This window comes from Schistocerca piceifrons, chromosome 1, assembly GCF_021461385.2.
Source record: "Schistocerca piceifrons isolate TAMUIC-IGC-003096 chromosome 1, iqSchPice1.1, whole genome shotgun sequence".
In the NCBI taxonomy this organism is placed as follows: Eukaryota; Metazoa; Arthropoda; class Insecta; order Orthoptera; family Acrididae; genus Schistocerca; species Schistocerca piceifrons.
The window spans coordinates 99,947,809-100,019,897 of NC_060138.1; positions in this window are offsets into that span (position 1 = coordinate 99,947,809).

Sequence of the window (72,089 nt, forward strand, 5' to 3'; positions counted from 1 at the left end):
AGTGATTTCCAACTACAGTGCTCCCATTCCTCTCGATCTGTGTCATTGGGTCCCACAATGCTGAGGACACCACTTCACTGTCTGCGAAACGGCTTGGCGAGGAATGGTTGCCTCAGCGACCCATGCACACACTGCTGTGTGTCAGACTTATATGGCAATGGAGTTGTGGCGTCGTCAGGATGCTGGCAGTTGACTCAGTGATCTGCAACCCTGCCGACTCAGCGCCGCTCGGGGTGAGCTGCAGGTGGCCAGCTGCGTGCTTCTTTCTGGCGTGGTTAAGATTGCGGCGACAACAAGTGCCTGCGATCTGGAGACCGAATCTGTGGCCCTCGCCTCAGGATGCCTCTGACGTGTGTTGGAGGCCAGGGCGACTGCCTATGGCAGCGAGCTGTGGAGTGGCCCACCGCTGGCTGGGTACAGACCCCGTGTCGGCCTCAGAGGGTCGAACCAGTGACCCTCCATGGACTGGAACGCTGGCGCCCCATCTGATGTTGTGTGTAGCTGGTGGTGCGACATGCCCCACCGTCCAGGAGAGCTGCCACACTTGAATGAATCTCCTTAGAAACCTGCACCTATTTATACGCGGCTGTTCACCTCTGTTTTGCCATAAGCGCCACTTCATGTCACGTACTCATAACATGCTAGGTTGGCCAGTGGGCTCCTTCTGCCTGTGATTCGCGACATGCAATTTTACTGTTGGTATGTGTAACTCACTGCAATCCGGCCCACACCTGCCTATAACTTGTGGTCAGAATATTGCACAAAGCTAAATTTCCGCATCCTAAACGTCGGTGCCACTACATTACATTTGGGGTTAGCTGTCATTTGTCACACAAACTAGAAATTTTGTTTCAGTCAGCTTGAATCACCCTACAGCCACTCATCTTTGACACCTTCCCGTACACCATAGCATCATCAGCAAACAACCGCAGATTGCTGCCCACACTTTCCGCCAAATCATATATATATATATATATATATATATATATATATATATATATATATATATATATCATAATTCTCTGTAGTACTCCTGATGATACCCTTGTCTCTGCTTAACACTCAGCATCAAGGATAACATACTAAGTTTTGTTACTTAGGAAGTCGTTAACAGCCTGAAGTGGGGCATCGTGTGAAATGTTTTCTGGAAATCTAGACATATGGAATCTTGCAGTATATCACGTGAGAAAAGGGCTAGCTGAGTTTCGCACGAGTGATGCTTTCTATAACTGTGTTGATTCGTGAACATAAGGTAGTTGGATGTAGAAGATACGCAGGAATCAACAGACCTGAACGAGGCAAAGAGAGGTGGAAGACTTCACTACACCCATCGGAAGGTTGATGAACTTAAAGGAAAGTCTCTTGAAGCCTCGTTGACTGGTTGCTATGGGAGCTGTCGTTGTTTTAGGTCTTAAATACTTTAGCGGGCTAACGTCACTGTTTTAATTAAATGAAGTGACCCAGAGATCGACACAATTAACTTGTGTTCAGTGAGAGTCGCCTTTAAATTCAAAATATGATATGTTCTTTCCGCTGTAGCTCTAAATTACTTCAGGCGAATGTGAGAATAGATTATTCCATATCCTGTCACCGTCTGTCATAATGCTCCAGTGTGTTGTCAGGTCCTATTCGATTTTCCGGCGATTTCTCGTGTATTTTTGAAGCAATATTTCGACAACGTAACTTGTTGTCAACGTAAGGTGCTGCCTGAGGCACTGAATCGCTCAGATAGCTGCTCCCCCCGTCCACAATGACAAAAATGAAAAGCATTACACCATGAAGTGCCAGTCCAGTATTTGTCCAGCTTTCTGGAGGTATTGATCGCACAGTGGGTGTTAAATGATTAGACCTTCATCCCATTCGGAACTGATGTCTATCATCAACATAACTTTGAGGCGTGGCCCCGTGGCCAAAAACATACGTTTGTAGTCGTTGTGGCATGGAAGCAGACAGATTCGGAATACGTTGTGGAATTTATTGCCAGGCCTGATATTCACGGTGCACCAGTTCATGAAGTTGTCCCCAAGGCAGCTCACCACCCTTTGCTGAGTTCGCACTTGGCTACCACGGGGTCACAGCATTAGCAGAAAATCTTCTCTTCCCGCACTGCATGTCTATCCTCCTGTTATTCTCTTCCCCTTCCTTGGGGAACATGTCTTGGGCATTTTCGGGAGTGCTTTCTGGAGTCTTGGTAGCCCTGCATCGGAACAGTCCTTCGTCTGCTTATCCTTCTTTCTTCGTTCTCCATCTCTTGCCCCTCCTCCGCTTCGGCTTTTGAGGTGTACCTTTGTTTCTTCTTACTCCCTGTGCACTCCTGAAGGCCATCCGGCGCGTTTGTTTGAAGCGTCACAGATGACTAACGCGTTATTCCCAGCCTTAGGTCGACAGGTAGGGTTCACACGTAACACTGGTAAAAACCAGGCCCAGGGACTTAGCTGTCACTTTCCAAACTGCCAATTGGTCCCTCTGTCTGCAATTAAGGTGTGACCTGAGGAGTGAACAGTCACCTAAGGCAGGTGGTCCTCCCTCTGAGGGAGGCATCCTGTCAGGAAGAGTGCACCCTTGGAAACGCAGGCAATCATTGTGGATTTTTTCACAATGAGCCAATCATTACCTCAGTCTACATCCAGCAAACGTAAATGGAACGAAGTTAAAGATTCAACGACTCTCCCAGCTCCACCCCAGTTCCTCATGGTGTCGTGTACCAAAGAATGTCAGTCTTTTGCTACAGTTAATACATTTATTATTCAGAAAGTTGTTGATGCAATTGCAGGCGCTGTGAAGTCCAGTTCTCGCTTATGTAATGGGACTTTGCTTCTGGAGACCAATTGTAATTTCCAGAGCCAACAACTGTTTACAACCTCGCTCCCCACGGATATCCTGTTCGTATTGGGGCCCATTGTACGATGAATTCTTCATGGTTATTGACATGAGGTTGCTTGGTGATCTGACTGAGGGGAAATCCAGCATTATCTTTCTGATCAGGACGTCACTGCAGTCCATCGGGTAATGAGAAAGACTGATGAATACTTATTGCCTAAATGCTCTATTTTTCTCACATTTGGTCGAGTAGCACTTCCGTCGAAGATTTAGCCAGGCTATGAAGTCATCACCGTCCGACTGTACTTTTCAAACCTGATGCATTGCTACCAGTGTCAGTGCTATTACCACACTCAAATGTCCTGTCGAAACAGGACCAGCCTAACTTCCTCAAATGGGGGACTCCCGGCCCACAATGCCGTAAGCTCATTTCATCTCAGGACCAAATGTGTTACTTGTGGTAGTGATGCTCATGAGGGTGACTGCTCACTGTTACTCCTGTATCAATCGCAATGCCGATAATACGCCTCATCCCATGAATGTCCCATGTATCTTGACGACCAGGTATTCAGGAGACCATGGAGAAGGAAAAAAATACCTCACCCTGTTGCTCGCATGTTGTTGGCTAGTCGAAATCTTATCATTTTACCATCTGGCACTTATAGTACCGAATTCCTACGTCTCGCCCCACAAAGGACGTGACGACGTTGACATGCGAATATAAGCAAATGCTCTTCTCCTTCCCCAGCTCGCAGATGCTCTTCACCCGTGTCGCCGCATGAGACCCTCACCTGGCCGACTTCCATTTCGTTCGCGCACACCGTCTACCATTTTTCTGCCCTGGAGTCTACAGGCCGGCCCACGGAGAGCGCTCACTATAGACTTTACTCCTCCCTGACGACCTTCGACGATCACCATTTCACTAGTTGTGACGACCAGGAGAGTACCTTACGAACGTTATCCTTGCCGCCACTGACTGTTACAAACCTCGCACTTCTTTACTGCGCCGTGTCCCAGTCCCCTGGTGGACTGAGGCAAGCCGTGACGCAGTTTGCGCGTGAAGACGTGCTCCCCACGCTTTTAACCACCATCCTAACATGGCGAATTGTATTCGTTATGAAAAGTTGCCTGTACAGTGTTGTCGCATTCTTTGGAGCAGCAAAAAAGCTAGCTTCATTTCCTTTACTAGTTCCACTAATAATTTCATTCCCCATTCAGTGATGTGAGCAACGTCCATCGGTTCTCCGAGGCCAAGGTTCTTTCTACAGCTACATCTACATTTATATTGCGCAAGCCACCCAAACGATGTGTGGCGGAGGGCACTTTACGTGCCACTGTCATTACCTCCCTTTCCTGTTCCAGTCGCGTATGGTTCGCGGGAAGAACGACTGCCGGAAGGCCTCCGTGCGCGCTCGAATCTCTCTAATTTTACACTCGTGATCTCCTCGGGAGGTATAAGTAGGCGGAAGCAATACATTCGATACCTCATCCAGAAACGCACCCTCTCGAAACCTGGACAGCAAGCTACACCGCGATGCAGAGCGCCTTTCTTGCAGAGTCTGCCACTTGAGTTTGCTAAACATCTCCGTAACGCTATCACGTTTACCAAATAACCCTGTGACGAAACGCGCCGCTCTTCTTTGCATCTTCTCTATCTCCTCCGTCAACCCGACCTGGTACGGATCCTATACTGATGAGCAATACTCAAGCATAGGTCGAACGAGTGTTTCTTCAGTTTCAAGCCAGACTGTAGCAGATGATGTCATTGCTGACCCTATTGCTATCTCCAACATCTTGGACCGCTATTATGCGGAGATTTCGAGCTCCTCGCAGTATCACCCCGCCTTCCTCCCTCGGACACGAGTGAAGGAGGCTCGTGTGATATCCTTCTCCTCTCAGAATCGTGAATGCTACAGTGCCGCCGTTACTGTGAGGGCAGCCTGCCCTGCTAGCCGCGCGATCTAACGCTTTGGTTCCCGAGCGGGAAGGCGTGCAGGTCGCCGGCACGAATCCGCAAGGCGGATTAGTGTCGAGGTCCGGTGTGCCGGTCAGCCCATGCATGGTTTTTAAGGCAGTTTTCAATCTACCTCGGCGAATGCGGGCTGGTTCCCCTCATTTCGCCTCAGCTACACTATGTCGGCGGTTGCTGTACAAACATTGCCTCCACTTTTTTTTTTTTTTTTATTCATCAGTCTTCTGACTGGTTTGATGCGGCCTGCCACGAATTCCTATCCTGTGCTAACCTCGTCATCTCTGAGTAGCACTTGCAACCTACGTCCTCAATTATTTGCTGGATGTATTCCATTCTCTATCTTCCTCTACAGTTTTTGCCAACTACAGATCCCACTAGTAACATGGAAGTCATTCTCTCATGTCTTAACAGATGTCCTATCACCTTGTCCCTTCTCCTTTAGTGTTTTCCACTTTCCACTCAGATTCCGCACAGAACCTCCTCATTCCTCACCTTAACAGTCCACCTAATTTTCGACATTCGTCTGTAGCACCACGTCTCAAACGCTACGATTCTCTTCTGTTCCGGTTTTCCCACAGTCCATGTTTCACTACGATACAATGCTGTACTCCAGACGTACAGTCTGAGAAATTTTTTTCCTCAAATTAAGGCCGATGTTTGATATTAGTAGACTTCTCTTGGCCAGAAATGCCCTTTTTGCCATTGCTGGTGTGCTTTTCATGGCTCGTTGCTCCCTCCGTCATTGGTTATTTTACTGCCTAGGTAGCAGAATTCCTCAACTTCATCTGCTTTGTGACCATCGATCTCGATATTAAGTTTCTCACTGTTCTCATTTCTACTATCTCTCATTACCTTCGTCTTTCTTCAGTTTACTCTCAACCCATACTCTGTGCTCCGTAGACTGTTCATTCTGTTCAGCAGATCATGTATTTCTTCTTCACTGTCACTCAAGATAGCAATGTCATCAGTGAAATGTATCATTGATATCCTTTCACCTTGAATTTTAATTCCACGCCTGAACTTTCTTTTATTTCCATCATTGCTTCCTCGATGTACAGATTGAACAGTAGGGGCAAAAGATTGCAGCCTTGTCTTACACCCTTCTTAATACGAGCACTTCGTTCTTGATCGTCCACACTTATTATTCCCTCTTGGTTGTTGTAGATATTGTATATAACCCGTCTCTCCCTATAGCTTACCCCTACTTTTTTCAGAATCTCGAACAGCTTGCACCATTTTATATTGTCGAACGCTTTTTCCAGGTCGACAAATCCTATGAAAGTGTCTTGATTTTTCTTTAGCCTTGCTTCCATTATTAGCCGTAACGTCAGAATTGCCTCTCTCGTCCCTTTACTTTTCCTAAAGCCAAACTGATCGTCATCTAACGTATCCTCAATTTTCTTTTCCATTAGTCTGTATATTATTTTTGTAATCAACTTGAATGCATGAGCTGTTAAGCTGGTTGTGCGGTAATTCTCACACTTGTCTACTCTTGCCGTCTTCGGAATTATGTGGACGATGCTTTTCTGAAAGTCAGATTGTATGTCGCCAGACTCATACATTCTACACACCAACGTGAATAGTCGTTTTGGTGCCACTTACCCCAATTATTTTAGAAAATCTGATGGAATGTTATCCATCCCTTCTGCCTTATTTGATCTTAAGTCCGCCAAAACTCTTTTAAATTCGGATTCTAATACTGGATTCCCTATCTCTTCTAAATCGACTCCTGTTTCTTCTTCTATCACATGAGACAAATCTTCCCTCTCATAGAGGCTTTCAATGTTTTCCTTCCACCTATCCGCTCTCTCCTCTGCATTTAACAGTGGGATTCCCGTAGCACTTTTAATGTTATCACCCTTGCCTTTAGTGTCACCGAAGGTTGTTTTGACTTTCCTGTATGCTTAGTCTGTCCTTCCGACAGTTATTTCTTTTTTGATGTCTTCACTTTTTTCCTGCAGCCATTTCGTCTTAGCTTCCCTGCACTTCCTATTTATTTAATTCCTCAGCGATTTGTATTTCTGTATTCCTGATTTTCCCGGAACATTTTTGTACTTCCTCCTTTCATCGATCAATTGAAGTATTTCTTCTGTTAGCCATGGTTTCTTCGCAGCTACCTTCTTTGTACCTATGTTTTCCTTCCCAACTGCTGAGATTGCCCTTTTTAGAGATGTCCATTCCTCTTCAACTGTACTGCCTACTGCGCTATTCCTTATTGCTGTATCTATAGCGTTAGAGAACTTCAAACGTATCTCGTCATTCCTTAGTACTTCCGTATCCCACTTCTTTGCGTATTGATTCTTCCTGACTAATGCCTTGAACTTCAGCCTACTCTTCATCACTACTAATTGTGATCTGAGTCTATATCTGCTCGTGGGTACGCCTTACAAGTATCTGATTTCGGAATCTCTGTCTGACCATGATGTAATCTAATTGAAATCTTCCCGTATCTCCCGGCCTTTTCCAAGTATACCTCCTCCTCTAATGATACTTGAACAGAGTATTCGCTATTACTATCTGAAACTTGTTACAGAACTCAATTAATCTTTCTTCTCTCTCATTTCTTGTCCCAAGCCCATATTCTCCTGTAACCTTTTCTTCTACTCCTTACCCTACAACTGCAGTCCAGTCCCCCATGACTATTAGATTTTCACCCCCTTTACATACTACTTTACCCTTTCAATATCCTCATACACTTTCTCTATCTCTTCATCTTCAGCTTGCGACGTCGGCATGTACACCTGAACTATCGTTGTCGGTGTTGGTTCGCTGTCGATTCTGATAAGAACCACCCTATCACTGAACTGTTCACAGTAACATACTCTTTGCCCTACCATCCTATTCATAACGAATCCTACTCCAGTTATACCATTTTATGCTGCTGTTGATACTATCCTATACTGATCTGATCAGAAGCCGTTGTCTTCTTTCCACTTCACTCCACTGATCCCTATTATATCTAGATTGAGCCTTTGCATATCCCTTTTCAGATTTTCTAGTTTCTCTACCAAGTTCAAGCTTCTGACATTCCATGTCCCGACTCGTAGAATGTTATTATTTCGTTGATCATTCAATCTTTTTCTCATGGTGACCTCCCCCTTGGCAGTCACTTCCCGGAGATGCGAATGGGGGACTACTCCGGAATATTTTGCTAAAGGAAAGATCATCATGACACTTCTTCAATTACAGGCCATATGTCCTGTGATGGTGAAGTTTGTTGTGTGGAGTGCTCAACTGCGAGTTCATCAGCGCCTGTACAAAGTCCCAGTTTTTACGCAGTCCGGTTTTTCACAGTCCAATCTAGGAACTATCACGAATGATGATGATGATGAAACAAATACCAAGTCCCCGAGCTGAGAAAATCCCTAACCCGGCTGGGAATCGAACCCGGGACCCAATGATCCAGAGGCATCCTATCCTGTAGATGCACGTTACATGTCTTTAGCGCGGTGGTTTCCATTGTCTTTTGCATCCTCATGCCGTTGATCTTGGTTGATTCTTCTGCCTTCAGGGGCAGTTTCCCACCCCTGGGACAAGAGAGTGCCCTGAACCTCTGTCCGCCCCTCCGCCCTCTTTGACCAGTCCGTTGACAGAATGAGGCTGACTTCTTATGCCAGAAGTCTTCGGACGCCAGTGCTGATTAATTATTAAAATTTAAGTAGCTGTGGGTTTCGATCCAGGGACCAAAGACGTTGATGATGAATCAAAGAAGCTACCCCAAGACCACGAGTCCAGTTCATACTACACATGGCAAAATGGCGCTATCCTAAACTGGTGCCAAGGCAACTGAGATGCACAGCGAGCTGCAGATGACAAGGGTCAAGATGGCTGCCAAGATGTGTATGAGCAAACAGACGTGCTACTGTTCAGCACTGACTTCCCATATCAACCAAAAGAGGCTACGGACAGTATTTCCCAAACGACCATTCAGCGAACATTGCTGCGTGTGGGCGTCTGCTGCAGGCTCCTGATTCATGCACTCATACTGACTGACTGCTATTCATCGTCGACAAAGGCTGGAACTGGCACGCCACGGCCGCAAATGGACGTCCACTGAGTGGGGACAGGTGGCCTTCTCAGATGACCCATCTCCGTTTGATAGATGGCACTACAGCAATCGTTGGAAGTTTCATGGCAATAGTAGGACTGTTGTGGTCTGGGACACCTGTCCTTGGCATTTCCTGGGCGATCTCATCATTCTGGAAGTCACAGTGGATCAACACAATTTTGAATAAAGACTTTGAGACCATGTCCACTGCTACATGCAGTTAGTGTTTGCCACGGTATGGTGTGACCTACGAGCAGGACGGTTCAATATATCACATAGTTTGTTCGTCCATGGTTTGAAGGGCACCAATATCAGTTTACTGTGCTCTGCTCACCACCAAACTTGTCAGATTTAAACCCAATCGAGAATCCGCGTATCACCTCCATCAGACTGTGCATGCTTTTGTAGTTGGCAGAAGTGCCAACACCGTTTTACTAGAAGAGGCCGAAATGCACGCGTTTTAGCTCACGCAGGCTGGCGTGAGGAGGGAAGAACTATACTGACGTGTGGTCTGGAACATGACAAGGAAATTAGAATTCAGAAAGCGGACGTAGCTGGTTTGATACTTAATGATGAACGTCGCTCTTGACGGTACGTGATTCACAATATCAATATCAATAGTAACTGAATAGGGAGCCTTGTTAGGTCGTAGCAAATGACGTAGCTGAAGGCTATGCTAAACAGTCGTCTCTGGAAATGAAAGCGTCTGTAGTCAGGGAACCATCGCTAGAAAAGTCGGCTGTACAACTGGGGCGAGTGCTAGGGAGTCTCTAGACTAGACGTGCCGTGTGGCGGCGCTCGGTCTGCAATCACTGATAGTGGCGACACACGGGTCCGACGTATACTAACGGACTGCGACCGATTTAAAGGCTACCACCTAGCAAGTGTGGTGTCTGGCGGTGACACCACACATGCCATAGGTCCTCAGCTGGGAGATCTAGTTTTTTCGGCCATGGCACTGGTCTCGACTTAGCTCCACATCGCTTCCATAAACTCATTGATTCTATTTTTGCACGTCTCGCAGTGCTGCAAAAAGAGTTAATTTAGGCTTTTCACAGTTTGTCACATGAATTTAACTGGTCGGTATATGTCTGATGCCGAGAGCGTTTGTTTAATAACAACAGCTACCACCTCTGCAAACCATAGAAACTGACGTATAGACTAAAAGTTTGCTTCTTTTGAATCTCCCGTTCTCCAAACTTTTGAAAGTAGACGGTTCTACTCCACGCTGTCGTTTTTCGGTCATACTCGGGGAGGATGATGACGGTACCACGTAAAGCCTCGCGAACCACTCGTGCAAAGTGACTGCAGCGAAATGCTGGAGCAGTTAGCGGCAGGCGGACACCGGGAAGAGTGCGTGTGTAGCCCCAGCACAGAGCACGGGGATTGCCCCAGTGGCTGGTGGCGGTCTCATTAGCTACACCTGCTTCGGCGCCCGCCGGACTGGCCGCCCGCTCGGCCACGCCGGAACCTGCGCCTTCATCTCGCCCTCATTAAGATGTTAGCAGCGCGCGAGCCGTCTCGCCGCTCAATTGAAGCGGCCAGTCACGACGCCGCATTGTTATCGCTACCTGTCGGCGGGGATCATCCGGCGCTCTGCCGTGACAAGGGACTGCGGGCCGCGGGCGCATGCGCCAAAAAATGAGAACACGCCAAATGGACAGGTGAACGTCATCTTATTTAACAAGGTCAGCTCGCCTTTTTTTTCTTTTTTCATTCCAGTATTTATTCAAGGGGGAGTAGAGGGAAATTATCTTCCGCAACCTTCCTATATGAATACCCGAATCTGTTATTTAGCAATTACTTACCCGTCAAGAGTGGAGTAATATTTATCATACCGCATAGACACTTGCAAAAAAACGGAAACTGAACATACATTCAGGAACATTCAAAATAGCACATCAAGGGGGCAGCTTCGTATCGAAATGAAATTTATTAGACATAATGATACAGATGAGACAGTCAGAATCAAAACAAGCAAACAGATACAGTGAGTGCAAGTAGACAAATACAGAACAACATGAATACAGTATTGGACCCACCTTTGCTGCAGTATGTGCCTCAACAGAGTCCGGCATGGAGTTGATTAGACGTCTGATGTTGTCCTGAGGTAGACTGGCCCACAAATCTTGAACAGACATGTTCAGATCATTTACAGAGTGACACAGGAGCATCTGGCGTTTCAGACAGTCTCACACATCCTCCATAGGGGACAAGTCCGGGTCAGACCTGCCGTGGAAAAGTAGGGACATGATGTGGGAAGTCTGCAGAAGTTCGAGTTGTATGCGGAAGAGCATTATCACGCTGGAAAAGAGCCTCTGATAGACTATCTAGGAAAGCCTTTATCTATAATAATGATGTTGGCCAAAGAAATTAAGTAAATTTCTACCAGCACTGGGATTCTAAGCCGAGCCTCCCGCATTCAAGGCAGATGCGCTATCCATTACGCCCATACACTACAGCAGCTGCAGCGGCTACCCTAATACATCCCGCTCACCCATACAAATTCCAACTCACACCTTAGCTCATTGGAACTGAGGTGGAATTTGTGTCGATGAGGGAGACGTATTATGGCACTCAGTGTTATTATCGCATCTGTAGTGCCAGTATGGTGTAATGGACAGCCGGGACCGCATCCTCAAGGCTTCTGGATATGATTTGTGGAACAACAGGCATCCGTATCTCTGTATCATGGAGCGAGTCACAATAGGATCCCCAGAAAACCAAGGGATAGGTATATATATTATGCACAAAGTCTCAAGTGTCTAACTTGTCTTTGCTTCCTGACGTAGACTGGCAGTTACGTTAAGATATATGGCTACTGATGAAACATTCCAGTCGCTGGCCACTGCAAAGAGAATTGCAGCAAATACGCTATTTATAATAATATAATAAATATAACCAACAAATGGATGACGCTGCAAGAGTCGAGGCGTCGTATGTCAGGAGCTTGAACATTGTAGGGAAACTTAAAAATCTAAAAAGGGAAATGCAAAGGCTCAACATAGATTTAGTAGGGTCAGTGAAGTGAAATGGAAAGAAGACAACGGCTTCTGATCAGATGAGTATAGGGTAGTATCAACAGTAGCAGAAAATGGTATAACTGGAGTAGGATTCATTATGAGTAGGAAGGAAGGCAAAGGGAATGTTACTGTGAACAAGCCGTGATAGTGTTGTTCTTATCAGAATGGACAGCAAACTAACACCGACAACGATAGTTGAGGTATACATGCAGACGTCGCAAGCTGACGATGATGAGATAGAGAAAGTGTACGAGAATATTGAAAGGATAATACAGTAACTCTCAAGGAAGATAAAAATCTCATAGTCATGGGGAACTAGAATGGAGTTGTAGGGGAATGAGTAGAAGAAAAGATTACAGGAGACCATGGGCTTGGGACAACGAAAGAGAGAGGAGAAAGATTAATTGATTTCCGTAACAAATTTCAGCTAGTAATAGCGAATATTCTGTTCAAGAATCACAAGAGCAGGAGGTACACTTGACGAAGGCTGGGTGATACGGGAAGACTTCAGTTATATTACATCATGGTCGAACGGAGTTTCCGAAATCAGATACTGGATTGTAGGTCGTACTCAGGACGTGATACAGACTCAAACCACAAGTTATTAGTCATCAAGAGTAGGCTAAAGTTTAACAGATCTTGAAAAAAGCCAATAAGGATTACCTTAGTAGGTAGTGCAGTTGAACAGCACTGAACATCAGTAAAAAGGCCACTCACAGAAGTTGGAAAGAAAAACATAGGTACAAAGAAGGTGACTGCAAAGAAACCATGGGTAACAGAAGAAATACTTCGAGAAAGAAGGAAGTGCAAAAATTTTCAGGGAAATAGAGGAATACAGAAATACAAGTTACTTAGGAATGAAACAAATAGGAAGTGCAGGGGAGCTAAGAGGAAATGGCTGGATGAAAAATGTGAAGAAATCGAAAAAGAAATGACTATCGGAAGGACAGACTCAGCATAGAGGAAACTCAGGACAATCTTCTATGAAATTAATAGCAAGGGTCGTAACATTAAGAGCGCAACCGGAATTCCACTGTTAAATGCAGAGGGGAGGGCGGATAGATGGAAAGAGTGCATTGAAGGCCTCTATGATGGGGAAGATTTGTCCGATATGATAGAAGAAGAAACAGGGGCCGATTTAGAAGAGATAGGGGATTCAGTATTAGAATCAGAATTTAAGAGAACTATGAAGGACTTAAGATCAACGAACGCAAAAAGGATGGATAACATTCCATTACAATTTCTGAAATCATTAGGGTTCAAATGGCTCTGAGCACTATGGGACTTAACTTCTAAGGTCATCAGTCCCCTAGAACTTAGAACTACTTAAACCTAACCAACCTAAGGACATCACACACATCCATGCTCGAGGCAGGATTCGAACCTGCGGCCGTAGCGGTCGCGCGGTACCAGACTGTAGCGCCTAGAACCGCTCGGCCACCCCGCCCGGCAATCATAGGGGAAGTGGCAAAAAAACAACTATTCACATTCGTGTCTAGAATGTATGGGTCTGGCGAAATACTATCTGACTTTCGAAAAAACATCATCCGCACAATTCCGAAGGCTGCAAGGCCTGACACGTGGGAGAATTATCTCATAATCAGAGTAACAGCTCATGCATCCAAGTTGCTGACAAGGACAATATACAGAAGAATGGAAAGGAAAATTGAGGATGTGTTAGATGACAATCAGTTTAGCTTTAGGAATGGTAAAGGCACCAGAAAAGCAATTCCGACGTTACGGTTGATAATGGAAGCAAGACAAGAGAACTCAAGACAAGATCTTAACATTTTTCGACCTGGAAAAAGCCTTCAACAATGTAAAATGGTGCAAGATGTTGGAAATTCTGAGAAAAGTAGGGGTAAGCGATAGGGATGGACGGATAATATGCAATATGTACAAGACGGAATAATAAAAGTGGACGACCAAGAACAATTGCACGGAACAAAAAGGATGTGAGGCAGGGATGTAGTGTCTCACCCCAACTGTTTAATCTGTACATCGAAGAAGCAATGATGGAAATAAAAGAAAAGTTCAGCGTGGAATCAAAATTCTAGTGAAAGTATATCAGTGATACGATTCTTTGACGACATTGCTAACCCGACTTTAAGTGAAGAAAAATTACAGGATCTGCTGAGTGGAATGAACAGTCTAATGAGTTCAGCGCATGTATTGAAAATAAATCGAAGAAAGACGAAAGTAATGACAAGTAGCAGAAATGAATACAGAGAGAAACTTGACATCAGGACTGTTGGTCACGAAATAGGTGAAGATAAAGAATTTTTGTACCTAGGCAGCAAAATAGTCAAGTAGGACGTCAAAAGCAGACTAGCACTGGCAAAAATGGCATTCCTTGCCAAGAAAAGTCTGCTAGTATCAAACATTGGCCTTAATTTGACGAAGAAATTTCTTGAGTGTACGTCTGGAATACAGCACTGTACGGTACTGAAATATGGACTGTGGGAAAACGGGAACGGAAGAGAATCGAAGCATTTGAGATGTAATGCTACAGACGAATGTTGAAAATTAGGTGGATTGATAAGACAAGGAATGAGGAGGTTCTGTGCAGAATCGGAGGGGAAAGGAATATGTGGAAAACACTGATAAGGAGAAGGGACAGGACGATAGGACACCTGCTAATACACCAGGCAATGACTTCTATGGTACTAGAGGGAGCCAGAGGACAAAAATTGTAGAGGAGCAGAGACTGGAATATATCCAGCAAATAACTGAGGACATAGGTTGCAAGTGCTACTCTGAGATGAAGAGGTTGGCACAGGAGAGGAATTCCTGGGGGTCTGCATCAAAACAGCCACTAGACTGATGACTAAAAAAATGGCAAGTACAGGTGCCACTTCTAATAAATTAGTAAGAAATCCCAGAAGCTTTTTAAAACACGAAAAACAAAAAAAAACAAAAAATTTGATAGGAGAATCTTTCGAATCCACTACCTTTCACTTCACATCTCACAATACTAACAACTGAGTACTACTTAAACGTGGTAAATGTGTACGATGTGTATCTACAAATTTCATTATTTGATATTTAACTATTATAGATTGTAACAAAACTGTGCGCTTTTTATATATCATAAACGTGCAGCAGCCTGAGACGATATTCTTTCATAGCAGACAAGCTGTACCGGGTAGAAATATTAAACGCAGGAAGACTTTTGCTTCTTATAACAATTTGTAGCTAAAATGACGCGTTTTCCAGAGATTCTCATTTTGCTGATGTTTTGAAGCACCGTATATTCATGCTATGTACTCTACGATGAAGTAAATCCACCAAGTACGTAGTTTCGCTCAATATAATACGGCCGCTCGTAATTTCTGCTTCTGACGTAAAACCGATGTCATGTCTTATTGGCCACGTTCCACTTCACGAGGCAGAAATCCGACACGCCAGATTCTCCATTTCACGCTCGGCAGTGTACTGGAAGGCGTAATTCCACGCTTGGACGTCACCAGCTCCTCGTTCAAGTCAGTTTTCATACCCCGTGAGAGGACGGTTTTAGGGTACATAAATGCTGCATCTTCGCTGCCGGAACATCGCACCTCGCCGCTAACCTGTGGCGTTTTTGTACGCTTAAGCGCCATAAGAACTGTTATATGCATACGTATTCATATGCAGAGATATGTAAACAGACAGAATACGGTGCTACGCCTATATAAGACAACTAGTGCCGGTTGCAGTTGTTAAATCGGTTACTGCTGCTACAATGGCAGGTTATCATGATTTAAGTGAGTTAGAATGTGGTGCTACAGTCGGCGCACGAGCGATGGGACATAGCATCTCCGAAGTAGCGATGAAGTAGGGATTTTCCACGACAATTTCACTAGTGTACGGTGTATATGAGAAATCCGATAAAAAATCAAATCGATGACATCTCTACGGCCGGAAAAAGATCCTGCAAGAACGGGACCAACGACGACTTAAGAATCTTTCAACGTGACGGAAGTGCAACTCTTCCAGAAACTGCTGCAGATTTCAATGCTGGGACATCAACAAGTGTCAGTATGCGAACCATTCAACGAAACATCACCGTTATGGGCTCTCTCGTATATACTTGACTGCACGACACAAAGCTATACTCATCGTCTGGGAAACATGTTGCCTGGTCGGGAGAGTTGAAACGTCCCCTTTGAACAATTATACATGACTGTGCTTAAACTGACACACAATATTTTGTTAGCGCAACGCAATCTGACTTTCAAAATTCCCTACAAAAGAATGGCCCTGACTAACATTAAACTATACCTTTCACAAATCACTTACCTCACAAAAATCTTCGCTGCTCAAGCTACTGCAATACAGCGAGCGCCACTACTGCCAGCTAAATAAAAGATTCAAACTATGGAAGGCACTAACTACTGATAGGGATAGTTAGCAAATGAAAGATATTAATAGAGAACAAACAATGTATTTACCTTGATATCATCATATATAAATATAGCAGTTCATGACAAATTTCAAAACTCCGCCATCTCTCTCCCCACATCCACCACTGCTGGCGGCTCACCTCCAACTGCGCAACGCTACGCGCTGTTCACATCCAGCTGCCGCTGCTCAACACTACAATGGCAGACAACAATGCAAACTAGCCACAGACTGCACACAGCACAGCCAGTGATTTTCATACAGAGGTGGCGTTACCAATAAAAAAACCTAAACAGCCTACTTACATAGCCCCCATGCTCCCCACAAAAAATTTTACAAATTGGATTGGGCAGTGGCCAATACAGATTTGAAAAAATTTTTCATAATTACAATAACAAAGAAATCAAATGCACACACTTATTGATACAATGTTGGTCAAAAGCTAAAATTTTCTCACAGTCTATAAAGGCAGTCCTGATCATTCATCACAGTGAAACTGCCGTTTCTTTTCTCAAAGTCTGAGCAGTAAAAGACAATGCACACGGAAGTAGTGGATTTCCATGCCGTCTTGAAGAAGTAGTGTTGTCCTTCCAACGGAAAGACAGTGCTGACTCTTGACATGCTGACAGGTAATGGGCCACAATGGAGCAAACCCACAGCAGAGTCATTCGAAGTTTTGAAGAATATTGGTAGGTAGGTCATCACAGAGCAGACCCACTGGAGTCCTGGTAGAGATTGTGGTATTGGTGGGCCACCAGAGGTGCAGACCCACTGCAGTCCTTGTAGAAATAATGGCATGGTGGGTCATCAAAGATGCAGACCCACTGTAGTCCTTGCAGAGATGATGGTATTGGTGAGTCATCAATGTTGTAGACCCACTGTAGTCCTTGTAGAGACAGCCAGCAGCCATCTGTTGCGACTGTGCAGGTGCACAATCACCATCGAAGAGTCTTGCAGAGAATATAGCAAGTCCATAAACCACCACTAGTGCACTCAGAAAGTTTTTTTTCTAATTGTCCCTAGAACCAGCAATGCTGTTATCCAGTCCCTTGCTGAATCATTAACACACGTGCAAACATTATCAGTCCCTACTTCTCACATATTGTCCATATACTATGACCAACGGAAATGTGTGCAGTGAAATGAATGCTTACAAGTTACTTAGTTTGATAAACTGGTGTCAATTACAATTTTATAACATGAGAATACAATAACAAAGGTACAGAATACATCATTAAAGAACATAACAATACAGATAACATTTGTAGTAAAACAGGCTTTACAAAAGAATAGAAATAGACATATACATCAGTGTTACAGGAATTATGACATGAGTACATACATAGAAGATCAGAATAACTTGCGAAACATCAACTTCACACATGAGCATTTAAACAGAATGAATAATGTCTAACATCTTTACAAAGTAAATAACATATTATTAATGCCAATTATATTTGAGGATAACAGTATTCCTCATCATAGTGAATGTAGCTTAATATTAAAAGAGGAAAAAATTCTATGAAACTACACAGAGACAGGAAGAAAACAACTACACAAGGGTACACAAACACATAGTGGGATAACACCAATAGGAAAGGACAGGGTTCGTTTTCAGTGTAACATTTGGTACTGCAGTCCAACCCAAAACTTCATATATCTTTCCTCTTATTTCATCCTTTGTTTCCACCAAAAAAATTCTATCTAAGCATGCTTTCTGTATTTATATGTTCACACATTTCTTACCTCAACATTTATTTCCAAGAAAATCCTACCTAAACCTGTTTTCTCAATGCATTTCTTCCAATTCATCGCAACTCATTCTCTTAGAGGCTACCCCCTCTTAAGCTAACTTAAATCTACTGAGCTCAGATGCTAAACTAAGGGGCGAGGCAATGCAGCAGCACATAACAAATTAACACAAACAGCAATGCAAAAAAAAAAAATGGAAAATTGCAAAGCAAGCTACAGTAAATATAAATTACCAAGCAATGCAACATTACAACTAATATGAGCCAATGTACAGTAACAAGAAAAATAAGTCAGTAGTAAAACTAGCTTAACAGAGTAACACAATTTAAAATTCAGTAGCACTATGCCTGGCAAACAGCAGCAGCAAATATAAAAAATATAAAAAATATAAAACTTATATCTATACATGACAAAGCTCAAGCAGAAAAGATATTACAGTAAAAACAACAATGCAGGTAAGGGAAGTGTATATTCACATCTTAATGTCTATGTAAATTAAAGTGGTGCACCACAACAACTTATTATAAAAAAAATATTACCATGAACTTGAAAAGAAAATTATGTGTCCAGTTACTGTTACTAGTCCCTTCTTATTGTTCTTTCCTTTCCAAGTGCTCCTTTTTTTAAAGAATGTGGATTACAAAATTATCATTAATAGATCTGTTGACAGAAAGTGTTCACATTAGCAAATGCATCTAAGTTTATTTTATAAAACTAATGCTGTAACACAGCTGGAAAACAGGTATCAAATGAAATAAGCAATTACGCAAACCAAAGCATAAAAACATCATTCAATAGTCATGTGGCATTTCGTAAGTCAGTAGCTCTCAACTCTCGTAGAAAGACACTTGTCATAATCAGGTTTGCAGATGTAAGAATATTTCCCATCAATTCATAAGCATTGCAGTAATTAGCACAAAGTACGGGTAATCATATGTTTTCAGGTAATGAGCGTGTAATATTTGTGATGCTTTCTACAAAGTAATGTCAATAGCAAGGTTAATGGAAGTAATGAGGGTGTCGCATTTGCAATATTTTCTCTAAAGGAATGTCAATGGCGAGGATAAAGGCCTGCCTTTTTTCCTTTTTTTTTTCTACCTGTGCTTCCGGAAAGGCACACCCTAATGGCTTGTTCTCCAGGTGTTTGACACAGCTGCGTGCCCACAACGCATTACGTGCAGGTGGTCACTTAACTTTCTTACGGAAATATTTACGACACCAGTTTCCGCTACAGTGACAGTCTCACATAAAAATATTTCACAGGTCAAGAATTAGCGTTGCAAATCTGTAGAAAGAAAATCCTATAAATATAAGTGTCCAAATAAAATATTCGTCAGTATTGTGATACAGTCACGCATTTACGCACATTTCATAACTCTTAAAGTACGATTCTTGGTTTCCAACAACCTTTTCCACAAATCAGAGTCCCTAATCACTACTCATTACTCCTTACCTTATTACACATATACGTATCCATCTACACTCGTCAATATTTCGTCATTATAAATATGAAGCATAATCAAATAACTCATATAGCCTCAGCCTATTAATCATAAACATACCTCAGCAGCATAATACACATCATCGTCGTAAAAATAACATCATAACACCTCAGTCAAATCTCAAAATCGTCGTAGCTTCCTCCAATAATTAAAAAAATTCTCTGCTCATGTCAAAAGTGTCATCTGCCTCAAACGTACTTTAAAAATCATGAATCCATACCAAATACATCATTCAAAGCTCTCATAGTATCACAATGGTTCCAAAAAAATATGAACAGATCACACAGTACAGACAAAATACAATTTCGTAAGTGTGAAGTAATCCAACTCTGTAATTGCGTAAACATATGTCACTGATGTAATAAAAAAGTTTATCTCTCAGTTACATGATCAGATAGCTGTGTAATTTGTGTGTTAGAGAAATATGGTACCGATGTGTAAAGTTGTATAAGCAAATACCATATTAGCTAGGGTTCCTTGTGGTTGCCACACACATGGTACACAAAATAAGTGTGTACCCCCCTGAGGATTAATGTAATTTTACCCTCAGGTGTTACAGATTACAGCAATGGAATGAAATGTATCACGGAAAACTTTCTTTGTAATTCAAAAATCTTTAAAAATAAATGTTTTAAGTACAAAATTAATCACTCAAATACGTGTACTGTAGCGCTAAATGTGCGTCTTGTTGCAACATAATCTGTGTGGAAGTGTTGTAGTTATCGTCCTCCGAAAGCTAAGTTCTGCAGAAGTCAATGTACTTACCTCATAATACACAAAAGTGAAATGCTTTGCGTATAAATGTCTTAGTTATTACGCTTATTGCCGTGATGAGGAAAGTACTGTGCTGTAACGTATTATCGTGCTACGGAAAAGGCAGTCTCATTGTAGCTATACCACAAAAGTTACTACTAAAACATGTTTTACTTTCCAGAAGAATTCAGAGAAACTGTGCAGATATAAAACAGAAACACTGCAAAAGCAACATTGTAAATTGTCACTCATTAGTAGCGTCGTGATAAAATCGTGTAGCTGTCACATAAACTAACCACTGTGTCCTCTGGTATCTCACAGAAAGTACATTAAACCCAGAATGTATTTTCAAGTAAACCAAAATGTTGCATTAAAATCTCATTAGCAGTACCAGTATGCGTCCTAAGTATGTAAGCCTGATAGTCGTTATGTAATCGTGCAACTAACAAGCAAGAATGTACAAATACAACACTGTGTCGTCTGTTCACTATAACAATGCATTCCTAATTTCTGTTTAAAAATGTTCCCTAGGTTCTAGACTGGATATTTAACTTCAAACATTGTTGCATGTTAACAGTTTCTTAAGTCTGACAAAGCATACTAGAAATGTGAAGTGAAAAGTTTTATGGCAAAGACAAAGTTAAAAAGTAGATTAGCTTTCAATAAACGGTTTTACATGTGAAATGTGGTGTAAACCTTTACTCTTCCTAGTACGCAGAGTTTCAACTTCAACGCAATTATCATGTGGTATACGTCAGATTCTGTAAGGTCCATTGTAAACTGGAAAGAATTTGTGACTCAAGTGTTTCTTCTTATGTGACAATGAATGAGCTTTAATGAGAACTTTCTGACCAATACACAATTTCTTTGCATTTGGTTTACCGTGTAGTTTTCTCCTTTTGTCTGCTGCAGATTTTATATTTTTAAGAGCCAAATCAATTATGTCTTTGTGTCGAAGTTTACGTGTATTCGGGAAAGGTACAAGCTCTCTGATTCTGTTCGGTGGTTCTTCATTCTTTAGTACAAGAGTAGGTGGTAAAGCAGTGGAATCATGAGGCATTTCATTCAGCACATTTTGAAATAATTGTAGATATCTGTCCCAATGCTGATGCTTTCTGTGACAATAAAGTCTGCAAAGCTTATTGATTTCTTTCATAATCCGTTAAGACGGGTTGCAATGTGGTGAGTACAATGAAATAAAAACAGGTTTGATTTTATGATTCCGAAGCGTGCGTGACCAAACAGCAGATCTAAATTGCGGTCCGTTATCTGAAATGACTTTAGCAACGTGGCCAACTTCACGTAAGAAATTTTTAACAAAGGCGTTGGATACAGATCGTCCAGTGGCTTTACGTAACGGAGTGAAAGAAACAAATTTTGAAGTAAGTTCAACAGCGACTAGAACGTACGAAAATCCATTGCATGTTCTGACAAGCGGTCCCAAGAGATCAACAGCAGCAAATTCTTTTAATTTAGAAGGAATAATAGGAAACAACGGAGCACGATGTGAGACAGTAGATGGTTTCGCCTTTTGACAAAGTTTACAAATAGACAAGACTCTTCGAATTCTTTTTTCCATATTGTTAAAATAACAAGTCGTTCGAAGAATATGATAACATTTTCGTGGACCAAAATGTGCGTAGCTGAAATGAATGTACCAAATGAGCTTATTAACAAAATCGTCAGGAATGCAAAGTACCCATAGCTTGTCATCAACAGTGCAGCGTTTGAACAGTATGTTGTTTCTAACCAGATAATAATGCCGAATCTGTGTGTGTGTCATTTCATGCCATTTGGTCTTGATGTCTTTCCAAATCGGATCTTTATCTTGTTCATGAGCAATGTCCTTTAAAGATGTGGTGATGAAGTTTTCAAAGGCGACTTTCTGAATGTAAAGAATACTGAAATTTTTCTCGAGGTTGCCTTCTGTGGTACTTTTCTCAAGTCCAGCCGGTGCGCGTGACAGTGCGTCCGCAACAATGTTCTTCTTGCCGGGAATGTAGACTATTGTGAAGCGGAATTCTTGCAGAAACAATGCCCAACGTTTTAACCTGTCATGATTTAATTTTGAAGACATAAGAAATGTAATGCACGATGATCACTGTATACTTTTACGTGCTTACCAGAAAGAAAGAAACGGAATTTGTTAAATGCCCAAACGATAGCTAAAGATTCTAATTCAGTAACGGAATAATTTTTTTCAGATTTGGTTAGCACTCGGCTAGCAAAAGCAATGGTTTTCTGAATGGTAGTGTCATTTTCTATGGCTTCTTGAAATAAATGGGCACCAAGACCGACTTTAGAAGAATCCGTGCTAAGGCAGAAATCTTGTGACAGATCTGGATGAGCTAAGATTGGCGCGTGAAGTAACGCTTCTTTCAAAGAATTGAATTCCAATTGTGCTTGTTCGTCCCAGTTCCACATAGTATTTTTTCCAGTGAGAGAACAAAGTTTTGGTGTAACAAGAATTTGCATATTCAGAAAACGACGGTAAAAATTTACGAGACCTAGAAAACTGCGGACTTGTCTTTTTGTGGATGGAACTGGAATGGCTCTGATTGCTTCTAACTTTTCAGGATCCGGCTGAATGCCTTCAGAAGAAATAATATGTCCCAAAAACTTCACCTTTGTCCTACCGAATTCAGACTTTTCCAAGTTAACTGTAATTCCAGATTCTGCAAAAATACGTAACAAACTGTTGAGGATGCGATTATGTAGTTCCCATGAAGCTTCTGCTATTAGAATATCGTCCACATATAAGGTGATGTGACGTTTTAAGAACTCAGATAATATGGAATTTAGCCCGCGAATGAATGCTGCTGAAGAAATGTTCAAACCAAAGGGAAGTTTCCGAAACTGATAACAAACGCCGAAACAAAGGAAAGCTGTGTATTTTCTACATTCTGGATGAAGTTCGATCTGATAAAAGCTGGATCTGAGATCAATGGAAGACAACACTTTTACACCATCAAAATTTTGAAGAAGTTCTTCCAACGTTTGCGGCCTGTCTCTTTCAGGAATAATAATCGTATTGATTTGTCTCGAATCTAAGACAAGCCTGATCGATCCATTTTTCTTCTCAACAACATGTAATGGATTGTTGTATGAGCTTACTGCAGGCTCAATAATGCCCTCGTCAAGCATAGATTGTATTTCTGTTCTAACACGGTCCCTATAACGTGCTGGAATTACATATGGTCTAACACAAAATTTAGTATGCTCACAAACACGAAATTGGTATTGAAATCCCTTGATTGTTCCTGTTTTATGAGTAAAAACTGTGGAATGTTCTTGTAAAATCTCAAAAAGGTCCTGCCTATCAGTGTCATTACAATTCTCAATTGTTTGAATTTTATTCTGAATTAACTCATTAATTTCAAATATGCCGTCGATATCATCCCTGTCAGTTCTTGCAGAGTGATTGTTAGTGTCTAGTTCCGTAGAAAATTCCGAACTGTTGTCCAACAGAAGGTAAAGCTGATTGATTTCTTCGTCATGGTTTGAGAGCCAATCTTCAAATTTCAAAGCTATTGACTTACCTTCCTTCTCTAAACTTATTTCAGCATCGTGAAAGTTTAAGATTGCTTTGAATTCATTCAAAAAGTCTACTCCCAATATAATTTCCGTCGACAATAATGGAACAATGAGAAAGTTCATAGAGAAGCTGTGGCTTTGACAAGAGAATTCTAAATTGGTTTGTTGGCGTACATCTACACTTTTTCCAAAGATTGCACCTTGTAATTTAATCTTACGTAACGGAAGTGTGGGGCAATCGTTCGATTTGTTGCATTTGCTAAAGGCTGTTTCACTAATTACTGAGATGGGACTGCCAGAGTCAAGTGCTGCCGTAAATTTTACGTCATTTACAGTAATGTGAATCACAGGATATGCAATGTTGTTAAGTTTTACGTCGTGTTCCTGGAGTAAGATGACCCTAATGTCTTCCATTTTTACGTAATTACTAGCTACGGCAGCTGCGTCATCAGTTTCATAAGTACGTTTTGTTGCTGCCAGCGGTGTGAGTCATTGCCTATTGTCTCTTTGTTGGCGCGCGTCGTTATTGGGATTTGGAGACCTAACTTCTACAAATTCACCGTGACGAGAGGGCCCTGCTCTGTTTGAATCCCGCCAGTTCTGATGCAATTCAGGTCTGTCGTTACGATCATATCGTCTGTCGTCATGTCGGTAGATTCCATAGTTTCTTTCTTGTCGGTCACATGGTGGAGAATTTCTCCCTGAATTGTAACTGCGCGCTGGTCCGTTGCGTCTAAAGTTATTCTGTCTCCCTTGATAGTATTTATTTTGGTTCCCATATTGTCTGTTTCTCTTATTGTCTCTGTGATAGTCATTACCACGGAGAGGTGATCTTCCCCTGTAGTTATTACTCTGCCAGCGGTTGTCATATGGGTGGTGTCTGTTTTGGTCACGATTTGAGTAGTAAGAATAGCCTTTTCGTGTCCAGTTATTGTTTCTGTTGTCACGGAATTGCGACGGATGTGACCTGTAGTGATTGTTTTCCTGTTTTCGCATCCCGCGACTGTCTGTGTCAATTTCTAATTCCTGTAAGAGTCCCTGAAATGCTTCAATGTCGTCTTTGCAACGTCCTGCCAAAATAATATGTCGTAAATGTTCAGGCAGTTTGATTAAGCAAATGCTGATGAGTTCTGAGAGGCTGTGTGGGTTTGAAAGATACTGATTCTTATGCAACATGTCTTCAAAATATTTCATAAGACTGGAAAATTCAGATTGTTCGAAACGTTTCATCATTATGATGCTATGTTTTACTCGGTCTTGTGTGGCTTGAGACCAATATGCTGAGAGGAAGGCATGGTAAAACTCTCCTTCACTGTGGCAATCGTGAATTACCGATCGCATTCTTACAGCTGGTTCATTCTCCAAGTAGCCACACATAAATTCTAATCTGTGTTCTAACGACCAGTTGGGAGGAAAACAATGCGAGAATTGATGGAGCCATGCTTGTGGATGAATGTCGTTGCCAGAATTCTTAAATGTTTTGAATTTACGTGTAGTAATGAACAGCTTATAGTCAAAATCATCATGTCGGCGAGTCGCATATCGGTCATTGTTAGGTCGTGTCGGCCGTTCCATCTCAAAATTCGGTGCACATTGCCAATTTCTTTCATAACTTCCGAAATGCCCTGTGTTATTATTTTGTGGCTGTTCCGTATTTCTGTGTCCCTCTTCCCGTATTGGGGCGCGAGTATCCTCTGAAATACGTAATTCTTGTATTACCTGTGTCAGCTGATCTTGTACTTCTGGATTTTTCTTTTGTACTGTGTATTGATTTGATTTTGATTCTGTTTGAATTTTCTAATTTGTTCATACTCTTCTGTGTCAGTGAAGGCTACAGGTCTTGCGTGATTCAGATCATCATCTACCTTTGTAGATAAGTTAGTGACCTGATCCGAAAGTTCGGCTACTTTCTCCGATAGTGAACACATTTCCTCAGTGTGTTTTTCTGAACCAAGTTTCAGAGTGTCCATTTGTGTTGAAATCGAATCTACCGTGTCCTTTAAGTTTTCCTGAGTTTTTGCAAGTTGTGTAACCGAATCGGTAGATGCAACTGAGTCAATTTTAGCCCACAAGGTCTCATGATTTTCATGAACAATGGTTTGCAGTTCTTTTATGGCTGCTTCGTGATTCTGTAGTGCATTTTCATGCCGCGAAAAAATAGGTTGAAAATGCTCACAAATTTGTGTTTTTACGTCATTACAGACTTTTTGACATTTCGATTCAATGTTATGTAACTCAGTAGTTAAATCTTCACGTGTTTGTTCAAGTGTGGTGTCTAACTTTTGAAGATTTTGTTCCATTGTGTCTAACTGTTGCTATGTTTGTCTCTGGTGTTGTTCCATTGTGTCTAACTTTTTAAGATTTTGTTCCACTGTGTCTAACTTTTTAAGATTTTGTCCCATTTGTTTCTGATTTTGTTCAAGTGTTGTGTCTAACTTTTGTAGCTTTTGTCCCATTTGTTGCATTAACTGTAATAACAATGCACTGGTGTCTGAAACATGTTCCTCAGTGCTTTTCGGCAGTGAATTTGCACCGGCATCATTGACATTTTGACAAGCAGAAAATGTGTCTTGACTTATCTGAGAAAACGGTGAGGACCCAAAACCTGAATCTGCAGTATTTGCAAGATTGTGTCCTGTCATTCCCGATACCTGAGGCGAGCTGTTGCCGACCGATCGATCGATAATGCTTCCCTGTTCACTATTTGTTTCACTGTCTGCGCCATTGTTTGCCGCCCGCTCCATTTCCCTATGCACTATTACCAAATTACTACTTTGAATGTCTGTTACTTCATTACACAGTGGTGCTGATAAGCTATGCTCGTCGTCACTATTATTTCTCAGTTTACTTTGGAGCCTAGTGTTACGTTTTTCACACGCTATTATTATCACAATATTTCACACGATAACACAGAAAAGCACAATTTGAAGATCAAAAATAAGAGAACACATTAACATAGCACTGAAAATAATATCTAGTTAATTGCAGCTGCGAAATAGTTGGTGCAAATCTACATGCATGCCACAACTGTTTTACTGTACAACAATGAAAGACTGCAACTACAAAGGAAATTCTCTCTATGATTACGCGCTATCAATAAACAATAGCTACACCAATTACACAAACTACAAGAAAAAAATCAGAAGATTCCAGTGAGGTATCCTCGGCTAAGGATCGACATATGAAACGTCCCCTTTGAACAATTATACATGACTGTGCTTAAACTGACACACAATATTTTGTTAGCGCAACGCAATCTGACTTCCAAATTCCCTACAAAAGAATGGCCCTGACTAACATTAAACTATACCTTTCACAAATCACTTACCTCACAAAAATCTTCGCTGCTCAAGCTACTGCAATACAGCGAGCGCCACTACTGCCAGCTAAATAAAAGATTCAAACTATGGAAGGCACTAACTACTGATAGGGATAGTTAGCAAATGAAAGATATTAATAGAGAACAAACAATGTATTTACCTTGATATCATCATATATAAATATAGCAGTTCATGACAAATTTCAAAACTCCGCCATCTCTCTCCCCACATCCACCACTGCTGGCGGCTCACCTCCAACTGCGCAACGCTACGCGCTGTTCACATCCAGCTGCCGCTGCCCAACACTACAATGGCAGACAACAATGCAAACTAGCCACAGACTGCACACAGCACAGCCAGTGATTTTCATACAGAGGTGGCGTTACCAATAAAAAAACCTAAACAGCCTACTTACAGAGTCTCGTTTTAAATTGTATCGAGCGGATGGACGTGTATGGGTATAGAGACAACCTCATGAGTCCATGGACCCTGCATGTCAGCAGGGGACTATTCAAGCTGGTGTAGGCTCTGTAATGATGTGGGGCGTGTGCAGTTGCATTGGCATGGGACGCTTGATAGTCTAGATACGACTCTGACAGGTGACACGAACGTAAGCATCCTGTCTGATCACTGGCATCCGTTCATGTTCACTGTGCTTTCTGACGGACTTGGGCATTTCCAGCAGTACAGTGCGGCACACCAAACTCCAGAACTGCTACAGAGTGGCTCCGGGAGCACTCTTCTGAGTATAAACACTTCCGCTGGCCACCAAACGTACCAGACATGAACATTACTGAGCATATCTGGGATGCCTTGCAACGTGTTGTTCAGAAGAGATCTCCAGTCCGTCGTATTCTTACGGATTTATGGACAGTCCTACAGGATTCATCGTGTCAGTTCCCTCCAGCACTACTTCAGGCATTAGTCGACTCCATGCCACGTCGTGTTAGGGCATTTCTGCGTGCTCGCGGGGGCCCTACACGGTATTAGGAAGGTGTACCAGTTTCTTTGGCTCTTCAGTGTACTTGTGCCCCAGCCCGGCTGCTCGTTGCTCGCCAGAAGTACCTACCCTGCATATGTTCACATATCGAGCAGGGTGGTAGCAGCGTCAAGTGAGGTACTGCTGGAGAGATCTTGAAGCAGCCAATCACTGTTCAAGTTTCAGGACAAAAGGCGTTAGTCGCAGTGTGAAGCACTGACCAGTTTCAAACCATCACCTGGCGAGAATAGTAGCAAACAGCGGAGTGAGCAGCGATGTGGCAGGTTAACTGGGCCGGTAAGACGCAGTGCATTTGTTTCATCATCACCGTGTCAGGACGACGAGCAGCGTGCAGTGAGGTGGTGGCGTAAATGCACTCTTTTAGAGAGCGCAGCCAGCAAATGCATTACACTCGATAAACAAATACCCACGGAGTCCGCACACGGTAGCTGAGTGACAGTCTGCCTTCGGCAGGGCAACAGAGCGGACGCGTCCGTGTTGACTGCGTGCGGAGTGCGAGCTCGCCTTGTTTACATTCTGACGGCCGTTGCCCAAGTGCCGGCTTACCGTGTACGATCCATGGCGAACCGTTACCGTAAATCTACACTCCGATTTACTTTCTGCAACGATTATGCCCGACCCAAAGCACTCGAGGTGGAGCGTTTTCTGAGAGAGGAAGTGAAGATCCCGGCGACCGATATTATCGGCATACATTTGTCAGTCGTGAGCAGCACGGTCTATGTTAAAATCATTAACGACGCAGCGTGCGTACGCATACTACGTGAGACAGGGGCTCCGCTTCTGTCATGCTGATGGCCATGTGGGGAAGGTAACCGTCGACCACGCAGGCTTAGGTATGCGAACGATACGCATTTTCGAATTGCCATTCGAACTTCCAGCTGAGGAAGTCGTCGCGGCACTACGCCCATACGGCACAGTCCACGGCCACACTGCGGAGAAGTGGACACAGTTTCGGACGTATCCTGTCCTAAACGGGGTCCGACAGGTCACCATAGATCTCCGAAGCCACGTGTCGTTCTACTTACAGATCGGCGGACGCCGTGCAATAATTTTATACGACGGCCAGCCTCGGACCTGTTCCGGGTGCGGCAAAGAAGGCCACCTTAGATCCGAATGCCTAAAACGGCGTATTACGTAGCTTCCAGCTGCCGAAGAACCACCCACGTTGCAACCTACAGTGCTATCGGTGACCTATGCCGCTGCTCTAGCTTCTCCTACCGCATTGCAACGGCGCCCGGGCACCACAAACGACGCCACCAACGAGCCCGACCAGACACCGACGGAAAGCACCTCGGACGGCCCGCCGCCTCGGCCGGCCATCGACGCCGCTCCGACGATGCCGACGCAACCGGACGCTGACCCTGACCTCAGCAACACGATGGAGATCGACTCGTTCATCGTTCCTACAGCGGCCTTTCTGCCAGAGTGACGCGACTCCCTTCCGTCGTCGGACACGGAAGGTCGCACAAGGAAACAACGTTCTCCGAAACGTCGCTAACGAAGACGTCGCACAGTTTCCGGCCAAGAGGAGACGTTACAAGTCGAGGAGGACGCGACCGTCGACCAGCACGAGACCTCAGAACCCGCTACTGCTCACGAAGACGTTATGAGCGCGGAGACATCTATCGGTGTGCCTGCGCCCCGTGCTGACGCTGAACTAAATCATGAACGTCTCACAGACGACACGACACCACGCACAATTACAACATCTTCTGAAGACAAAATGGACGATACACCAGTTTCCGCTTCCACGGCGTGGCACGAGGAGGAGGTCAAGGAGCAGCACCCGTTACGGGACCCTGCGCCGTCACGGCCGCACCACTAATCATACTCTCCCCAGACTCCCCTGCGCCCCAGCGGGATAACGTTCCGCTGCGACGCCCGCACCCTTGCGCGGACGGCGGAGTTGACCAGTCTCCAGCAGTCCGCCACCAGGCCTACCAGATAGCCACCATCAACACCAACAACATCCGTTCCAGGGTGAAAATCCGCCTTATGCAGGAGATGTTCTGGGCTTCGGATATTGATTTCGCCCTTCTGCAGGAAGTTCACTTGGCTAGCCTCCCGGATATCAATGGCTGTACCGCCCACGCCTCCGCGAGTGATGCTATGGGCCGCGGAGTAGCCATCTACGTCCGCCACGGGATTTCTGTGACCAATGTCGCCTTCGTTCCATCAGCTCGGGGCATGGCACTCACTGCCATGGGGACACGCATCATTAATGTCTACGCTCTCTCAGGCACCGACCGACGGCATGAAAGAGCCCAGTTTTATTCCGAGGAAATCGCTCCCCTGTTTTTAGGGTGTTATGACCACTGCCTACTAGGAGGTGATTTTAACTGCGTTCTGCATCCCAAAGATCAGATTCCCCACTATACTACATGCCAGGAACTACGTATAGTGGTGCGAGACCTCCTGCTTCATGATACCTGGGAAGTTCAACAAGGCGACCATTCTGGCCATACCTTTCTTACCAGTCATTCCGCAAGCCGACTAGACGGGATATATGTCTCACAATCTCTTAGATCTGCGATACGGGGCGCCGAACGCTGGCCGCTGGCCTTTTCCGACCATTGCGCTTGCATCTGTACGGTCCTCCTTCCGCCGCAATCAGTATGGCGCAGCCGTGCGTCATGGAAACTCAATACTTTACACTTGCATGACCTGGCATGTCGCCAACAAGTCACTGAAACGCGGACAGCCTGCGAACGACGCCTTCCCCGCTACCACTCGACATTGACATGGTGGTTGGACTGCGCCAAGCCGGCGATCCGAAGGACACTGATGAGATACGGGAAGGACATGGCCGACTGGCACCGCAACACTGTTGATTTCTATTATGCGGTTCTCCGAGATCTGGACGCTCAACCGCCAACCCCGGAAAACCAGTTGGAACGGCAATGAACTAAGGCGAAGATAATTGCGCTGGCACGCCGGAAACTGCAAGGGGTCGTGATGCGGACGCGACGCCACGATCACGCGGATTTAGAAATTCCATACATGAATGATATAGTGTCCGACGAACGACGGCGTCGTCGGCAGATCATCAGCACTCTGACCACGCCTCATGGCACGCAGGTGACCACTCAGAATGACATCGTCCACGCCTTCGTCGCGCACTACCGTCGTACTTATAGTGAAGAAGACGCTGAAACTGCAACAGACGACTCCAACTTGCATTACGTCACGCGCACCCTCCCCCACACGGAGGCGGATGCTTTGACAGTGGCGGTCACGCGAGACGAAGTCAACAACGCAATCGCCAAGGGTGCTGTCAACAGATCGCCCGGCATTGACGGCTTACCGATTGAGTTTTACCGTACCTTTCGGGACCTCATGGCACCACGGTAGAGGACTATGTATCAAGAACTGATGACATCTGACCAAGCAATCCCACCCGCCTTTGCTGAGGGCATCATCATACCAGTCCACAAACCAGCCCGTGGTTCAATGGTCACGAGTTACAGACCGCTCACCCTACTCAATGCCGATTACAAGATTTTCGCGCGCTTACTGGCAATGTGGCTCCGAACAGTACTCCCTCATATCCTCTCGCCAGAGCAAACGACGCCTGTAGGACAGGTTAACATACAGACTGCCACAGGGGAATGCCGCGACTTAATTGCAGCCTGCAGACTCCGTGCAGCGGTCGTCGCTGTAGACTTCGACAGCGCCTTCGATAAAATGCGTCATCGTTTCCTGTTTTCGGTGGCAGCCCGAATGGGCATCCCCCCTCCGTTTCTCGACGTCAACCGGAGTCTTTACGACAGTGCCAGTTCACATGTCCAAGTCAATGGACGTTTAGCAGGGCCGGTACCTATCTGCCGTTCGATACGGCAAGGGTGCCCCCTTTCTACCCTCCTGTATGTCATTGCCCTTGAGCCCCTTATTGGGGGCTTGACGACCAAGCTATCTGGCCTCACCCTACGCCAACACACTTTTCGCTGTCGGGCATATGCTGATGACCTCCTACTCCTCATTCGCTCCGGCTCTGAAATTCGAGAAGTCCTCGAATTGATTACCCGTTATGGGGCTGCAGCTGGCAGTGCCACGAATGTCGCCAAATCTTCTGCAATGCACATTGGACGAGGCCTCCAGGAGGGTGAAGTGGCACCCCTGCCGCTTGTGCGGACTTTCCGGTACCTGGGCGTTACCTTTACCTCCACGGTCACACGCACAGCGGCAACGAATTTCCGTCGCCTGTTACACGTCATCCGCAACGACGTCCACCAGAACCTCTTGTGCTGCCAGAACACACTTCAACGGGTTGAGTTTCTTAATCTTTATGTGGCATCAAAATTGGTTCACATCGTGCAAGTTCTCCCTCTGCCAACTGCAATTGGGCGCAACCTTCAGGCGGCTTTTGGCTATTATCTCATGGCTGGTTCCATGTTTAAAGTCCGTTATGAGACATTTACCCTGCCCTCACGGGATGGTAGCGGCGGGCTCGTCAATCCCTTAATGCGAGCTTGTACATGAGTACCATGAGAAAATAGTGGATGGGCCAGGGTACATCTCTAACACGCAGCTTGCTTGAGGTCCTCCTACCTGCTTCCACCTCTCCACCGGTGTCTGTCGCTCATATCGTGCCTCATTTGTCCCATATTTCGACCTTTCTCGTCGACTACAGTTACATACATACCAGTCTCCCAGATACGCGCCCACCCAGGACTAAGGATTTTTACAGTCTGCTGCTGCGCTGTGTTCCCCGGAATGTGATGGAGACCAAACATCCCTCCATCCAGTGGCCCATAGTGTGGACTACCGTGCACCAGGCCTTCCTCCCTACGAACGTGCGGGCACTGTGGTATCACATAGTCAACAGGAAATTTGCCACGAAGCAGCGACTGCACAATATTGGCTTGTCAGAATCCCCTCTTTGTCACCTTTGCCAGCAACTGGACACTGATGAACGCCGTCTGACATGGGCCTCATCGCAAGATGTACGGCGATTCGTGCAGCAAATCATTGCCTGCTATCTCCGGGTGCCACCAGACACAATCGAACCTCCGATGTTTCTATACCCGGGGGACAGACATTTTCCCGCCGCCAAATGTCGTGCTATTACGTGGGTCAAAGGGTGGGCGGTCGCTTACCCTAATTGATTTTTAATTCCCGCCTCGACTTCTGGACCTATTTACGAACAGCCCATGCAACTCTCGAAAACACGCCACGTTACCGAACATCATTTGCTAACTATCTTCGAGCGGTCTTTGTTAGACCTCCACTGAGTTAGGGGGTGCCTGGCTCAGAGGGCACCTACCCCTGCTCCCCCGGCGGTGTCTGAGTTTCAACCGCCTACGGTCGATTCTACTTCTGACCTCCGCGGATGGGAGAGCGCGTCGCATATTGCGCGGATTTTACTTCTTTTTCCTTTTCCTTTTCCTTTTTCTTTTCTTTTTCTTTAAACAGAATTTATATTTCTTTTCTCTTTCGCCGATGTGTTCACGTAATTTCATGATAATAGTGAATATTACAAAAACACATGCAAATAAATAAATAGCAACAACGCCTTCCACTACTGTTGATTCCTGTGTCTCCCACTTCCCTAAGCACTACAGGCTCGGTGGTGGTGAGGGGGACACTGTGGCCAGGCCTCGGGTTTCGACCCCTGCCCACTTTGCCCCCCGAGCCCCCACCGGTCCGCTACCACTCCAAAATAAAAAAAAGTAAAAATCCTAAAAAAAGAAAAATATATAAATAAAAAAAACAAACAAATAAAAATAAAAAAGCAAAAAAAGGTGGATAGAGCGTCTGCAAAGTTATTATATATTTTATTTCTATATAAAGAAATAAAAAAAAGCGATCAGCGCGACAGAATGTCAATCCTAAGGGTGCGTGTTCGATTCCCGGCTGGGTCGGAGATTTTCTCCGCTCCGGGACTGGGTGTTGTGGCGTCAAATCGAAGGACTTACACTCTGCGAACTGTCTAACCGACAGGAGGCTGTAGTCGCATGACATTTACATTTTTCTATTTAGTACCCATGGTCGGATATCGGTCAAAACAACACTTTAAATCTCTATAATGCTTTTTTTTTTAAATTTTGTTTGTATATAAGGTGACATCCTGGCTAATTACTGGCAGTGCAATATCGTACCGGATCTGTGCCACCTGCAACGAGGCAGGGCTAGATGGCAGGCTTTAAAGAATTAATTTAAGTTATAAACGCATGTCTTGCGTCTCCCGTGTATGTGTGAAACGAGTGTTACCTCTTGCTTTCTCTTCGTTATGCGCCCTGGAACACACGAACCCAGTTTTTCATTTCATTCCAGCAGTTACCCTAATTGATTTTTAATTCCCTCCCTCAGTTAACATCGAAAGGTTGACTTACTGACGTAATACGTGTATGTGTCAAATTGTACAACAGGCACTGATAATGCATGTCCTTTGTCGGAGAAAGAAATATTAGTGCAGACAAAACTTGTACAGTCATCACATAAAAATCAAGAAAGCTCTGTGGTGACGTCATACACAAATCAACTATCCCTTGACAACTACAGAGACGTTGGAATTAACCGGAGAAGAAATAAAAGATATACAAACTCTGATACACGTTTTCAATCGGTTTGGAAACCCGGCGTTGGAAAGAAACTCGTAATGAAGCTTATACAGTGTTGTATAAAATTGGTATCAAGCATAAATGAGGTGAATTTTCAAGACAATTACACTTAAAAAAAAAAAAAAGGACTCGCCACGAAGGAATTATACGGAAGGGACGGAAATCGGTAGATGTTATGTACATGTACAGACAAACAAATGATGACAGTTTGAGAACAAATCGATGATTTATTCAAGAGAAGGAACTACACCACAAATTGAGCAAATCAATAAGGAAACTTCCTGGCAGATTAACACTGTGTGTCGGACCGAGACTCGAACTCGGGCCCTGGAAGGAAGTTTCATTTCAGCGCACACTCCGCGGTAGAGTGAAAATTTCATTCTAGAAACATCCCTCAGGCTGTGGCTAAGTCATGTCTCCAGGACATATCCTTTCTTCCAGGAATGCTAGTTCTGCAAGGTTCCCAGGAGAGCTTCTGTAAAGTTTGGAAGGTAGGAGACGTAGGAGACGAGGTACCGGCGGAAGTAGAGCTGTGAGGACGGGTCGTGAGTCGTGCTTGGGTAGCTCAATTGGTACAGCACTTGCCCGCGAAAGTCAAAGGTCCCGAGTTCGAGTCTCGGTCCGGCACACAGTTTTAATCTACCAGGAAGTTTCATAACAGCGCACACTCCGCTGCAGAGTGAAAATCTCATTCTGAAATCAATAAGGCATTAATACACCTTCGAACCTTATACAAGCAGTTATACGGCTTGGCATTGATTAGTAGAATTGTTGAACGTCCTAAGCAGGAATGTCGTCCCAAATTCTATCCAACTGGCACGTCAGATCGTCAAAACCCCTAGATGTTTGGAGCGCACTGTCCACAACGCTTCAAATGTTGTCAGTTGGGGAGAGATCCGTTGACCCTGCTGGCCGAGTTATGGTTTGGAAAGAAGGATGACAAGCAGCAGTAACTCTCGCCATCTTGAGGGTGAGCATTCCCTTACTGAAATGTAAGCCCAGGATTGCTTGCCACCAAGGTCAACAAAACGGGGCGTAGAGTATCGCCGTCATACCACTGTGCTACAAGGATGCCAAAGATGAAATGTTAAGGGGTCCTGCTATGAAAAGAACAGACCATGGCTCCTGGCTGTCGGGCTGTATGGCGGGCGACATTGAGGTTGGTACCCCACCACTGTCACAGGTGTCTCAGAGCTGATAGCCTCGTAGCTCAGTGCCCGTCAGCTCTTATTCTGTGGGTGTCTCAAGACACGTCGTCGATGGTCACCACGGCTCAGGTCAAAGAGAGACTCATCACTGAAGACAACTGTATTCAATGAGATTTAAGATAGAAGACATGTCTGGGGGCGCCCCAGACAGCAGTGGGTTACCAACCTGGCTGTCACATGCCATACGGCCTGATAACCGTCAGTGATGGTCTGCGAGGTGCCACTCTTTTCACAGCAGGAGCCCTTAAGAGATTCCATCCGTGACACCCTTACAGTGCAGCAGCATCTCGACGTTATTCTACGCCGCGTTTCGTTGCCTTTGATGGCAAGCCATCCTGGGCACTCGACGGGAATTTCTAATGCTTGTCTTCGTGGTTTCCAAATGTTATCTCGGGCAGCAAGGTCGCTGGATCCGTCGCCAATTGAAAATTTTTGCAGTGTCGTGGGCAGATCCCTGCATCCACCTCGGTATTTTGACGATCTAACCCCCTAACTCATGAATTGGACAGAATTTGGCACGGTATCCCTCAAGAGGACACCCATCATCTCTGTCAATCAATGCTAAGCCGAATAACTGCTTGCATAAGGGCCAGAGGTTGACGAACACGTTATTTTCTTGCTCAATTTGTGAAGCTGTATCTCTTGAATAATTCATCCAAATTTTCTCAAATTGTAATTATTTGTTTGTCTGTACATGTACCAGGTGATCAAAAAGTCAGTATAAATTTGAAAATTGAATAAATCACGGAATAATGTAGGTAGAGAGGTAATAATTGACATACATGCTTGGAATGACATGAGGTTTTATTAAAACCAAAAAATACAAAAGTTCAAAAAATGGGTGGCGCTTCATCTGATCAGAATAGCAATAATTAGCATAACAAAGTAAGACAAAGAAAAGATGATGTTCTATACTGGAAATGCTGAATATGCCCACCATCATTCCTCAACAATAGCTGTAGTCGAGGAATAATGTTGTGAACAGCACTGTAAAGCATGTCCGGAGTTATGGAGAGGCATTGGCGTCGGATGTTGTCTTTCAGCATCCCTAGAGATGTCAGTCGATCACGATACACTTGCCACTTCAGGTAACCCCAAAGCCAATAATCGCACGGACTGAGGTCTGGGGACCTGGGAGGCCAAGCACGACGAAAGTGGAGGCTGAGCACACGATCATCACCAAACGACGCGCGTAAGAGATCTTTCACGCATCTAGCAATATGGGGTGGAGCGCCATCCTGCATAAACATCGTACGTTCCAGCAGGTGTTTATCAGCTAGGCTGAGGATGATGCGATTCTGTAAACATATCGGCGTACCTTTCACCCGTCACGGTAGCAGCTACAAAACCAGAATCACGCATTTCCTCGAAGAAAAAAGGCCCGATAACGGTAGATGTGGTAAATCCAACCCATACCGTGACTTTCTCGTCGTGCAATGGAGTTTCTACGACAGTTCTAGGATTTTCGGTAGCCCAAATTCTGCAGCTGTGGGCGTTGACAGACCCTCAACCAATCGTCATCTTCCGCCATCTTTTGAAACGCCCACACCGCAAATGCCCTCCGCTTCACTAAATCGCCAGGTAACTGTTCATAATGGCGATGGATTTTGTACGGATAGCATCGGATGGTACGCCTAAGTGCCAACCAAACAGTAGTGTATGGAATGCCGGTGCGACGTGCGACTGCACGAGCGCTGACTTCCCCGTGCATAGACGAACCCGCTACAGTCTCCATTTCTTCCTGAACTGCCTCAGCAACATTACGCCTTGTGCTCGGTAGGCCACTGCGGGTACTATCGTCTAAATGACCCGTGGCTTCGAACTTCGAAATCATTCTCGCCACAGCTGCATTTGTCAACGGACCTTTACCCGTTCGAATCCCTTTCCTATGGCGATAGGATCGTAACGCTGAACTAGAACATTCCCCATTCTCATAACACAGCTTCACTAAAAGCGCCTTTTCAGATAACGTCAACATGCTGCGGCTGCCGGCACACCTGATTCTTTCTCTCATTACAGCTCCGTTTATACACGATTAGCCGGCCGGAGTGGCCGAGCGGTTAAAGGCGCTACAGTCTGGAACCGCACGACCGCTACGGTCGCAGGTTCGAATCCTGCCTCGGGCATGGATGTGTGTGATGTCATTAGGTTAGTTAGGTTTAAGTAGTTCTAAGTTCTAGGGGACTTATGACCACAGCAATTGAGTCCCATAGTGCTAAGAGCCATTTGAACCATTTTTATACACGATTGTCATGCGCAGTCACTGACGTTTTGCTGTCCAGAGCCATCTGTCGGACATTTTGTGAACCTTTTTTTTGTTCTAATAAAACCCCATGTCATTCCAAGCATGTCTGTCAATTTTTACCTCTCTACATTATTCCGTAGTTTATAAAGTTTTCAAATATATACTGACTTTTCGATCACCCAGTACATCACATCTACCGATTTCCGTCACATTCGGATAATTCTTTCATGGCGCGTCGTTTTTTCTGTCTTAAAGTGTATTAGACATACTATCATCATCATAAACTAATGGCTATGCCTTGTCGATTTAGCCACATCCCTCTCTCCATTGTCATCCTATTCAATTCTTCATACGATTTTATCCCCATGTTATTGATGTTATTAAAATACGTTGCTCTTGGTCTGCCTCTTGGTTTTTTCCCTAAAACTTTTCCTTCAAATACATTCTTTAGGAACCGGTTGTGTCTCATTATGTGACCTATCATTTTTGAATTTCTTCTTCCTATATAATTTAGCAGCATTCTGTTGTCATTCACTTCACTTAAGACCTGTTCATTACTTTTTCTATCTACCCAGCTTGTTTTCCTCATTCTTCTCCATATCCACATTTCCATTGCTTTCAGTCTCTTTTTCTCTGCCTTTCCAGAGTCCACGCTTCACATCCATATGTTAAGACACTCCAGACAAAAGTTTTGGCAAACTTTTTTCTACTTTCTAGGCTTATATGATAGTAAATTCCTTTTATTTTGGAAAGCTTGCTTTGCCAATGCTGTTCTTCTCTACATATCTGTGATACATTTATTGTCGTCAGTGATTGTGCTCCCCAAATAACAGAAGTTCTCAGCCTGCTCTAGAACATCATCTTCTAGTTTAATATTAACGTTTCCCGACTGCCGACGAACACTTTAGGTTTCGATGAAACTGAGTGACTTTTAGGATCTGTCTTGTTCCTTCCACTCAGACACAACACCGTAAGATCCATACAAAGTCATATAACTGATTTTTGGTCGTGTATTGTAAGATGAGCTTAGTGGGTCATACATCCTTCTTCACTCGTGATCAGCGTGAGGGTGTAGTGCTCTCCAGAGACAAAGTTTGCCGATGGAAACGTGGAACAAGACAGAAATGGAGCTTTCTCCTCGTTGAAGGGAAGCGCGTATGCGGCAGCCTAGTTTCCGCGTTCCGCCGCACTGTAAATGGAGAAACACGAGCCGGAGGCGCCCGTTATTTCGTTTGCGGTGCCGGCGGACGAGAGGAGAGGAGAGGAGAAGAGAGGTGCGGCCGAATACTTGCGTGCGCAACACGATACTGCGCACCCACTCGTCCGGGCTGACATTCCTCCCTGGCGTACGTGCCAAAGCGATGAGGCCTGGTGCTCTTATAGGATAGCCGCTCACAGGCGATTTTCCGTCGCGCGATCGGTTTGTCGCAAGAATGAAACACGGCGGCAGGAATACCAGCGCGCGCACCTGCGATTAAGTTGTGTTGTCGATTAAGAAAGACCAACTCTTTCAAATTCTGAAGGTGGCAGGAGTAAAATACAGGGAGCGAAAGGCTGTTTACAATTTGTACAGAAAGCAGATGGCAGTTATAAGAGTCGAGGGGCACGAAAGGGAAGCAGTGGTTGGGAAGGGAATGAGACAGGGTTGTAGCCTCTCCCCGATGTTATTCAATCTGTATATTGGCCAAGCAGTAAAGGAAACAAAAGAAAAGTTCAGAGTAGGTATTAAAATCCATGGAGAAGAAATAAGAACTTCGAGGTTCGCCGATGACATTGTAATTCTGTCAGAGACAGCAAAGGAGTTGGAAGAGCACTTGAACGGTATGGGCAGTGTCTTGATAGGAGGGTATCAACAAAAGCAAAACGAGGATGGTGCTGAGGGAATTAGATTAGGAAACGAGACACTTAAAGTACTAAAGGAGTATTGATATTGGGGGATCAAAATAACATATAAAATGTAGACTGGCAATGGCAAGGAGAGCGTTTCTGAAGAGGAGAAATTTGTTAACATCGAGTATAGATTTAAGTGTCAGGAAGTCGTTTCTGAAAGTATTTGTATGGAGTGTAGCCATGTATGGAAGTGAAACGTGGACGATAAATAGTTTAGACAAGAAGAGTATACAAGCTTTCGAAATGTGGTGTTACAGAACAATGCTGAAGATTAGATGGGTAGATCATATAACTAATGAGGAGGCATTGAATAGAATTGGGGAGGAGTTTGTGGCACAACTTGATTAGAAGAAGGGATCGGTTGGTAGGACATGTTCTGAGGCATCAAGGGATCACCAATTTAGTACTGGAGGGCAGCGTGGAGGGTAAAAATCGTAGAGGGAGACCAAGAGATGAATACACTAAGCAGATTCAGAAGGATGTAGGCTGCAGTAGGTACTGGGAGATGAAGACGCTTGCACAGGATAGAGTAGCATGGAGAGCTGCATCAAACCAGTCTCAGGAATGAAGACCACAACAACAATTGCAGAAGTAGAAAAGAGGACAGCTCTGCACAATAGGAAATTAAAAGAACACAGTGATCGCAATTTGAAAGAGAAGCTATGGGGTGAAGTGCGCTGCAGCGTCATTCTGAACTGGACTGAATTATCTAGACCAGAAGGGAATAACAAAGGTATGAGGTGGTTTCTGTGTAGTCCCTTTGCAGATTAATGCATTTGGCCCAACGATATTCCAGTGCCGTGATTCCATCTCGAAAATGGGTTTCCTCTGGCTATCACTTCTTCGTTTGAGGTGAATCTTCGTCCAGCAAGAAAAATTTTCAGTTTTGGGAAGTGATAGAAGTCGGACGGAGTCACATCAGGTGAATAAGGCGGGTGTGGCAACAATTGATACCATAGTTCGTGCAATTTTTCCATGGCAACGGAACATGCGTGAGGGCGCGCATTGTCTTGTTGGAAGATGTCAGAAGGTGAAGGACATTAAGTTACATACTAGTCTTCATTGAGAATTACACTAGTCTAACAACTGATTTGAGTAATTGTGGCACTCATCGCCCAGTTACTGAACATTTCTGTACCGTGTATGAAGTATTACAGAATAATGTTCATAAATCATCTGTTTACAGTGAACATTGGCACTCATTGACCAGTTACAAAACATCAGAAGTCATCATTCAAAACAGGAGCTAATGAATGGCATAGTATTAACATAATTCACTTAGTTATAGTAATCATTGGCACTCATTGACCACTTACAAAACATATAGCAAGTATTGAATAGTACAAAACATTTTTCATCATTCAAGTGACATACGACATATTTAAAATAATGATTGGCACTCATTGGCCAGTTACAAACCATCAGAAGTCATCATTCAAAAATGAGAGTCAATTATTGGAATAGCATTAATGCATAAGTCATCATTCAGTATTACTCAGAACTCATCATTCAAGTGACATAGGACATATTTAACATGTAACACACTGTAACTATTACTCAAGGTCTGTGATTAGAAAAACATCATTAAGTATTACTCAGAACTTTCTTAAACTGGTAGCATTATTTGGGACTGGTAATTCATTTTTTTTTTGTGCTAGCAATGCATTGCGTTGGGATCGATAATTAATTACTGAGGCATAACAATATTCGCATTTGACTTATTGCTGCAAATGAAGATGTGTAACGTCATTCGTCATGAATCAGCTGTAGCAAGGTTATGAAACAAAGGCAGTATATGTGATCACATTTATAAATGATAGACACAACTGGGTAAAAAATGCAAGTACTACAACAGATTTAATGACCAACTGCTTATAGCACATTAATTTCATTAATAGCTTCTCCTGGAAGAAATACAAAATGGATTATTAAGCTGAAAGAAGAAACGCATATAATGCTGAAAAGTAGTGAACTTCGAATTAACAGGTAATGAAATGTGTATTAAATATATATGTTCTCTAGCTGTCCTTTCCAAAACCTCCAGTCATCATACCATGCGACATAAGACATACTGTCAAAACGAACTGCAACAAATACTTAAATAACTACATAGCATCTCTTAACTAACAGTAAATATATAAACTTCATCATTATTTTCATCTGCAAAGAAAAACTTCATTATCATTACTATCATCACCTACAAAGAAAAACTTCATTATCCATATCATCATAATTCCATTATTATCATCACCTGTAAAGAAAAACTTCATTATCCATATCACTATATTCTTCATCAGTATTCATCACCATTCATTATCATTTGCAAGAAAGTCACTTCATTATTCATTACACAACTATTCATAGTATAGAATTCCTTATTTCTAGCATATTTCATCACTAAAACTAAGATGTGTAGTTCTGTCTAACAGTCTGCATCAATCGCCTCGTATTCTGTAAGAAAAAATTAGTTAAGACTGCTATTCTACGATGTGTATAGTATATTCATATTAATGCTTGTTAATTCTGATCCATTTACCCTTCGTGACGATTGCATCTTCTTTCGTTCATTGCGGAGGTGAAATTCCCATTTCTGTTTAATTTATTTCTTTTACACGTTATTTCTTTCTGAAAATGATGAACAAAGATTAATGTCTTGCATTTAAATCATATACCCATTAAATAAAAACTGGTTTCTAGCGATATAATTAAGCATACAGCATAGCATGACAGAAAACTTAATATGCCAAAAACATAGACAGTGTTCACAGGCAAAAATGTACACAGTGTATCACAATGTATCAGCAAAAAAAAAAAAAAAAAAAGTAAAATAGTCACAATGTTGAGATATCATAAGGCAAAATGTCAAAGTCAACTGGTGTTTGTTATATCTTAAATATTTCACAGTGCATACAAACAAAATAGGAAAACAATCATACATACATAAAAAATGGAAAATGTGCACAGTCTGATGTGTAACGACAAGAAAAACGACCTGCTAACCTTACCTTGCCGGGCACTTGCCAAGAGAAAAAAATACGATAATCATCAGTAAGTGTTCATGTGAATATAATTGCGTAAGTGGTCATAAAGAAAATTAGGAGATGGCATTATAGTGTGATAAATCATAAAGTATATTCATTCAATAAAAGGTTTGACACTGGAGACGTGGTGATTCCCTTTGGTTTTTCTGGTTCTCAAAGTTTCGACGTGTACTACATTGGGGTGAGGAATGTTGCGAATTCGATATGGACCTGCGTATAGAAGCTCAAATTAACTACATCTAGTTTTTCCTTTGTTAGATAAATAATGTGTGAGTACTAGTATCTGCTGTCCAATGTGAAAGTCACGGCGTGTACAAACCTGTTTTTGCTGACTTCTCCGGCGCTCTGCGGCACGTTTGATGTTTTTCAGCACAATATCAATTATTTCATGGTGTCGTAGTCGACGAAATGTAGGAAAGGTTATTAATTCTTTAATTTTGTTAGGTGGTTCAACATTTTTCAGTGTAACTGACGGAGACAGCATAGTAGATTCATTTGGTATGGAATTAATTACATCCTGGAATGAGAGTATGTGTGTGTCCCAATCAATATGTTTTTTATGGCAGTATATTCTACACAGTTTACCAATTTCTTTCATTAATCGTTCACAAGGGTTTGAAGAAGCATGGTACCTGGATATATACACTCCTGGAAATGGAAAAAAGAACACATTGACACCGGTGTGTCAGACCCACCATACTTGCTCCGGACACTGCGAGAGGGCTGTACAAGCAATGATCACACGCACGGCACAGCGGACACACCAGGAACCGCGGTGTTGGCCGTCGAATGGCGCTAGCTGCGCAGGATTTGTGCACCGCCGCCGTCAGTGTCAGCCAGTTTGCCGTGGCATACGGAGCTCCATCGCAGTCTTTAACACTGGTAGCATGCCGCGACAGCGTGGACGTGAACCGTATGTGCAGTTGACGGACTTTGAGCGAGGGCGTATAGGGGGCATGCGGGAGGCCGGGTGGACGTACCGCCGAATTGCTCAACACGTGGGGCGTGAGGTCTCCACAGTACATCGATGTTGTCGCCAGTGGTCGGCGGAAGGTGCACGTGCCCGTCGACCTGGGACCGGACCGCAGCGACGCACGGATGCACGCCAACACCGTAGGATCCTACGCAGTGCCGTAGGGGACCGCACCGCCACTTCCCAGGAAATTAGGGACACTGTTGCTCCTGGGGTATCGGCGAGGACCATTCGCAACCGTCTCCATGAAGCTGGGCTACGGTCCCGCACACCGTTAGGCCGTCTTCCGCTCACGCCCCAACATCGTGCAGCCCGCCTCCAGTGGTGTCGCGACAGGCGTGAATGGAGGGACAAATGGAGACGTGTCGTCTTCAGCGATGAGAGTCGCTTCTGCCTTGGTGCCAATGATGGTCGTATGCGTGTTTGGCGCCGTGCAGGTGAGCGCCACAATCAGGACTGCATACGACCGAGGCACACAGGGCCAACACCCGGCATCATGGTGTGGGGAGCGATCTCCTAAACTGGCCGTACACCACTGGTGATCGTCGAGGGGACACTGAATAGTGCACGGTACATCCAAACCGTCATCGAACCCATCGTTCTACCATTCCTAGACCGGCAAGGGAACTTGCTGTTCCAACAGGACAATGAACGTCCGCATGTATCCCGTGCCACCCAACGTGCTCTAGAAGGTGTAAGTCAACTACCCTGGCCAGCAAGATCTCCGGATCTGTCCCCCATTGAGCATGTTTGGGACTGGATGAAGCGTCGTCTCACGCGGTCTGCACGTCCAGCACGAACGCTGGTCCAACTGAGGCGCCAGGTGGAATTGGCATGGCAAGCCGTTCCACAGGACTACATCCAGCATCTCTACGATCGTCTCCATGGGAGAATAGCAGCCTGCATTGCTGCGAAAGGTGGATATACACTGTTGCCTGTGTCTATGTGCCTGTGGTTCTGTCAGTGTGATCATGTGATGTATCTGACCCCAGGAATGTGTCAATAAAGTTTCCCCTTCCTGGGACAATGAATTCACGGTGTTCTTATTTCAATTTCCAGGAGTGTAGATCGGAGAAATGTTTCTAGCTCGTAACATACGTGTCCATATAGCAGATCGAAACTGTGGTCCATTGTCAGAAATTACTTTCAACACATGCCCTACATGAAGTAGAAAATGTTTTACAAATGCTTTCGAAACAGTTTTAGCAGTAGCTTTACAGGTACAATGGGATGTAACGGAGGAATATGTGAAGTCGTGTCTGATTTAGCTTTCTGGCAGATTTTACATGACGCTAAAACTCGTCGAATACGTTTCCCTATGTTGGTAAAATAACAGTTCTGTCTCAGTATAAGAAAACATTTTCTCGCTCCGTAATGTGCGTAACTGAAATGAGTATACCAGATTAATTTGTTAACCAGCTCGTCGGGAATGCATAATAACCAGTTGTTGCTGTCAGGGTGAGAGCGGCGAAACAATGTTATTGCGTACAGTGTAATGGTTTCTAATGATAACATTATTCCATACGTTATCTTTACTCTGCTCTTGTGCTATGTCATGTAGTGACGACGAAATGAAATTTTCAAATGGAACTTGTTGAATGTACATGACGCTGAAATTTGCTTTGCAGAAGTTGGTTGCGATGTCTTGCTGATTGTTGCTGAGAGAACGGGATAGTGCGTCTGCCACAATATTTTGAGTACCGGGAATGTGAACAATTGTAAAATTAAATTCCTGCAAATAAAGTTTTCATCTACTTAATCTGTCGTGTGTAAATTTAGCGGAAAGTAAAAACTGTATCGCTCTATGATCTGTGTAAACGGTCGTATGTCTTCCATAAAGAAAATGCCGAAATCTCGTAAATGCCCAAACAACACTTAATGTTTCAAGCTCTGTAACAGAATAATTGCGTTCAGCAGATGACAGAATGCGACTCGGAAAGGCGATGATTTTAATTACTGTAGTGCCGTCTTCTTCAGTTTCCTGAAAAATGTGTACGCCTAAAGCGGTGTTAGAACTTTCGGTGGCAATGGAAAAATTTCTAGTAAGATCTGGGTGCGATAAAAGTGGTGCATTCAACAAAGCATGTTTCAGATTGACTAATTCAGACTATTGGTTTTTCATGTAAAAGCATGTCTCAGATGTCGTCAAAAGTAATAACATTTTCGTGTACAACATTCTGCGTGTCAAAAGTATTGCTTACGTTACTGGAAGATGCAACCTGTACTGTATCTAGTCAAATTCTATCTGATGTGCTATTATTCTGAGGAGGATGCTGTGGCATTTCAACTATTTGTACTGTTCTGTTATTTCTTCCTGACGTATTTCGTTCGGGATGATACCTACTGTGTGGTTCATTCATGATAATCTGTTGTTGCGGATGATTTTGCTGCTGATAAGACCGACTGTTATTAAACGTACGCTGAAAATTGTGCTCATTACTTTTACGTCTGTCATGATAATCATTGCTACACGGTGCAATGCGCTAGGAATTGAAATGAAGTGTTTTCTGTATGTACTGATTCCCCTGTTGCTGTGCGTTACTATTTGTTGGAGCTGATGCTATATGTGCACGCGGCGAAACATTAAAGCTTGGTTGACCTTGTACATTACATTGTTCGTTAGGTATGCTAACCGGTTGGCTTTCATGCTGTTGCGGTGAAAAACGTCCATTGTTACCAAAATGTGGTTCCTGTTGCTGATAATTTTACACATACTGATGATTAAATTTTTGTCAGGTATTAAAGTTCTCGTGGTTGTCATTTCTGGAGCGTCTAATGAAAACTGTCTCTTTCGGTAAAACATGTCTAATCGGGTTTTCTTTACACATTCTTAATCCTAGATAGGGCGATAGTTAAAGAGCTGTTTTAATAGATATAAAGGATAGTAGAAGAGAAGGCAGCAGTGCAGAAAACTAAAGATGAAATAGCACTACTACGGCTCGGGGCCCTGTGCACGCTATGGCACATATTCATTAAAGCGTAGTGAATCCCCTGAGGTCAATTACGCGCTGCAAATAAATTTTAGCTTTTGCGTTACAGTCAATGCCGGTGAAAATTCAAAAGCAAATGCTGTATCCATGCTAACTGTAGTTTCTGCATTACACGAAAAGCTGATGATAATACAAAAACAAATTGTCGTATCGATGCTAATTCTAGTTTCTGCCTTACAGGCCAAGCTGGTGAAAGTACAAAAATAAATCGACGTATCCAGTTTAAAGCGTATACCTGTGCTCTGTCATTTTTAAATTCCTTAGATTTTCCTACGGATAAAAATTGCTCGTAATCAAAATTATCGTCTCTGTACGTCTGAACAGGTTCAGGATTGCGTAAGAATCTGTTTGTCTGTGTCTTTTCGGATTTTAAGTCGCGTAGCTTTTCGGATTTTAAGTCGCGTAGTCTCTGTAAATTGCCTAAATGATACAGGCTGTGTGAGTGTGAGAAATTTTCGGAATGTGGCGTATGCTGTGACGTGTTAGTGACTGAAACATTTTTCAACTCTATCACTTCTTGCTGTAGAGTTGACAATTTTCTACGTAATGTATTATTGGACGAATATATCTCACTGATCGTCTGCTGTAAATTTTGGAATTCAGGTGTTTGATTAAACGAAACCGGTGAAGTATCGTCTGATTTGGTGTCATTATTACTTTCAATAACGTCAATACGACTGGCCAATTCATCATATTTTTCAGTCAGTATTTTTACCTGATCATCGGTTTTAGTGTCACAAGCATTAATTTGTTTTTGTATCTTACGTGTGGTTTCGTTCAATTTTTTAACGTCTGCTTTGATGGCATCGGGATCCTGTATTAATTGTAATTGTTCAAGTCTGTCGGTCACTGACTGAAAGTCTACTGTGTGTGTATCTGTTTTTGATTTAAGATCGGAAATTTCATCACGCAATTCGGTGTTCAACTGTTTGATAGTATTAATTTCGTCTGATACTGTAGCAATATTGTTGTCTACGTATGTTTTTGCTTTCGTAAACAATTTACGTTTATCTTCCTGTCTCTGTGCGGTAATTGTTTCCATGACTTATCGTTTTACTTTATTCTGTTCCAGCATAAATTTACGGAAACGCGTTTCACTGTTTTGTAGGTGATGATTAAAACGTTCGTCAATTTGACTGTTCTGTTTGTTGAATTTCGCGTCTACTTTTGCATCCAGTGTGCGCGAAAGTTCTGCTGACATTAATTTAATCTCCTCGCGTAACTGTGTTGTGTTTCCAGAGCATTGTTTACCGACTGCACTAATTTCGTGTCTAAGTGATTCTGTTGTGGCTGCTTGTATATTACTTAATTCTTGTACAACAGATCTAATTTCTTCACTACTGTTTCTAGCACAAGCCTTAATTTCCTCACGTAATTGTTCCTTAGTATCATGACATTGCACGGCAACGGCTGTAATCTGTTCACTAAGCTGTTTGTTCTGTTCACTAAGCTGTTTGAAATTTTCATTAAGGTTGTCTTGTTTTTCATTCTGTTGTTTGGAATTTTCATTAAGTTGTTTGAAATTTTCACTAACTTGTTTGTTGTGTTCATTAAGTTGTTTAAAATTTTCACTAAATTGTACCAATAATGCCATAACTTGATCCATGCCAATATTAGCTACTGTATTCTCTGTGCTGTTTGATGGCATACCTGCAATTGTCACGTTTTGTGTAACCATTCGGTCATTTTGTGATTCTTGAAAATGATGTTTGCTAATCGGATGTGCACTGTTGGTCACTACAACGGAATTAAATAAATCTGACGTATTCTGATTACACTGTTCATTTTCGTTAGAAAAATTTATCTGCTCGTTACGTAAGTTTTGCAAACCGGGTGAGTCAAGCTGGGCAGCGTTCATTGTAACAGAACGTGCCGCGTCATCAATTGTCGTTAAATTAACAAGGGACACAATTGAATTTATTTGCTCATCATTAGCATTAAAATTGTTACTAGTGGTCGGTTCGCACTGATTGTCTACAATTAGGGGATTATCATCATTACACTGAGTGTCGCAAGTATTATCGGTCAAACTATTAGAGTCGGCTATTTCATTCGTTGCACATCGCGATGCACTGTTAATAGTTTTTCGCGGCATTTTTCACAAAAATCAAAATTAAGCACAAATGAAACAAGCACAATGCAAATTACAACAAACACAAATACAAGAAGGAGCAACAAATTGCCGATGGTCTGTGAAAGAAAGAGTGACAAATTAGTAAATGCGTTGCGCCAGATGCAAACTACATTTAAGTAAATAAGAGCAGATATGACTACTTCTCAGAAGATTCACAAAGAAATACGATCCTGGCCGGATGTCGCCAAGTGTAACCTCCCCACAGAAATAATGAAAATTAAACCAACAACCAAGAACCATGAAGCATGAACCACGCGTAAACTCTCCCACGAAAATATTAATTAAATGAATTTTTAAAGTATTGTAACCTCTGAACAAAATTGGCTCCCATTTATAATCTGTGTGCAGAAATGCATTCACATTTAATGTTGCCACAAAATTCTTTTCTCATTTAATCTTAAGTTCAAAACAGAAAAATTCCTAAACACCAAAATAACAAAAAAAAAATTAGTAACCTGGTAAATTTTATGAGGACAGCTGCGCTGTCCTTCGGCCCTGTGTTCTGACTAAAAAAGGCAAAAATTCTTACCCCAATAAGACTACTGCATACTACTGCTTACTAGCACGGACTGAAGACTACAGCCGACTGACTACTACTGCCGACTGACTACTACATACAACTGCTGACACGCGCAGACTAGCGACAAGCAACAACTAGCTACATACTACTCTCTGGTCAGAGATTCTGTCATGCCTCACCCATCGCCGGCAACACATACGTCTTACAAGCCGACCTCGGGGAAGATCAGTTTGGATTCCGCAGAAATGTTGGAACACGTGAGGCAATACTGACCCTACGACTTATCATAGAAAATAGATTAAGGAAAGGCAAACCTACATTTCTAGCATTTGTAGACTTAGAGAAAGCTTTTGACAATGTTGACTGGAATACTCTCTTTCAAATTCTAAAGGTGGCAGGGGTAAAATACAGGGAGCGAAAGGCTATTTACAATATGTACAGAAACCAGATGACAGTTATAAGAGTCGAGGGGCATGAAAGGGAAGCAGTGGTTGGGAAGGGAGTGAGACAGGGTTGTAGCCTATCCCCGATGTTATTCAATCTCTATATTGAGCAAGCAGTAAAGGAAACAAAAGAAAAATTCGGAGTAGGTATTAAAGTCCATGGAGAAGAAACAAAAACGTTGAGGTTCGCCGATGACATTCTAATTCTGTCAGAGGCAGCAAAGGACTTGGAAGGGCAGTTGAACGGAATGGATGAATACACTAAGCAGATTCAGAAGGATGTAGGTTGCAGTAAGTACTGGGAGATGAAGAAGCTTGCACAGGATAGAGCAGCATGGAGAGCTGCATCAAACCAGTCTCAGGACTGAAGACAACAACAACAACAACGATAAATTTCCGAGTTTTTCTAAAGTGTTAAAATATGCACCGTTTCATACGTATGGGGTGACAATTACTGAACTATACTAAAAAACACGTAAATTATTTACCAACTATTTTATTGAACATGTAAACGTCGCTACAGATATTTTGATTTACTTTATGACATGTTCGATATGCCTGCCGTCATTGGCGACGATGTGGCGCAGACGAATAGCGAAATTCTGCAAGACCCGCTAAAGTGTTGAAATATCGATGCTGTCGATGACTTCCTGAATGAAACTTCCTGGCAGATTAAAACTGTGTGCCCGACCGAGACTCGAACTCGGGACCTTTGCCTTTCGCGGGCAAGTGCTCTACCAACTGAGCTACCGAAGCACGACTCACGCCCGGACTCACAGCTTTACTTCTGCCAGTACCTCGTCTCCTACCTTCCAAACTTTACAGAAGCTCTCCTGCGAACCTTGCAGAACTAGCACTCCTGAAAGAAAGGATATTACGGAGACATGGCTTAGCCACAGCCTGGGGGACGTTTCCAGAATGAGATTTTCACTCTGCAGCGGAGTGTGCGCTGATACGAAACTTCCTGGCAGATTAAAACTGTTTCAGGAGTGCTAGTTCTGCAAGGTTCGCAGGAGAGCTTCTGTAAAGTTTGGAAGGTAGGAGACGAGGTACTGGCACAAGTAAAGCTGTGAGTACCGGGCGTGAGTCGTGCTTCGGTAGCTCAGTTGGTAGAGCACTTGCCCGCGAAAGGCAAAGGTCCCGAGTTCGAGTCTCGGTCGGGCACACAGTTTTAATCTGCCAGGAAGTTTCATATCAGCGCACACTCCGCTGCAGAGTGAAAATCTCATTCTGACTTCCTGAATGTCTGCTTTCAGCTCAGCCATGGTTTTGGGGTTATTGCTGTACACCTTGTCTTTGATATAGCTCCACAAAAAGGAGTTGCATGTGTTCAGATCCGGAGAATATAGCGGTCTATCGAGGCCCGTGCCAGTGGCCTCTAGATGCCCCAGAGCCAAAATCCAGTCCCCACAGTGCCCCTCCAAGATATCAAACGCTGTCCTGCTTCGATGGTGTCGAGCCCCGTCTTGCATGAACCACATCTTGTCGCAATCAGGGTCACTCTGGGTAATGGGAATGAAGTCAACTTCCAAAACCTTCACACACTGTTCGGTAGTCAGCGTGTCTTCAAGGAATATCGCACCGATTATTCCGTGTCTGGACACTGCACACCACACTGTCACCCATTGAGGGTGAAGACACTTCTCGATCGGGAAATGCGGATTCTCAGTCCCCCAAATGTGCCAGTTTTGCAATTATGCTTATTGATGAACGCATCTAAATGAAAGTGGGCTTCGTCGCTAAACCAAACAATAATGCGCATACTAATTCCCTTCATTCCCCGCGGCCAACCGTGCAGTTTGAACGTCCTAATGCAAACCGTTCAGAAGCTACGACGATTTTATTTCATATAGTTCAATAATTGTCGCCTCCTTTGTCATTCACAGCGAACCTTTATTGACTAACATTCTAGTTCGGTCGCCTAAATCACAAAAATTCTGCTATGCAGATGACATTCCAATAGCCACTCAGAGCAAGACATTCGAAGAGGGGGAAGCTACTCTGTCAACGGACCTTCAACTTCTTAGCCAGTATTATATGAAATGGAGGCTCTGACCAAATCCGAATAAAACTGAGATATGCGTATTCCACCTGAACAATCATGAGGCAAGACGAGAGTTACAAGTAACATTCTGTAATGAGCGACTGACGCACATCCAAAATATCTAGCAATCACTCTTGACCGGTCACTAACCTATAAAACCTAGAAATAACAAGATAAAAAATCGAAATAACATATGAAGAAAGCTGACTGGAACCTCCTGGGGAGCTCAAGCTAACACCCTACGCACCGCAGCACCATCTCTTGTTTACTCGGTGGCAGAATTCTGCGCCCCAGTCTGGTACAAGAGCACACACACGAAGAAAATAGACGTCCAGCTTAATACCACCAGGATGATTGTCTCAGGAACTCTGCAATCAACTCCACTTCTCTGGCTTCATGGCCTTTGCAGTATAGCTCCTCCCTCCCTCAGAAGGCAACAAGCAGCTATCCGAGAATGGAAGAAAATTTATGATCCCTGTGTCTCTGAAGATATACCTTTCCGAAAAATATTGGACCATCTATCAACTACACGCCTAAAATTCAGGAAACCTATATGGGAAGACGAAGTCCTCAAATTCCCAGAACGGTACGACATAGCAAGGGACTGGAGGTAATACTGGTCGCTGAATAATCACCATCCTCTCATCACCGATTTTGATCCTTCGATACCGGTGGAAGGAATGCAAATGCCCAGAAGAATTTTGTGCAGACTTAATCGTGTGAGGACTAATGGCAGCAGGTGTAAGGCCATTCTCCGCAAATTGAAACTCGCTGATGACCCACGATGCGACTGTGGTGCAGAAGAACAAACAATCCCTCACCTGTTCCCCGAATGCCCTGTGAGGAGGTTTGAAGGAGAATGGAGGGATATTATGAATGATACTCCACGTGCTGTTCAGTGGGTGATCTGCTTAGATGTGGACTTGTAATAGCTGCAGCGGCGGTCTCCCTAATCTTTCGCATATTGTTGTTTGCAATCCTATATTTGTAATTCGTTTATTATATTAATTAACAGTATGTGTGCAATTTTACTCTGTAGGTGCCATATGCTAATTAAATAAAATTGACTGACATCGTGACCGAGGTTGCTAGCACATGCTTGTGCGGTGGCGCTCGATCCTGGGGTAAGCCGGTTTTTCGAATTCTGGTCGCGGAAAAAGTTTCACTGCAGAATTTGGCCGGCAAGGGGAGGAGAGGTGGTGGCGGCGTAAAGTCCCTCATCAACCAGACTTTGTACGAACGTCCTGGCTTAGACACCAAACCACTCCGTAGTGTCTCATGAAGTGAGAGCGTGTGACACTGTTGATGGTGATCCGTCGGATGTGGACGTTAAGCTCGGGGGCACCGTTGGCGCTACCTGCGGGAAGCAGGCTGTGTGCTGTCAACGGGTTTAACGTTCTCCCTTCTCTCATCATCATCATAATCATGTGTCCGCCCCAGTAGCTGAGTGGTCAGCGTGACGGATTGCCGTCCTCTGGGCCCGGGTTCGATTCCCGGCTGGGTCGGAGATTTTCTCCGCTCAGGGACTGGGTGTTGTGTTGTGTTCATCGTCATTTCATCCCCATCCGGCGTGCAGGTCGCCCAATGTGGCGCCGAATGTAATAAGACCTGCGATATGGCGGCCGGACCTGCCCCGCGAGGGGCCTCCCGGCCAATGACGCCAAACGGTCATTTCCATTTCATTTCCATCATAATCATGATCATCATACAACACAACTATTACAGTACGCTCCACACGCATTAAAATATTGTAATGGAGGTTTTGTAAATAAACAATAAAAACTGTAATTGTACTGTCCACTGCTGAGAATGAGGACGAGCGAGGAATGTGGTTGCAGCAGTAACCAATCTAGCAACTGCGCCAGGCACTTGTTTTATATAGGCGCTACCGACCGCAGCACCGTATTCCGCCTGTTTACATATGTCAGTATTAGAATGGGCATGCCGGTACCGGTTTCTTTGGCGTTTCAATGTAGGAATCTACCCCATTCTTTTTATCTCCCTGTGCACGGTCATAGGACTTTTGGTAGCGCTTTGGAAGTCGTAGGTGATTCCTACTGCTGATTTCATGCTTTTTTTTTTTTTTTTTTTTTTTTTTTTTTTTTTTTTTTTTTTTTTACAATCGCCTCCCACAGTACTCGACGCTCCCTGACCGTCATTGGTGGAGCTCGTCCTGGTCTTGATTGAGCCGTAATTGTTCCTTCTCGTACCCACCTCACAACCACATCACTGACAGTCGACTCGCGCTGCTTTAAGGTTTCAAATGCCCCTGATCGATCTGTTACTAAATGTTCAAATGTGTGTGAATTCCTAAGGGACCAGACTGCCGAGGTCATCAGACCCTAGACTTACACACTACTTAAACTAACGTACGCTTAGAACAGTACACGCACCCATGCCCGACAGAGGACTCGAACCTCCGGCGAGAGGGGGTGCGCAATTCGTCACATGGCGCCTCAAACCACGCTGCCACTCCGCGCGGCGACCTGTTACTCACGTGACACCCAATTGTTAGTCCACTTCCGAAGTCGCTGAGCTCTTCTGACCTCGCCCCGATGTGCTGTTCTGGTTCTCTACTGACAATACAGTACTCCACACCTCCTTTCGTAGCGGGTGATCCGCGTCTCGTGACATCTGACAGTTCATTCCGCATTACATATGGCTGTGTGGATACTACTGACCTAATGCGATACAGCGATATTTTTCGGACGGCCAATAGCACAGACCATTTGCAGCCGCGGGGCGTAAGGTTGGGACATGACGGACTGTTCCCCCACTACCGGGTTTATCCATCACAGGCATTCTTCAGAGCTGCCTACAATTTCGAAACGGCGTAAACTTTACTACGCGTTACCTGTTGCTGTTCTGTTACAGTGGTTAACGTACTACAGTAATGTTTCAGTTTCTTATTAGCATAAACATTCACTCTGAACAATACATGCCAGTACTACACTCCTGGAAATGGAAAAAAGAACACATTGACACCGGAGTGTCAGACCCACCATACTTGCTCCGGACACTGCGAGAGGGCTGTACAAGCAATGATCACACGCACGGCACAGCGGACACACCAGGAACCGCGGTGTTGGCCGTCGAATGGCGCTAGCTGCGCAGCATTTGTGCACCGCCGCCGTCAGTGTCAGCCAGTTTGCCGTGGCATACGGAGCTCCATCGCAGTCTTTAACACTGGTAGCATGCCGCGACAGAGTGGGCGTGAACCGTATGTGCAGTTGACGGACTTTGAGCGAGGGCGTATAGTGGGCATGCCGGAGGCCGGGTGGACGTACCGCCGAATTGCTCAACACGTGGGGCGTGAGGTCTCCACAGTACATCGATGTTGTCGCCAGTGGTCGGCGGAAGGTGCACGTGCCCGTCGACCTGGGACCGGACCGCAGCGACGCACGGATGCACGCCAAGACCGTAGGATACTACGCAGTGCCGTAGGGGACCGCACCGCCACTTCCCAGCAAATTAGGGACACTGTTGCTCCTGGGGTATCGGCGAGGACCATTCGCAACCGTCTCCATGAAGCTGGGCTACGGTCCCGCACACCGTTAGGCCGTCTTCCGCTCACGCCCCAACATCGTGCAGCCCGCCTCCAGTGGTGTCGCAACAGGCGTGAATGGAGGGACGAATGGAGACGTGTCCTCTTCAGCGATGAGAGTCGCTTCTGCCTTGGTGCCAATGATGGTCGTATGCGTGTTTGGCGCCGTGCAGGTGAGCGCCACAATCAGGACTGCATACGACCGAGGCACACAGGGCCAACACCCGGCATCATGGTGTGGGGAGCGATCTCCTACACTGGCCGTACACCACTGGTGATCGTCGAGGGGACACTGAATAGTGCACGGTACATCCAAACCGTCATCGAACCCATCGTTCTACCATTCCTAGACCGGCAAGGGAACTTGCTGTTCCAACAGGACAATGCACGTCCGCACGTATCCCGTGCCACCCAACGTGCTCTAGAAGGTGTAAGTCAACTACCCTGGCCAGCAAGATCTCCGGATCTGTCCCCCATTGAGCATGTTTGGGACTGGATGAAGCGTCGTCTCACGCTGTCTGCACGTCCAGCACGAATGCTGGTCCAACTGAGGCGCCAGGTGGAAATGGCATGGCAAGCCGTTCCACAGGACTACATCCAGCATCTCTACGATCGTCTCCATGGGAGAATAGCAGCCTGCATTGCTGCGAAAGGTGGATATACACTGTACTAGTGCCGACATTGTGCATGCTCTGTTGCCTGTGTCTATGTGCCTGTGGTTCTGTCAGTGTGATCATGTGATGTATCTGACCCCAGGAATGTGTCAATAAAGTTTCCCCTTCCTGGGACAATAAATTCACGGTGTTGTTATTTCAATTTCCAGGAGTGTATTTTACCGGTCATTTATATTTCACCCACACGGACGCACTCACACACAGATAAATGTATCGCTGTTACAGCGGCATATCTTCTCTGTCGACACCGAACTACGTAGCATATACGGTACATGGGACTTTCGTTTTATTGTTTCAAGCCGTCTGCTGCATCTGTTCGCTGGCTGCAACGCCGGAAAGCAGCCCAGATAAACGGCTAGTATCGTATTGCCCGGATGCCTTTCTTGATCAGGTGCAGGAAGCGTCTGAAATGTAGTACTACACTATACTATTAAAACAGAAATGGAAAGATAAATCGCAAAGCTTGCCTGTAATAGGTTTAGAGGAGAAATAAATCTACGTAAGATGTATACAATAAGAGAAAACTTCGGTAGAAACCGCGCTAGGATATCTATTCGTTAACACACGAAACGTGCAGAATGTAGGCGAACAAACAATCGAATATACAGAGTCAGTCATTTAAGCCATAAATCTTAAATATTCCCCATTCATTTAATAGATGTTGTCATCATTTTCAGGTCTTCGAACGGAATTACTGTATCTTCTGCTAGTAGTATCATGAATCTTAAGCAAATGATTTCAATAGATTATCAGTCTTCAAATTCTGACAGGAAGTTCAGAAGGAATTAGAAAATTTATAAGAAATGATTTATCTGTTTTGAAAATTAGAGTGTTGGACGACACAAATGAGAAGATAAATATAAATGTCGTGTGACTAGGGCCTCCCGTCGGGTAGACCGTTCGCCGTTCTTTCGATTTGACCCCAGTTCGGCGACTTGCGCGTCGATGGGGATGAAATGATGATGATTAGGACAACACAACACCCAGCCAGGAATCGAACCCTTGGGACTGACATTCTGTCGCGCTGACCACTCAGCTAGCGAGAGCGGACAAGGGAAGATGTGTGTTGTGTAAAACTGTCGCTGTAACAGCTTTTGTGAACAGCCCGGTGTAGGACAGTTCCCTGGGAAACCTGGTCGTGGTCGTGCGGTATTGACGGCCGGGAGACCCCATCCGAGGGAGTTCGGCCGCCGGATCGCACGGTGGAGCCACATTGGGCGACTTGCACGTCGGAGATGGGTAGACGATGATGATGGCACCACACCCAGACCAAGAGCGGAGAAAATCCCCGACCCGGCCGGGAATCGAAACCGGGCGCTCTGCACGGTAGGCAAGCACGTGCACACTCAACTAAACAGGCGGTCATTCTAGTTACAACAAGGACGAAAAGGTTAACGCAGAGTAGAAATAAACGCTGAGCGACAGTAAGGCAGTCAAAAGGTTAATGATAAAATATGGCCGTTCATGTAGAGAATTAATAAATCTACTGATGACCTTGTAACACCATAGCTCTAAAGCTCTACTGATTTATTTTGTTTTTTGTTTCATTTAATGTTACATCGTTGGGTTTCTGTAAATGTTGTTGGACTGAATCGATACCATGAGAGAGGTTACTCTTTTCTGTGTAAAAGACCCTTGATGTCATGGTTTGATTCTATGCAATTTAGTGTGTCTATAATTTAAATTGTTCGTCTCATTTGGACTGAACAAAACTTAATGTATATATTTGTAATTTCGTTTAAATAATTTTTTGTAGAAATGTCAATGAATGCAAATGTTCTGTTTTATTTAAAATGTTTGTTTGCTGTTATGTAAACTGCTGACCTTCACTTAGGGTTCTTAGTTATTTCGTATGTAAAAGTTGTTGTGGATCCCCTCGAGAACGGAACTGTGTAGCGCGCGCAAAATGTGGTTGGCATAGATAAAAGGTGGAACAAAGAGTCAGTCGGGGATGAGCTACCAAACTGTCAACTGCTCATGTAAAAGTTGTATATTGTGCTGGTGCCGAGAGAGTGTTTTCCTGACGTTTCCCAATGCCTCGGGTGGATGGATAAAGAGCTGGAATTATTCTGGAATTGATATCTATCATCGCCACCAAGGAATGACAGAGTCCAGCAATTCTACGTGCAAATCCTTCTGCCAACGTGCAATTGCCACCACACTGCGCAGTCACTGTAATGGAACACTGTAGTCATGTACAGTGAAGGATCAGCTCATAGGATGTTACAGTGTATCCAAATATAAGGTAAAATATTACTGAACTCTTATACCTAGCATGACTTATCTTTATCCACTTTGGGTCCCTCCCACTCTAAAGTGTTTACCGAGTGTCCTTTATTGAAGGAATATTAAAATTAATATAGCATTAGAGTGTGCTAAAATTAATGTTGTTTGTTGAAAGGATCTTACAAATATCTCAAATTTATGTTTAACTGCAGTCAAAGTTCAGAACTGCAACTGTTGACAGTTATATGTTCATGCTTGGTAAGTACTTGTTTCTAGTGTATTGAAAGTGTGTTTAGTTTGCTCTGCTACAGTGGTTAAGATTAAGGACCCCCCTCCTTTGAAAGAAGTTCAAATGCACAAAGTTACTTAATTATAGAAAGTTTTAATTACTCTTGCTATTTACTTCACGTTCTGTACAATATTGAGTTCCTCTTGTGTACTGAAAGTGCATATTAATAATGTAATAGGATCCACGGTTTATCTTTTATGCCCAGGACAAATAACAATTAATAGAAAGACCACTATCTATGAAAACAGTAACTTCTTTTATTCAAAATTCAGTGAGAAATTTTTTGTTAGTGAAATACATTTAACTTTCATTCTAAATAGAAAAGTATTTAGCTGAGAGAGAGACTTAACCTATGACCAGTTCATAATTTTGCAGTGAACTACATTTACAATTTTTTTGTCCGATAGGAAAATGTTTGAAAAGTAATATTGAACCTATGCCTATTTTATGATTCTACAGTGAATAATGATAGTAATATTATTGAGACCATTCAGTTTCACCAAACCTTGAAGGCAAAAGTATGTCATTTTCTGTTACAATTATGCAAATAGCCATGTTCTCTTATAACTGTTAGCACTTCCTTTAACGTGAACATATGCAAGTGCCAGAGTTCATTGCACTCTCATGTGGCAAAGTATAGGTTATGTTTGTCCGTTAAAGTTACCCATACTTATTTTCTTGAACAGGGATGTTAACCATTCTCATGCCTAATTAGGCTGGCGACCGTTTTCTTTATTCTTTGAACAGTGTAGATAGGTAAAATATTGTTTGGTACTGTTTACATATTTACGTAATTTTGACTTTCACTTCCGATAAGCCACCTCCGTTAGGTACAACACGGTCAACATAACAAAATTCCTCTCAGAGGGTAACAGTGCTCTGCTTGTTTATACTATAATTGCTTGAATAAAAATAATTTCACTATACGAAATGCCGCCAGCTTTGAGGTTATAGTGTAACAGTAGCGGACGGAAGTGTTATACGTGGCTTTTCCGTGACAGGATTATTTGCTCTGTTGGGGCATAGTACGTAATATACGAAATTTGCTATTTGATTGCACATGCTACGTAAAACCAGTTGCAGTGTTATAACCTCTCATGAATGAAAAGTTGTCGAGTTCCTACTGGTGGGAGTATCTACTGTTTTGTTGAATTATGCAACAATGTTTTCCTGTACTGCAAAGGTCCACAAAAAGCGTAGAACACTGACCACGTTAACTAGACACTGAACTGCTCATTTTTTACTGTTGTTGTGCGCTACGGCTTTGATTGCTGAATTCAGAACTAGTAATCCGTGACCGTAATCCGAGAACAGCGGGAATGCTCATTGGCTCTCAAACAACGGCCCCGCCACTTGCAACAAGTAGCTGTGCTACTAGGGCCTACTGGAGCATCGTAAGCAGCGCAACGAGTGAATACGATCTCAGTGTGTCTCCGCACCGTAGTATCCTGGCATCCAAGTGTAATTGATGTTTCAGGGAAAACTGGAACGAGGGGACTTCAAAAAGTAAGTTAATCTTTATTATGGCAGACCAAGTATCTTTTATTGAGTGCTGCACTACACTTAAATGTCACACAGATTCATGACACAGTTCTTAACGCAAAGTCTCTGAAAATTACGATCGGGATTTTTTCTACCAGTCGTTCAGTTCCCAGGCGATAGATTTTCTCTCCTTGGTCCTGGGGCCATTTGTGGAACGTCCTCATCGTTGGAAAATCTGTATGCCTCGGTTATTCTTTCACTTTGCCACCTGGATGCACGCTGTCAACCGTTATCTATGCCGGTGGCCTTCCTTCTCAATCTCCATCATCCTCATCAGTGCGGCCTTGCTCATACTGTTGGCAGCATTTCGCGACGGCTGGGCGCGATGTTACATTTGGTCCGGACGCCGCCAGCAGTCTCTGTGCAACTTAGCCGTTTGGCGCACAAAGATCGTACTGTCCTGCTGATTCCAATCTTTGAAGTACGATTCGAGATGTCGCGCCATGTTAGAAGTAGTCACAATCAAGCTACAGTAGCCCATTACAAACAGTATTGTAAGGCGCTTAAAATGTTGTTAGGAAAGCAAAGATATGTGGTATGCAAATAGAATAGCTAATTCACAGGATAAAATTAAAACCATGTCAGTAGTGAAGGAAGTGACTGGTCAGCAGCACAAGGTCGACGATATAAAGTCAGTTGGCAGAAAAAATATTTCTGTTACTGCTAAATCAGATGTATGTACAGTATTTAAGGGGCTCCGGAAAGGCTCAAAATCATGAAAAGTTCAATTTTTACTTTTTTTTGCGTTTTCTGAATCTGCAGACTATTACCTTTTAATAGATATATAATTTATTCAATTCCGAAGACTACAACTACTTTTAAATTTTTTTTTAAATGTGTTCTACATGGGCGTGACCCACTGTGGCGCTGTTAAACTGCTGTCAAATGGTGTTATTATTAACGTCCGTGTTCATCAGGTACATTTTAGTGATGTGAGATAAAGTATGTGTTGTGGCTAACCTGTGATGGTTCAATATATATATATATATATGGTGTGATTGTCGATTGTTTCATGTTTATTTACTCTGTCGTTATCTCGAAAATATTCGTAATAATTCTGTCTCTTGAGTCTCTGTTTTGTTGAAGTATAATAATGAGTAAAAGTAAAGTTATTAGAAATCCTCTGAAGGCTTTTAAGAAAAGGAGAAATGTTGGAAAGCCAAAGGTATGTGTTATTACTGTAAACAATATAGACGATAACCAAGTGAGTGAACCTAACCTCTCAAGTACACCTGCCTATAGCAGTCAAAGTGGGAAAGAAAATACTTCACAGAAGAAGCTTGGTTCAATGAGTGAAAACTATGAATGTTTTGTGGGCGAATCGGATGTGAATGAAATATTTGATATGTCGGTTCTCAAAGGAATTTTTTCAAATTGTGTAAGATGTATTCATTGTAGTGAAGTTGGTCTGGAACTCTCCATAATAAAGCACGTAGGACTTGCTAGTGAAATACAACTGAAATGTGATAAATTTTCATACATGACCATCTTTTGGAACAGTGTTGCAGTAACTGCAACTGAAGAAAATGGTAGCAAAATCTACGAACAAAACAACGAGCGATGCTTGCTTTAGACAAGGAACGCCTTCGGGCTGCAGACAGGGCTGTAAAGAGTCTAGAAATACAAGCAAGAGTAAACAGGAGGAGGAACAAGAGGAAGCTGGAGGAGGAGATTGCAGAGGATGAAGATAATCCATCCTATGGACCTGGAATGCACTAAAAAGTTAATCCAATCTTTGTCGCTCGATTCCCAAAACTTTTATTTTCTCATACTAATTACATGTTTTCTATGGATCTTCCAAACATATTTGTTTCAAACTTTCAGTAAATGTTACACAGTACCTTCTGCATAATTTAACACAACCTTTTTCCAAAAAAACTGTATATTTTTGAATATATAAATAAAAAATTGCAAAAAAATGTTGTGAATTTTCATTACAACTGAAAAAAAATCATCTTTAATAACTGAACTAAAATTCTGTAAAATCCCTGTGTTAAGTTGTAGCCCATATTCCAATAAATAATCTGTAAAAAGTTCAACTTCCTACCTCAAATACACTCCTGGAAATGGAAAAAAGAACACATTGACACCGGTGTGTCAGACCCACCATACTTGCTCCGGACACTGCGAGAGGGCTGTACAAGCAATGATCACACGCCACACGCACGGCACAGCGGACAAACCAGGAACCGCGGTGTTGGCCGTCGAATGGCGCTAGCTGCGCAGCATTTGTGCACCGCCGCCGTCAGTGTCAGCCAGTTTGCCGTGGTATACGGAGCTCCATCGCAGTCTTTAACACTGGTAGCATGCCGCGACAGCGTGGACGTGAACCGTATGTGCAGTAGACGGACTTTGAGCGAGGGCGTATAGTGGGCATGCGGGAGGCCGGGTGGACGTACCGCCGAATTGCTCAACACGTGGGGCGTGAGGTCTCCACAGTACATCGATGTTGTCGCCAGTGGTCGGCGGAAGGTGCACGTGCCCGTCGACCTGGGACCGGACCGCAGCGACGCACGGATGCACGCCAAGACCGTAGGATCCTACGCAGTGCCGTACGGGACCGCACCGCCACTTCCCAGCAAATTAGGGACACTGTTGCTCCTGGGGTATCGGCGAGGACCATTCGCAACCGTCTCCATGAAGCTGGGCTACGGTCCCGCACACCGTTAGGCCGTCTTCCGCTCACGCCCCAACATCGTGCAGCCCGCCTCCAGTGGTGTCGCGACAGGCGTGAATGGAGGGACGAATGGAGACGTGTCGTCTTCAGCGATGAGAGTCCCTTCTGCCTTGGTGCCAATGATGGTCGTATGCGTGTTTGGCGCCGTGCAGGTGAGCGCCACAATCAGGACTGCATACGACCGAGGCACACAGGGCCAACACCCGGCATCATGGTGTGGGGAGCGATCTCCTACACTGGCCGTACACCACTGGTGATCGTCGAGGGGACACTGAATAGTGCACGGTACATCCAAACCGTCATCGAACCCATCGTTCTACCATTCCTAGACCGGCAAGGGAACTTGCTGTTCCAACAGGACAATGCACGTCCGCATGTATCCCGTGCCACCCAATGTGCTCTAGAAGGTGTAAGTCAACTACCCTGGCCAGCAAGATCTCCGGATCTGTTCCCCATTGAGCATGTTTGGGACTGGATGAAGCGTCGTCTCACGCGGTCTGCACGTCCAGCACGAACGCTGGTCCAACTGAGGCGCCAGGTGGAAATGGCATGGCAAGCCGTTCCACAGGACTACATCCAGCATCTCTACGATCGTCTCCATGGGAGAATAGCAGCCTGCATTGCTGCGAAAGGTGGATATACACTGTACTAGTGCCGACATTGTGCATGCTCTGTTGCCTGTGTCTATGTGCCTGTGGTTCTGTCAGTGTGATCATGTGATGTATCTGACCCCAGGAATGTGTCAATAAAGTTTCCCCTTCCTGGGACAATGAATTCATGGTGTTCTTATTTCAATTTCCAGGAGTGTACTTTGTGAGGAAAGATGTAATTTATAAGTGTTATTTTAACATTGCAAGTATAGGGCGTTCCGGAGCCCCCTACAATCATTTTCTGATCATTGCTGGTGAATTAAATAAAAATTTAGTTTCTACAAGAAATCATATAACTTTCTTAGCAAATGCCTTTCCGAGATTGATGTCTGAAATGCTCCTCTGTTATACAGACAAGAGGGAGATTGAGTCAATAATCAAATCACTGAAGACTAAGGACTCTCACGGTTATTATGGTGTGCCTAGCAGAATATTAAAGTACTGTGCTGCACTGTTAGCCCTGTATTTAGACATATTTGTAGTTTTTCCTTTAGGAATGGTCAGTTTCCTAAGCCATTAAAGTATTCAGTAGTAACGTCGCTTTATAAAAAAAAGGGAGAAAAGGATAATGTAGATAATTTAAGACCTATTTCTATGCCATCATTGTTTGCAAAAGTTATTGAAAAGGCTGTGTATGTAAGGATAATTGATCATTTTATATCACACGAATTGCTACCAAATGTTATTCTTTAGAAGTCGTGTAACAACTGAAAATGCTGTATTCTGTTTTCTCTGTGAGGTACTGGATGGGCTAAACAAAAGGTTTTGAACGCTGGGCGTGTTTTTTTGATTTAACTAAGGCATTAGATTGTGTTGATCATAAGATATTGCTCCAGAAGTTGGACTATTACGGAATACAGGGAGTAGCTCACAATTGGTTCACCTTTTACTTTAGCAACAGGCAGCAAAAGGTCATTATTCACAATGGTGAGAATGGCTGTAAGGTGGGGTCTGAGTGGGGTAGTGCCAAGTGGGGGGCGCCCCAGGGATCAACGTTGGGGCCACTCCTGTTCCTTATTTATATAAATGATATGCCCCCTAGTATTACGGGTAACTCTAAAATATTTCCGTTTGCTGATGACGCTAGCTTGGATGTTGTGTGCAACACTGGCTCGGTTTCAAATAGTGCAGTGATGACCTATGTTCATGGCTTGAAGGAAATACACTAACGCTAAATCACAATAAGACACAGGTTTCACAGTTTCTAACACACAATTCAACAAAACTTGACATTCTAATTTAACAGAACGGGCGTATGATTAGTGAAACTGAATAGTTCAATTTTCTAGGTGTTCAGATAGACAGTAAGCTGTGGTGGAAAGCCCACGTTCGGCATCTTGTTCAAAGACTTACTACTACCATTTTTACTATTCGAACGGTAACAGAAGTGAGTGACTTTGCTTACTTTCATTCGCATATGTCGAATGGTATTATATTTTGGGGTAACTCTTCCCATTCTAAAAGGATATTTTTGGCTCAGAAACGGAAGGTTCGGGCATTAAGTGGCGTAAGTTCACGAACCTCTTGTCGATCCCTGTTCACGAGTCTGGGTATTTTGACATTGGTCACTAAATATATATATATTCCTTACTGTCATTTCTTGTTAACAATATTAGCTTATTCCAGAGAATAAGCAGCTTTCACTCGGTTAATACTCGGCAGAAATCATACCTGCATCTGGATCGGACTTCCTTTAACTCTTGTGCAAAAAGGTGTGCAGTATACTGCTGCATCCATTTTCAATAAGCTGCCACTTGAATTCAAAAATCTTAGCAGTAATACACGCGCTTTCAAATCGAAACTGAAGAGTTTACACATGGGTCACTCCTATTTTGTCGAGAAGTTCCTTGAAAAACTAAGCTGATTCTTATTGTATTGTTGATTGCTTTTACTAAAACTTATGGAATGACTTTTTTCAGGTACATAAACATTTATTTTTATCTGTTATTACTTTTATGTTGTAATATCATGTACTGACACGTTCCATGACCTTGGAGATTTGCTCCTCATTTTGGTCGTACGGAACTTGACGTGTCAATAAAATGAATAAACATTTATTCGCACGCTGTGATGTACCTATTATCCGGGCCGCACCAGAACTGTGTCTGCACTAAACGCCGAACATGTATGCTTCTTGACGCACAATGGTATTTCCATTGGACAATCTGTCTAACGTACTTTCTGAGATCCCTATGCAATTATAGTCGTCTGCTGTCGTTGTTGGTTCTGATAGAAGTCCACTTGTGTGTGGACCTGTTATGATACAACCCATTCCTTGAATGAGAGATATCACGTCCTTAAATACATATGTCAGAGAAGAGATGTCGGTAAGTGGTGAGGACTCCACTGTTGGGAGGTGTTCACCCTACCTGCTGAGGTGAAGACAGTAGTTCCATAGAGCGGGCGGTGCAGAAGGAAGAGCTTCATGAAATCTAAATGGTTCAAATGGCTCTGAGCACTAAGGGACTAAACATCTGAGGTCATCAGTCCCCTAGAACTTAGAATTACTTAAACCTAACTAACCTAAGGGCGTCACACATATCTATGCCTGAGGCAGGATTCGAACCTTCGACAGTAGCAGTCACACGGTTCCGGACTCAAGCGCCTAGAACCGCTCGGCAACAACGGCCTGCTCATGGAATCTAAGAACGCGAAATGTCAAAGATAATAAATGTACTGTAATTGTTAATTATGAAGTTGAATATGAGATCTGTTACGTACGTAGTACAGAGAATCAGTATACGAGCTGGTAGCTGTCCTCGTTTATCATTATCGAGTTGTAATTTTGAAGATAATATAAGAAGGTGAATTGAATCTCACTTCTTATTTATGTAGTGGAGTGAATGAGAACGAGAAGCTAATTTTCAGCAGCCTTACCTGCAGCCTGAGCCAAGTTGGAGGAAGAAGGCATAGGGATTCAGAGCACAGACCTGCTGCACCGTGATTAACAATACTTAACGGTGAGCGAATATTCAATAAGCGTCTTTCATTGCATATAAAAGGGGTGTTCAGGTGGCAACTAATTTTAAGTGAAATTGCAATGAAATGAATACCCCTAGCTGCATACAGGCGGTGATATAAGTCAACGGGGACAGTTGGAAATGTGTCCCCCGACCGGGGCTCGAACTCTGGATCTCCTGCTTACATGGCAGACACTATCCGTCTGAGCCACCGAGGGCACAGAGGATACTGCGACTGCAGGGATTTATCAATGGGCAGGAGCACTATTAATCTAGTGTGGGACAATAAGTTGGGAATGTGGGTCTCACGGGAGGCGTGGCAGAGAGTTTTGAGAGGTTACTATGAGCGGACGATCTGGACGTGTGTCCGGCAGCAAAAGGAAATTTGTAATACTGGATGTCATGAACTTTTGAACACTATTAAGGTAAATACATTGTTTGATCTCTATCAAAATCTTTCATTTGCTAAGTATGTCTATCAGTATTTAGCGTCTTCAGTAGTTAGAATCTTTTATTTAGCTGGCAGAATTGGCGCTCGTTGTATTGCAGTAGTTCGAGTAACGAAGATTTTTGTGAGGTAAGTGATTCATGAAGGGTATAGGTTATTGTTAGTCAGGGCTATTCTTTTGTAGGGATTATTAAAAGGCGGATTGCGTATGTGTGTCAGTTTAGAAATGATCAGAATAAGTAAAGAGAAAACAGTCTCAGTACATTTAGTTTTACCCAGTTCTTTGAAAATCAAATAAAGTAAGAGTTTTTCCAGCACTGTCATTCGTAATTTTCAAAGAGTAAGTTTCAAAGCGTGCTGTCATATATGCTCCTCACGGTTGGAAAAATGCTGGCTCTGACTCCTTTATAGCTCTTAAACGTGGTGTACTGACAGGTCAGCCGAACGTGGCGAGGTAACACTCTCAAGTGCTCTGTCTGGAAAATGGTCGTAAACTCATGTTACGTTACGGTGCTGAAGCACATAACTGTTCACTAAATTCAGTCGTTTGATGTCTATGCATCACCTTTCCAGTGCAGCATTGGTTGACGTGAGGGGTTTCTGTTGATAACTGCTAAATGATGATGAATGATGATCTGTCTTCAGTAGTGACACGAGCGAAAAGCCTGGGGCTTAAACTAAATGCAAAAAAGACACAAGTAATCTTAATAGCCCATAGGAAATTAATAAGTTCAGATTTCCGCGAACGGCTACCTCGTATTGTGCTCGACGGTACTCCAATACCATATCAGAAAACAGTGAAGAACTTGGGTGTAACTTTGGATGAGCATCTCAACTGGGCGGAGAATACAGTCGCAGTGTGCCGAAAGACGTCTGCTTGTCTCTATGCTCTCAAAAAGTTTCGGAACATATTTCTACAGGACTTGAAACGCCAGCTCGTGCAAGCACTCGTTCTACCGAACCTCCACTATTGTGATGTGATTCAACAAGGCACGAGTAGTGAAAACAAAAGACGGCTAGAGCTAACCATGAATGCCTGGGTGCGTTACACCTGCAACATTCGCCGATATGATCATGTTAGTGCTTCATACTCCGAGCTAAAGTGGCTGCGGCCGGACAAATTGCGTGACTACCACACTCTATGTCTACTTCACAGACTCCTCGTCGCGCAAGCACCCCAGTACCTTGCTTCAGAGATTAAAAACCTGTCATGCCATCATAATCGAAACACGAAGTCACTCTTATTTGGTATCCTAACTGTGCCCACTCACAAAACAAAAACTTTTGCAAACTCCTTCTCAGTTGCCGCTGTCCGCCTCTGGAACAAACTGCCCCTTACCTTGCGCAAAATTCAATCTCCTGCTGCTTTTAAGAAGAAGTTGAAGCATTTCCTACTATCATCCTCATAAAGTTCTCCACAAAATTAATGTACCAGGCCAATCCTCTCATCTGTCAAATAGCAAAGCTAGCGTCTCCTATGTTTCTCCTGAGATGCCTTCCCCTTCATCTATCTCTATTAGCCAGGCAATCTTCTTTTCCTTTATATTTCCTTAATTATGTTTCATCATGTCTATTCTTCTCCTCCCTTCACCATGAGTCTCCCTCATACTCCCTGCTGCCAGCACTCCTATCTAAAATTTGTCTCTTCAATAATGTCTAATTATAACAGTACTTATGATCTACGAATATAAACTCTATATGTATGTATTTTTCCAGGTGTACCTTTCTAATTGTTTATTTCACATTTTGTACTAGATGTAGTTTAACATGCCTACTAAAACGTATGAATGTAAAATAAGTAGAATGCCTGGTTAGATGTAAGAGAGGGCCTGATGGCCCTAATCTTGCCAGGTTAAATAAATAAATAAATAAATAAATAAATAAATTGTATCAGAGACGGATAGATCACTGAGCATATAGATGCATTTTGCGCTTCAGTGCTGGGCACCAACAGCTGGTGGACAACTTTGCCATACAGCACCACATCCTCGTTTTTGGGTATAGAAAACACCATTCAAAACGTAGGCAACAGAGCACAGAAATTATCATGGATGCAAAAACACTAGCAATGGATAAAAATTCCCAGTAGACGGCGAAAGCAAGGGAAAATGCCGCCTCGACGTATGAGGCGCGGAAAAGGTTTGCACACGCTGATGTGTAAGAACGTATCCTTTTCAAAGGTCATTGGCAGGCGACAGAGGAAACCACTGTCCGATCACATGCTTTCTGCAGGCGGCCAGTAACTTAAGAAAGACTAGGAACTACCGCATCGATCCTGAATTAATGCAGAATGGTTAGCGGAACATCTACGTATTATATACTCCAAAAGCCACTTTACATTGCATGGCAGGGGATACTTCGGACATAAGTCCTTTTCAGGACATTAAGAGGCCATCATGCGAGAGGCAGAGGCCTCGAGCCCTGCTCCCGCCGAGCTCCTTGGGCTGTAGGCGTCGGATGAGCGGTCACGGACCAACATGGCTTTCCAACGCTTTCGGAGTCTCGCGGATATCGCATCCGTTGTCGTCACCGCCATCAGCGTAGGAGGCGGCATCAGACGGTACGAGATAGTTTCCTCTAGTTCAGCTGATCATGGTTGTATAAGTGAACTACTATAACAAATACCTGAAGGAAGGACGACAAAAAAATTAGTCATTCCCAGGATGCGTTAGGCTAATTCAGTGTGACATCATCTGTAGGTATGGTTAGACGGTAGATCATCGAGTGGAACAGAAGTGATATCTGGCGTTCCGCAAGGTAGTGTCATAGGCCCTCTGTTGTTCCTGATGTACATAATGATCTAGGTCCGGCTGTTCCAGCTCGTGGGCTCCGCTGTGAGCCGCGGAGCGCTCCCTGCTCCAGGGAGCCGCGTCGCTCGCTGTGACCAGTCAAGTGGGCCGGCACGTGGTACGGCTGGCTGAGGCAGGCGGCAAGGCAAGGGTTTTGATGTGCCAGCTGCGTGTTACAAGATCGACAACCTCACACTCTTAGCTGCTAAGACGTGGTGACGTGCTACACCAGGAAATACGCCGGCCGAAGTGGCCGTGCGGTTAAAGGCGCTGCAGTCTGGAACCGCAAGACCGCTACGGTCGCAGGTTCGAATCCTGCCTCGGGCATGGATGTTTGTGATGTCCGTAGGTTAGTTAGGTTTAACTAGTTCTAAGTTCTAGGTGACTAATGACCTCAGCAGTTGAGTCCCATAGTGCTCAGAGCCATTTGAACCATTTGAACCAGGAAATACGATCTTCAGGAAATAAATAAGAAACAAATGTTTTACAAGAAATTGCATACTAAATTTATTGGGCCTCTGTAGTTTGAAATTTTCTTTTCATTGCAAGATCGGAAATATCAGGCGTCAAAGTGTTCGCAGCGTTAATGCGGAGGATGGCCTTCATTGTTGCATCCTGAAGAAGCGATCGTTCCTTACTTTATAACTGTTTTCATTGCTCAGAAAAGCTGCTCACATCAAAACGTAAATCCAAACATGCACATGATCTGAGCGGCATTGTTGTGAAGTTTGGGAAATGTTTTTTTCTGTAATGAACACTACCATCGTGACAAATACAACGTGATGTAGTACCTCTGTTTCAACAAAGTTGAATTTTGCAAATCAATAATCTCCAATTGAAGCGACGATGACAAGTCATCGGTGGAAACTGAAAAAGGAGTGCTGAATACCTTAAGTTCCATTTCCAAACTAGTGAGGTCTCGGAATCGTGTTTCAAACGACGTGATGAGCTGCTTTGGTTGGTAATCGCCGAAAGTAGTACCATCAGGTAGTTTTAAAGAAGCAAGATGACTGAAGAACGTTAGATGTCCATTACTCATCTGCCTCTCAAATAAACGTAACTTTTCCATGAACACTTTGATCTGGTCGTGCATGTCAATGATTAGCTGCCCTTTGCCCTGCAATGACAGATTTAAATTATTCAGATGCATAGTTATGTCAGCTAGGAACGACAGGACTGATATCCATTTTATATCTTTCAGACAACGCATTTCTTCCCCTTTCATTTCGAGAAAATGGGTATTTCCTCACTAATGGCAAAGAAAACATCAAGAACTTTTCCCCGACTCAGCCAACGAACTGTACTGTGGTAAGATATATCTCCATATTCCGCTTCCACATCTCTCAGGAATCCTTTGACGACGCACAGCTCACGACATCTTTCATTACACCACCTAGCTCTACTGTTTCAGCACACAGTGCCTCTTGGTGCATTACAGAACACGAACTATGTTGCATGTTTTGATACCCTCCGTATTACGAATCCGTTTTTAAACATACGTCTACTGGTATGCCGTTCTTTAAGCCTGGCTACCAGTTCTCTGCGTGCAACGGCTTCTACCTGACTATTTAATTCTGTATATTGTACCTCTTCGCAGAATTAAATACTTTATGACATACAAAACACTGCGGTCGACCATCCCTCTCAATGAGTAGAAAGGTATCCTCCAATAGAGGTACAGAGCTCCCGCGGCTTGTCATAGCTGTCATTGAGCATGGATTATTACGGCTGCATGCGGCCAGGGGGCAGTGAGTTCGCTTTCCCCCTCCACGCGTGCTCCGAGCTGCCTGCCGCAGTGAGCGCTCCGGAGCGCTCCAGCTCCCTGGAGCTCGGTTGGAACAGCCTGATCTAGGTGATAATCTGAGCAGCCCCCTTAGATTGAGTGTAGATGACGCTGTAATTTACCGTCTAGTAAAATCATCAGACGATCAATTCCAATTAGAAAATTTCTATATGGTGCGAAAAGTGGCAGTTGACACTAAACAAAGTACGAGGTCATCTACAGGAGTATCAAAAGAAATTCGATAAATTTTGGGTATATGATAAATCGCACAAATCTAAGGGCTGTCAATTCGACTAAATACCTAGGAATTACAATTACCAGCAGTTTAAATTGGAAAGACCACATAGATAATATT